General features: G+C 42.7%; 1 protein-coding gene across 7 annotated transcripts; it reads left to right on the plus strand.

Annotated features, from left to right (window-relative positions):
* Positions 1–865: 865 nt before the first annotated feature.
* SMAD2 (SMAD family member 2) lies at positions 866–41,769 on the plus strand. 7 transcript variants are annotated; one of them, XM_085212755.1, is made up of 11 exons: positions 866–993; positions 9,179–9,464; positions 28,224–28,313; positions 29,447–29,640; positions 30,275–30,409; positions 33,659–33,733; positions 34,201–34,254; positions 34,841–35,053; positions 36,159–36,296; positions 36,473–36,617; positions 39,869–41,769. In XM_085212755.1, the coding sequence occupies exons 2-11, from the start codon at positions 9,232–9,234 to the stop codon at positions 39,990–39,992; spliced, it is 1,401 nt and encodes a 466-aa protein (XP_085068881.1). In that variant the 5' UTR covers positions 866–993; positions 9,179–9,231; the 3' UTR covers positions 39,993–41,769. The 7 variants fall into 7 exon arrangements, with proteins under 7 accessions (XP_085068881.1, XP_085068884.1, XP_085068885.1 ...); XM_085212758.1 differs by having other exon boundaries at positions 939–1,036; XM_085212754.1 differs by lacking the exon at positions 866–993 and adding an exon at positions 1,722–8,481.
* Positions 41,770–71,771: the final 30,002 nt, after the last annotated feature.

A 71,771-nucleotide genomic window follows, 5' to 3' on the forward strand; every position in this document is an offset into this window, starting at 1 on the left:
ATTGCTTTTTATTTTTACCAAAGGAGGCACTGCTCCTGAGGGTGCAGGTATGGGAGTGCTTTCTGGGGCTGCTGAAGCTGCAGACACACACCTTGCCTGGCTTCTCCACAGCACCCGCGCTCCTCAGGCAGTTTCTGGGCTCTGATGCTGTCTGCTTATTTTGCCTTTCCTTTCCTAAAGAAATGAGGCTCATGCAGCTCCTGTTTGTTTTTTGCCAGAAGTCCCCCAGCATCCTCTCCCCTCCTTTTTTTTTACCTATTTCAACCCAACTGGACAGAGATGCAGAGGCTCTGAAGACACGGCTGCCTGCGAACTGGCTGCAGCAGAACAGCCGTGTTAGGGATCAACCATGGGGAAAGGCAGAGAAAGCTCTGAGGAGACTCTGTGGGACTGAGGGGCAGTAAGGGATTCTGGGGGGCTTCGGCTGGAGTCTAAGGGGGTACTGAGGGGCTCTGGGAGGGCTTCTGCTGGGGTCTAAGGGAGTTCTGGAGGGGCTCTGTGGAGGCTCTGAAGGGACGAGATCCCCCTTCTCCATCACCCTCACAAGGCCTCCGCAGCGGATGGCCACAGTACCACAGCGCCCCTCAGTGCGCTTGCGCACTACACGACACGCAAACTCTGCCCCTTCAACCACCACCAGAGGGCGCGTCGGCCGGAGAGTGACAGCTGGAGCAGCCAATGACGAGCGCTGTTTTGCAGCGCGGCCGTGAGCCCGCCCACCCGGTTCCAGCCCTCCTCGTCTTGTTCTTTTTTTTTTCCCCTTACCGCCGCTCCCATTGGCAGCACAGTCCGCCAATCGGCTTCGAGGAAGGGTCAAACCAATCCCATCTCTCCTTCCTATCAGCCGCAGGTAGATCGGCCAATAGGCCGTCTCCCCTCCCACCTCGGTGGGCGGAGCGTAGCAGTCACCAACAGGCACGGGAAGGGCGGGCGGGCAGCACAGAGCGCTGTGGGACGCGGCGGACGAACAGCAGCTCCGAGAGGAGAGGAGAGGTCGGTGTGGGGCGCTCCGGCCGAGAGGAGGACGGGACTGAGGGTCAGCGGGAGCGGCGGGGAGAGGCAGGAGAACAGCGGGGTATTCCGAGCGGCGGGGAGAACCCGGTGCTGGCTGAACGGGCCTGGGCCCGGCGGGGGCCGCGCGGCGCCTTCTCCCCCTTTGTTGTGGTGGGGACGCGGCCGCGTTCGGGGCGGCGGGAGCGGGGAGGGAGGGGGGGAGAGTGGGATCCAACGCGGGGAACAGCATGAACCCACAGCGCGTGTCCGAGAGCCGTGCCTCCTTGAGCTCCGGCGGCCGTGTCCCTCTGGGGAAGGACCTTTCATCACGCTCCTCTCAGCTCGTGCATGGGCACTGCGATGCTCCTGTGAGAGCAGCGTGGCAGTTCATCTGTCTGTGCTGTTTTCTTGTTTCTTTCTGTTTTTTGGAGGGGAAGGGGAGTGCCTCGGTGCGGTCTTTCAGCCTTTGCTTCGGGGAAGTAAAAGATGGGTGAAGAGCCCTTGTGGCACCCGACAGCCCTGGAGAGCCGTTGGGTTCAACGGGCTGCAGCTTGGTTTTGTGTGTTGTTGGTTGGGCGTCGTGATCTTTGACAAAAGAAGCCGTGTGTGTTGTGCTCCCTTTCAAATCCCTTTACATTAAGTAGGTAGTTTTAAGGAAAAGTTCTGTTTTCTGGATCCACTGCAGGAAAAATTTCTGAAAATGCTGCTCCTGGTCACAGGTGAGTAACTTTCATCTGCAGAGAGAAGTTAGTAATGACAGCTTGTGAGGAGCCCACACTTAACAGCAGGTTTGCCTGTCCGTAAGTGTTCCACTCTTAGCCTGGAGAGCTGCACTTTCAGACTGATTCATGGCGTTATTTTTGTGGGGTTGGAGTGTGCAGTGAGGCTGATGAGTCTGTTCTCCAGAGTGGAAGAACCTCCTGTTGTTAAGTTGAAAGGCTTATCTAACGGAACGCAGTTGTTGTTTAGACTTTAAGAAGCATTATTGCAGTGTTGGAGCCGTGGTTGTGTGGTACATGAGTAGCTTTATTGTTTGATGGCTTTAAAACTTCAGTGTTCGCGAACTCCAGTGAATTACAGGGTGATGAGAATACAAATAAAGGTTTGAAGTTTGCAGTTGCTTCTCCCTGCCTCACTCCATTTGCTTAGCACTATCGTGGTGAAAGATAGCATTGATTATCAGTGCCTTTAAAAGAGGAGTGGGGGAGGATTGCACTAAGAGCTCAAACTTGAGTGTGTTCTTAGCATCACCTTTAACAGTAATTTGTGTTGTTTAATGACTTGTTAGAGGATTGGTCTGTAATCGTGTGGTTCAGGGTTGGACTGCACTGACAGTCACCAAAATGAACAGGAGTGCAGGTTCAGTTTTCTTTAAGGAAGAATCTGACCATGCGTAATACGGTTTTGGAGAAAACTTGTCAATGTTCCTGAGTTTTGTTTGATTGTAGTAATAATAATAATTCCCTTCCTTTCCCCTCCCCCCAAAATAAAGCACATCTGAAAAAAAGTGAATTTGAAGAAATTGGTCTCTTAACTGATATCTTTTCCTCTCCTGGAAACCGGGGGCACGAGCAAAATCAGATGAGTTTGAATCACAGTGTATCTCTAAATGCAAAGCCCGGCTGGGTGCTCCTTCACCTTCTTGCTCCACTTGATCTTTTAGAAGTGTTGAGCACTGGTTGATGTAATTGAGTGTATTGGAGCTCAGAAATCTCTGCTGCTGAGCGCAGATTTAAAAACAAAACTTGTCTCCATCTGTCTAATCTCCTTCCCACAATCGTACTGGGAGAACAGGCTTGGTAGTACGTTCTGGCTAACAAAGAATATGAATTATGGTTGAGACTGAAGAAAACTCCCAAGTTTTCTTTCTATAAAGAGCAGCACACAGAGTTTTAATTATTATAAAAGTATTCTAGATTTTTTCAAATGTACTCAATGCTGCCTTTATTACTGTGCATGTAAATGCCCTGTAATTGAAAGCAGCCATTTATGGGCCTGACTTGCTAAGTGAGCTGTAAATTCTGCTTTTCAGATTGGATTTAATGACTTTTATCATAAAGCCACAAACTGGTTGTGAGCTGTGCCGAGAGGCAAACAATACCTAAGCTTACTTTGCCAAAATATTTGTAATTGTGGATTTGTTAAACTGAATTGCTGCAGGTCATGCGATGGGATTAGTTTTTTGTAATAGAATGGGGAGTGTAGGCAGTGCTGTGCTCAATACTCTCTGGGCTAGAAGAAATTGGTGACCACAGAAAATGTTGCTAAACGTTGCTTTCAACTTCCTGTGGTGTTGCTGGATTGCAGAAAGGAAAACTTCGTTCCAGATGACTTTTTATTGTGATTGTGTTTGACAGCCAGGGTGTGAAGGGAGACCAAGAAGAGACTGTGAGAGAGCAGCTCCTGGGTCTGCTATCAGTGTAGTCTGGGGCTTGAGTTTGATTTAATTAAGCTGGAGCAAGATGAGCTTAATGGAGGACACTCTTCAAGCTCTGCCTGTGGTGGAGGAAGGAGAGTTTAACGAAGTTGGGAAACTGTTAAGTTATGCAGATAGAAGCTGAAGCAGGCACCCAAGTACCTGTTAATCAGTTCTGGGACTGCTCCTTTCACATTTACCCAGGAGCATTTCCTTTCTAACCTAATGGAACTGACTCTTGCCTGTTACACATGGAAAGTTTTAATCAAAACAAATTAGGTGAGAAGAGCTTAAACTGCTGTGGCTTGGAATGCTCATTTGGTGCTTTTGTGGCTCTGTTGAGGTCTTCCAGTATTAAGGAGCAGTGCTGTGAGTTCATAAATACTAAGTATGTGGGAGAAGGCTGCTGCTTTGCAGACAGGTGAATTGGCTGCCTGCAGCTGTGGTACATTTTTCAGGCTTCTAAGAGAATTGCTAAGATATATTACTCTTATAATTATTTCAATCAGAGGTCAGTAAAATTAACGTCTTCACTTCTTTCTTGTATTTCTGGTTGCATGCAATTCGGTGTCACTGGGTGAATGGTGTTGCTTCCAATCTGTTAGTTTTCTTCTAACAATAATGTTTTAATTGCGTTTTGAGTACTGCTTAGTAACTGGAGAAAAACTCAACTTCTGAAGCTTTTCTGTTGTTGTGTTGGTGCTTATTTTAGTTCTGCATATAAGAAATGTGAGTTTTCTCATTTGATTTGTAATCAAACATCATAAAATGCGTGAGAGGAAATGTGTATGTTCAAAGTAGAGGTATAATTCTCCTCAATGAGCTATATGGGGAAAAAAGTTGTTATGCAAAGTTTCAAGATCCCCTGGAGCATAATAAACTTCAAAATCTGTGCGCAAATTGAATCTATATAATGGCATGTAGCAAAATCCTCATTCTAAGGTTGTCCCAGAGAAGGAATTCTCTTTGCTGCTGGCCCTCTGGATCACAGGCAGCCTGTCTTGAACTTCAGCAGCTCATGCAGGAGCTGAGTCTGGAGCTTGGCTTTGCCAATGAAGCTGTGGCCAGATGGAGCCTTTGGGGAGACGGTGTTTCCAAGCCCTCCCCTCTGCTGTGTAATTGGCTGCAGGGCTCATCTGGGGGTAGACCATGGCACAGAGCTGGATTCTTCTCCCAGCTCTCTGCCACCATTGGCCCCACAGCAACAAACTCCAGCATCCTAAGGACAGGGAGGGAAGGGAACACGTGAAGCTGTACTATCCCAGCTTAAATGTAGGGAGAGAAGGAGGTGCATCACCTGAGTTCTATGTGTGGTTGTTCTTCAGAAACCTGTGTATGAATAGCAGACTTGAGCTTATCCAGATGATAAAAGAGGTATCTAACACACCTTTGTAGGATAAGAATAAGCCCCCATTGGGACTCAGGGCATGTTTTGGAGGAGTGCAGGAGCAGAAGTGAGATGTCCTCTCTTGTCCATTCCTCTAAGTTCTGTAAATAGAACGTATTCCCTCTGCAAGGAGAAAGAGCTTTTAGCTACAATATACAAAAATCAGGTTTCCTGCAAGGTGAGATGGTTAGTATTGGGGAAATTTGTTTCAGATTCAGTGTCTTGTTACTTGGAATAACGCAGCTTAAAGATTCCAGAAGCAGGCCATAAATTTTGTTATGCTTCAGTTCAGTACAAGGTGAAATGCTGCATCTTTTCGAGTTTCGCAGTTTTAATGACTTTGCATTGATATAGGTGACATGGAATACTACGTGTGCTATAGACCTTAAAGCTTTATCTCTCAGTACTGTTTGGCATAATGTAAGATCTTGCTGCTGCCTTAAACAGATGATGCTAGACTTAATATCTTTATTATGAAGGAATTATCATAGGGAGGCATGTGGAGGAGAAAGATGGATATTCCCTCTTCCTCTGAGATATGTGAAACATTGTGCACTGGGTGAAATTGGTATAGAATCCTGTCCAAATTCCAGGATTAATGAAAAAAAACAACAAACCACCCTTTTATATGACAAAATGGCCTGAAACTGGGAAGAAATAAAGTTTTAGACTCTCTTAAATGCCACAAAAAGGTTTTCTTTGATTCTCCTTTAGCTTCTGTCTTCCTTATTGCAGAAGAGCACTTGAAAATGATGTTATTCTCAGCCAGGTTACATAGAATAAAGTCAGGAGAAATCAGATTTCTTGATTTCAGATTTAAGATGAATGAACAGACTGGTATGAAATATGTTGCATAAGGCTTAACAGTAATTATCCAGAAGTTACTTGATATTTTTGTTTATGGTGTATACCGGGCAGGAAAGGAAAACTTCCCTTGAAGATTTCAGTCTGCCTGCATGCTGCCCTGAAGTTTTCCTTCATATTTTACGCTTAGTTATTGCTGGGATCATAGGCTTAATATTTAATCCCCATTTCAGAGAACCACAGCAGAATTGAATAATAGCAGACATGATTCAAACTGCAACTTTAGAAGTTGCCAGCAATCACACTGTTTGACCAACTATAGAAACGTGTGCATGAGGAAGCGGAATATACTGCGGGGGTAGAGATGAAGCATACCACCACCATTAGGCAATCTGCAAGTTTTCCAGCTATAATCTGTTGGATATAACAGCACGTGTTCCCTGTGTGCCAGCACTTCTAACACTGGTAGCTCTTTCAAACCCTTGAGTACTCAGAGCTGCAGTTTTAAGGCACAATCTGGCAAATGCGGTAAGAATTGAAGTAGTGGCAGCTTTCTGCTCCGTGTCACAGTTCTGCTGCCTTTCTCTGGCCACGCTCTTTGGTGCCTTTCTTGTGATGAGAGGCTCAACACGGAACAGAGCACTGAGGTATGGCCTCACCTGTGCTGAGTACGGAGGGCTGGCCACCTCCCTGCTTCTGCTGGCAGCGCTATTTCTGATACAAGCCAGGATGCTGTTGGTATTCTGGGCCACCTGAGCACACCGCCGGCTCGTGTTCAGCCGAGCATCAACCAACACCCCCAGGTCCTTCTCCTCCACACAGCCTTCCAGCTGCTCTGCCACGAGCCTGTAGTGATGCGTGGGGTTGTTGTGGCCAAAGAGCCACATTCACTAAGACGTTTGGTCTTAGTGAAGCTCATCCTGTTGGCCACAGCCCAGCTATCCAGATCATTCTGTAGGGCCTTCCCAGCCCCAGGCAGATCAGCGCTTCCTCCAACTTGGTGTAATCTGCAAACTTCCTTAGGGTGCAGTCAGTCCCCTCCTTCGGTTAATCAATAAAGCTAAGCTGGATTGCCCCAGTACTGATGCCTGGGGAGCACCACTCATGACTAGTTGCCAGTTGGATGTATCTCCATTCACCACCATTCTCTGGATGGTACTGAAAATACTACACAGGCAGGAAAAATGATTTTCTGCTGTTGGGATGGGGCTCTAAGCTAGATACACTGACTTCTGACACGTTAGGGTTTTTCTTAATTACTTTATTGCTGCTTTTTCCTTGCATAATTGAGGTTTGTACTTTGCTGTGCCTCCTGTAGGCATGGAGAAGTGTGTAACTTCTGCATACATTAGGCTAGCTGAAAGATTGTCCTGTGTGTATTCATCACAGTTGGCTGCAGCGTTAAGGTGAACAAAATCCTGTCCTACTTGTGTCATGTTCTCTTTGCTCACCCTTTGAAAGAAATGAGATTGCTGCTGGAATAGCTTGTTGAAATGCTTACTGATACCACTGGCAAATCCATGACATGGCATAACCATGGCTAGAAGAGCAGTCGTAGCCTCCCAGAATCACACTTAACTCTGCAGCCATGGCATATATATTGTTTTCTTAGATCATATGTCCTCCTATTTAAAAATAAATTGTTTTAATGTAAATGTGACTGCGAGACTAACAGATAAACTATGCTTTCTGAAAGCATCTGTAAAAACTAGTAAATGCGTGTAAGGAAAGTGGTAGAAATCAAGTAAAGAATCTGGAAAATTCTGATCAGTTAGAGCTGACCTGTCAGTCTTTTGGAAATGGAGAGAGGAGGATTTTTGCCTCAGACTATCTGAAAAATGTGAGAGTTCAAATGTAAAGCAAGTCTGAGATGCATGGGCTTTCTGCATGTAGCCTATTTCAAGACTTAATCAGCATGCATTTGAGACAGAAACACAAATTGTGGTCTGTATTTAAAAAAAAAAAGCACCAGAGAATACAGAAATTATGTATAGATATCAGTATTATCTCAAGGGAGAGAATACAGCAAGCTTGGACTCATGCTCTCAGGGGTATTGTAAAGCTGAAAATAGATAAAAGGACAGAGAATGTTTAGAAGGTTTGGAACAATAGGCAATTTAACATTTTGGTAAGTGAGATTGCTGAAGTGCGTACTTTACAATGCTGATAATCAGGGCAGTTGAAAGGTGACAAGTCAGAAGCTAAAGAATTGGTAATGCCTGTATTACGTGTTAGTGAGCTCCATAAACTTGGGAAGAACAGGTGTGTGGATGGGCAGTGATGGAGGTGTTTGGTTGGGTATGTCTGTCAGTATTGGCTCCTAGGGAGAACATAGCTTGAGTATCCTGCTTAGCACTGGGTTGAAAATGTTGGCTATTGAGATTGTTTCTGTAGTTTGCTGTAACTGGGGCTCCAGTATAATGCTTCTGCAGCCTGCAAAATTTGACCTGCAGCCTGACGTATTGGTCACAATTCTGTAATAATTTAACACCATTGAAAGAACAGTTCTTCTCATGCTATAGTCTTATATGAAGGTGAAACTTTTCATTTAGGATAGATGAATTATTATTTAAAGCTGCCTGTGGAATATAACCCAGCTTTTGTTGACTTGTTGGTTCTCATTGAAATCGTGAAGGCGTGATGAAGCAAAAATCAGCCAGGAATACCGTAACCTGAAGTGTCCCAAATGAACCATTGCTGTTTTGCAGATGAGAAACCTTTACAAGGTGAGGTATATTTTGGATAGAAGTGAGGAGCGTGCCTGCACAGTATGCGCATAAGCTGCCTAGAAAGCTCTGATTGAGTAGCTTGAAGGTAACATTTCATACTTGGCCTCAACAAGGTACTATTACAACTTAGAGTGCTGAAGTTTGACAGCACGGTAAGTTTGTGGAATTCAGATATCCTGTTACTGCCTGGAAATAAGACTACTTCTGACTTCAATGCAGCGCTTCTGTCTGTAGATGATGCTGTCCTCAAACAAGCTCCAATAGCTGTCTGCTTAAAATGATACAGCTGATTTGGGGCTTATATTTTAATGCCTGAAAGTACCCTGATACAAACTGTAAAACTAGGAAGTTTGTGTGTGTATATTTATCTATGTATATATATAAAACTGGCTATCATTTCTTCTAATCTGTTTGAAGTACAAATAGAGATGAATGCCAGACGTAGCTCAAATTTCAGCATCCCTCCTGATGTTGTATGTAATTGCCCCGATTGGGTACTTGATATCAAATGAAAGGGTGTTAGAATTCAAAACAAACACAACTGCACCACTCAGGTAGCTACAAAATGAGATTTTAAATGTCCTTTAACGGATTTTGAGAGACTTAATGATTTAAATTAGTGACATTTTGGAAGGTTGATTATCTGTAGGCTTTGAGTTGTAGATTAGAGCTGTGGAATAAACTCATCATCAAAATTTAAAGTGAATTTCAGATCCACCTCCTGAACTATTACCTGAATTGTTTGGAGGTGGCATGTCCTATAGCATTTGATAATGGAAGATCCTAAGCAAGGATTGTTCTCAAGTAAAACCTCAGTGCTAATGTGTCTGTTTCGGTTTGCGTTTTTAGGGATCAGACAGAAATCTCTAATTGTGTGCTGAGCATTCTGTCTGGTGGAAGTCATGTCATCCATACTGCCATTCACTCCACCGGTTGTGAAGAGACTTCTTGGGTGGAAAAAATCCGCTGGTGGTTCCGGAGGGGCCAGCGGTGAGCAGAATGGGCAGGAGGAGAAGTGGTGTGAAAAAGCGGTGAAAAGCTTGGTCAAGAAGCTAAAGAAGACAGGACAGCTGGATGAGCTTGAGAAGGCCATTACCACTCAGAACTGCAATACGAAGTGTGTGACAATACCAAGGTAAGTTCTGTTGCGTTCAACATTCCTTACAGCCCTTAAGGAGTGACTAAATGGATGTTAATTTGTGTGAAGAAATTAATTACAGAATCAGTTGCATGCCTTTGATTCTTTAAAAGTTCTTTAAAACCTGTTTTGGTTTTATGTACTGCTTGCTTCAATTCTTAGAACTGAATCACATGCTTTGTACATTCACAATTTCTTATAAGTTTACAATTCAGTTTTTATTACTAACTGGATTCCAGTTTGTGTATGTTCTGGTGGTGCCTACCACAGCTCTTAGCTCATAACACTGCCATATGCTTTTATTTGATAACTCTCTGTATTTGGAGGGGCTTATTTGAACTTGCACTTCCACATTAAAACAAACAAAAAAAGTCTAGTTTTTCCTTGGTCAACACTTCAGTCCTCTTAATTATTATTTTCAGTTGTATATGGAAGTTTTGTTGAAGTTTTACAGCCTGCATCCGTTTTCCCATTTGAAGGGAAACATCAGTGGAAGCAGTTTTTCTGAAGACTTATTATTTGTTATTGGTTAATGAAAGTGCTTTTCATTTAATAACTTAAGAGTACTTCTAGATCTTCTCTTCTGCTCCGTATATGTATGTATATTTAGGTAAACAGCTTGCATTCTACCCCTTTGACTTTCTCAATTCATTGCAATTGCTGTGCGAGAGACAAGAGTTGTGTTTGTTAAGTGTATCTCCAGGTTCATGTTGTACAGAAATCCCACTGACAGTGCATGTGTAAGGGGTGCAGCATGAATCTCAGATCACTCTATGGTGCGTTTCTATAAAAATGTAAGAAAGTATGGTGACAGGAATATTTTGGGCATTTAGCCCTCTGACACTTAGAATAGTTTCTAAGGAACAGAAACTGCATATTTTTGACCTTAATTTCTGTATTATTAGCACACTGATCCCAGCTACTTTTAAGCTTTGTTTTAATCATAGTTCCATCTACATTCAACTGATGTCAGTTGTGGTTGCCACCTGTCAAATGTGTTACGGCTGTTACCTGATCATGGTTTTAGCATTATCTTTTAGGTTTGCCATAGTTTTTTCTGTAATCCATACATGTTGCTGCTTTCATTCTGCCATCTATTTTCTGTTCATTTTTTGTTTGTAATGCCGCCTCCCGCCTGCGTTTTCTTTTCAAGCTATCCCCAAATTTTCTGGGTTTCTCATTTCCTTTGTACAGTCTCCTTGTTGTGATGGGCAGTTCTTGCTGGATTGTGATGTACTGTTCTCACCTATCTTTGGGTCAGCTGAAGGAGAGCTCACCTACATTTTACTTTTCTTGACCACTGTGTAAGTAAACTGGTTAGCTGGAGCTCTTTGGGTAGTGTTGGCATAAGGTTTAGTTTTAAACAAATGGCTTTGGTGCTAACAGGTGAATGATATCAGTATATAGACTTCATTTTCATAGCTGGCTTTTGTACTGTTGCTGTTATTTCACTTTACGGCAGTAGTCTGGGCTCCCAGAAAAGACCAAATGTCATCTCAGTACTGTAGTGACTTCTGGAATTTTTTGTTTTTGGATTTAGTAAGCTAATAAAACTGCTGCTCAGTTGCTGAGGCGCACGTCTGTCATGAGTGAAGGTTTGGGTTTTTTGTTGTTGCTGGTTTTTGACCAGTTTTGATAATTGCTTAACTCAGGATATCGGCAAGTGCTGTGTGATGCCCCTTTGTGGAGCTGTTGCTTTACAACATCACTAGAAGTTTCACTTGTGGTTTCAAAAGCTGCTGGTCCCATTGAAAATTTCCATAGTTTGATAAAATGGTTAATTCTAGTATACTTTTTTCATCTCAAAACTGAGAGTGGCTTGGATGGAACCGAATTAAAGCTGCCCCTTCAGAAATCTGCGTACACACAGCTTTTGATAATCCCGTTGCGTTGTTCTGTTTCTATTTGTCAAGGTGACCACACAGAAAGTGGGGCTGATGCTGTGTGAGGTACCCAAACTGCTCGTGTGAATTACCACAACTTCTTATGCAGACAAATCGAGGTTCTGAGAAAGCAGAAGCAAACAGATGGAGTGGGTGTTGGCATCACACAGCAGGGATGCTGAGCTCCTCAGAAGTGGGTCAGTAATCTAGAGCAGAGGCTAAATAAGTACAGAGGTCCATTTCACACCAGCCCTTGAAGTAATTTGGAGTTATCTTGCTGAATCCTCCCGGAAAGCCAGTGGGATTCTAATCTCATAATCCTTAGGTATCCTTAAACTAAATGTGGAGACTTGAGTTCACTTTTCTAGAATATATAATGAATTCAGGTACATTTAAGATCATGTCTTTATGCTCTCCCCTGCAGTTCTGATTATAAATAGAGCACGAGAAACAAGTCAGTGAAGAAAGATTTTTATATGAGACTTCTATTGGAGTAGCTACTTCCTCATTAGCACGGATTGAAATGAGTAGTTTGTAAATAACATTAATTAAAATCCGCATCCTTAACAAACCAAACCACACTGTGCAGTGCAGAGCTAGCTAGCATGTTCATAGCGTGTATTCATGGTTTAAAAAGTTGTTTCAGTGGTGACGGAACATTTGTGCTCAAGGTAGAGAAAAACAAATCTCTGGATTCAGTATTTTTGACTGTATCACCTATGTGGCTCTCCTGTCTTGAAATACAGCAGTGTTTCTGTAAACTAATTCCATCCTGTGTTGTGCTGGCACAGTCTGCATGAGGCAGTGTTGAACTGAGGCATACGGTGTCACAGAGTGTAAGTACTCTTTTTGTTCCAGTATATGTGGGAGGATAAGGAAGGGCTGGGTGCCTCCCATCAGTCTCAGCATCTGCAGCCTTCATTCATTTCAGCTTTGCATAATGAATAGAGCTTCCATGCATGCCCTGACAAGGTGACTGCTAACTGGGAGGAAGGAGCAGCTAAAAGATGTCTATAGCAGTATACCTCTGTTTCCTTTTCCAGATGCTGTGTCCTCATGTCAGTACTCTAGGAGGGTTTCATAGGGTTGAAGACTTTCTGCTTGAACAGACACAATTTTTGTTGGTCTTAATGGCAGTAGTTATATTAGAACTACTGCATACATTTGCTTTTGTTACTGTGCTTGGAATGCCACTTAGCATTGAGTTTTCTTTGTGATGGGGAAGTTGAGTCTCTACGGAGGAGGTAAATTTTATCACTGCTTTATAGTAATCTGTGGCTCAAAAGAAAAATATTGAATGTGTTGACAAGTGATTTGCTGGAGTACTGGCTGAAGGAAGGTTTTAAGTCCAAGTTTCCTTAAGTCACAGTTTAGGGATTTTTCGCTGTGGTGCTTTAGAGTAAGTACAGAGTGAAATGAACAGCTGCTCCCAGTGCAGAGAGGAGGCTGACCCTCTTGCAAGCCCTTGTTTTCCTGCCTCCTGTGCCATTAGTTTGGGAAGGTGCTCTCTGGGAAACGGTTGCTCTTACTTCAGTTCAGTATGAATATGGAAAATGTCTTATCTCTGCCCTCTGCCCTTCTTGCTTCACATGAGGGATAGCATCTCTGTGCTGTTTCCTGATTTTCAAACACTTATTGTTTCTTGTTTTTCAGCAGCCTCTCAAATGAAAAAATGAGAGAGGCTCAAATCCTGCTGTTGTTTGGTTGTGGACTTTTTTTTTTTTTTTTGAATATATATATATATATATATATATAGCTGAATTATGGAATTTGTAGTGGTGAATTCCATGCTTTTACCATTCAGAGGCAGAGGAGAAACCCAACAATGGACTCCCATCGTTTTGGGAATATAGAAGATTTCGAGGAAGCGTTGGGTAAAATACAAAGCAGATAATTGCTAGTGAATTGTTTGCTTTGAGTTGAGATTACAAGCTGCCTTCTGACCAGTTCCTTAGTTTTGTTGTATTTCCAATGTATTCTACAAGGACTGAGACACTTAAAGCTGGTGAAAGTTCACCAATCACCTAGAGGCAAGATCACGTGCCATGGTCCGAATTCTCCAAAGCAACAAGGAATTTCTCAAGCATGCCAGTGTTGTTCTGTTGTTTGCTTACCCTGCAGAACTCTCTTCATCTTCTGCAGTGAGTTAGCAGTATGGCTAAGATAAGTAGCTTAGGCACAGCATATTGCGTGTGTTAAAACCGTATTCTGAAAGTTGGCTCTTGTGTTACTTAACATAACCTCCGTGCATGTAACTAAATAATGCTAATGAAGTGTTTACAAAAGAGTTAGCAGCAGAAGTAAACTAAGCAAATAAAGGCATTTGTAATGATGGGACCAAGTCGACTGCTCGTGAGCAAACATATTTTAAAATGGTGAGATTTGGTTGCCTTTTTCTTTATATAAATTAATAAAAAGTAAATGGTAGTTTAGGTATAAAGCTCACTGTTTTTATTTACCATAACCTGTGCTACCAGTTGTTGGTTTTTTTTTTTAGATTCCATGGGAATGTTTGTTGGGAAAGAGCTCACACAGCTGCATGCAGTCACTTAGTTTTCAGGATGCCTTTGATTATCAGTAGAGCAGAGCTGTTGAGCTAACCTGTCTTCTAGAACAGATTTTTTTTTTTGAGCTTTTAATATTTTTCCCCAAAATACAGTACTACAGAGAAATAAATTTCTTTGTTCCTGCTCAGATTAAAACTATAGAATATGAGTGATTTCAACAGTCACCCTGGGAGAGAGCAAAAGGTCCCTCTGGAAATGTTTTTAGAATTCCAACATCTGCTGTGAGGCTGCAAGGACAACAGCAGGCAGTTGGATTGGCACAGCAGATCCTAAAATAACATTGCTATCCAGACAGAGGTGAAGTGTGTTTTCCCAGAAACACTACTTGGCAGCATCTGTTGGATTGTAGCTGCGATAATTCACTACTTGAGTTGGGGACGGAAATTAATTTTTAATCATAGCTCACAAACTGAGAACTGCTTTGGATAAAGAATGTCCTCAAACCATATCCTGTATTTCGGTCCATGTGCATTCACTTAGACATAAATCAGTTTCCATAAATGTTTGAGGACTACAGTCGAACATCTTAAGTTTCTAAAAACATGTATAGACGTTTAAGAGAGTACATCAAAATACACAAAAGCACCACTTTATTGCTGATATTACAGAGAGAGCATACTTGTAAGTTGTTTGCTGTCAAACCAACTCTTTTTCTCATTTTATGGTGACAGCTTTCAGCTGATTCTGTTCTGTGGTGCTGTAGTGTAGTCTGGATTTGGATACCAAAACAGCACTGCTCTGATGCTGAGCTGCCTTCCTTGGAGCCCTTTTGGAATTGGGTGATGATAGCCTGGAGCCTGGTTTTCCAAGGCCATTTCATGCCCAAAAGTAAATGCGCCCAGCCCTTCTTGGTTTCCAGAGACCCAGGATAGCACGTCTGCATCTGTAGGCAGAAGGAAACTGTTCTTAGTTACATACAGATGAAATGATGTGTATGCAAGTATGAGATTGCAGAACCCTTACATGCTGCATATAATGAGAAATAATTGATGTCAAATTTGACTTCGTGTCTCAATGAAACTTGTTTACTTTGGGTTTAGAAATTAAATAGTAAAGCAGTATTGGTGATACTACTTCCATCTGCTGTGTGAAAACTATTGTTACACGTTTGCTTGACTGCTTACCCGGTGTCTTTCCCTGAAGCTAAACTTAAAAGGTAAAAGAGTTGAAGACCTGCTGGTGATCATTCCTAAATTTCTCGATTTCTTTCAGCTAATGAAGGAAATGGATCAACTGAAGTAGATCTTAACTGATAACTTCAGATCACCTGTGAAAGCATCCAGCCACATGGAAATGCTTTGTCTGGCTTTGATACTCATAACCATATATTTATAAATGCATACTCCAGGGAGTGGAGTAACTACACAACATGTATTCTTGTTTTCAGAAACCAGCTTTATGTGAATACCTCTTTGAAACCTCTTTGCAATGAGCTTGGCACTTGGGAGCATTTCTTACTGAAAATCTTTTCTGAACTGGTCAGTGCTGTTTTGTAGTCCTCTTTTTTTGAGTGGACCAATTGTGAGTTGGGATGGATGGAGTGTAGCAGGGGGCAGTGAATGCTCAAAGCAGAGGAAGGCAAGGAGTTGAGTGGTGTCACTACCATTTCCCAATTCCTTTCTACATGGTGTATGTTCTAGCATAGGTAAGTCATTCTTTAAAAGATGAATTTGAAGATTTATGTTTACTGTCCTTCAAGAGCACTGTTAATTGAAATTAAGAGTAATGATTATGTTCATGTGTAGTTGAGTAAGGATTTATTAAATATACTCAGGTATTACTTTTGAATTTTTCACAGCTGTGGCAATGTTGAGGACTGAATTGCTGTTGACTAGGATTAAATTGTGCTTTAGCCATAGCTCAAATTGCAGTGTCTCATAATATTTGTATCATTCTGAAAAATAAAGTCTTAAAGCATTAAACAAAGAAACTCAGGGTTGCCAATTTCAAGCTCGTGCAGCTCAGGAAGTCACATGGCTTACCCACATAATTTGTTACTGAGTTGGTGTGCCAAGCAGAAAGTATTGGCATGTCATTGGAGTCAGATTAGCTTGTGAGAATTCAGATGTGTAAGATACTCAGCCAGTAGCAAAGTGCTCTGTAGTTAAAGGAGCTTGCCCCTCGAGCCAGGAGGGAAAACTTCTGAATTTTGAGGACCTTTTAGTGTTAACTGACATTGTATAAAAGCTCAAGGTGTGGATTCTAATCTTAGCACTGCTGCTTTTCCCAGCGTAACCTTGTGAACTTTTAATTTGCTGTCACTTTTCAGTCTAAGTAAAAATGACGTTTTTTTTTTTATGCTTGTGTTAACCACCTCTTCACTGACATAAAATGAATTGTGTTTGGTTAAAGAGTCTTAAGTTTAAGACACGTTTCCTAATGCAGCGTTACTGATGTGGAGAGCAAATTTGGAAGTGAGAAGTTGCTGGCATCTCTGGAAGCCCCTTTGCTTCATGTTACCGTTGATCCTCATGAAGATAGCTTTGGTGGTAAGAAACAGGAAGAAATAGTTGAGGCAAAATAAAAAATTACTTGTTAAAATGGAATATGTTCCAAAAAATGTTTGTGCCAAGTTAAAAGCTGATGCTGGGGTTCAAGAACCCATAAACTTCAGAGGGCACTATATTGAAAATAGCAATCTGTGATTGTCCTACTTGGTGGATCCCAGCATGAAGCTGCAACCAAAAAGAATAATACCTGTGTCTGGCACCTTGTCTTACTGTTTAGAAGATGTGTTGGTGACTTCAGAACAGGTTAACTGGTTTATTGTCAGTACTGAGCTCTACATTACCTCATAAATACTATTTATTTTTTCTCCAATAAGGAACTGGGGCTGTGGTCAGCCCAAGTCAATGCTAAACTATTCACTGGAATAGTGGAAAACTTGTGGGAGAAACTGTATACAGTGCTGTGTTCTCATCACCAACAGCTCTTGCTGGCTTCTGTCATGCTGCATTGTTTGCAGCAGACCAGCAGGATACAGGAGAACAATCAGAAGCCAGAGCAGGTTCACATCTCATTGCATGTGCTTCAGAGTTGGCAGAGGAACAATGAGCTTGGGGAAATCCCCTTGGACGGGTGCTGCACAGTGATCTGACTTCAGCATTTGTTTAGAAAAAGATTCCCCAAATGGTGGCTTTTAATTCTGAAATGTGTAAGTGCATTTCAGTAGGTCAGAATTGAAGGTCTTTGCTTGAAGCCTTTGCCTGTAGTCTGTAGGAAACTGACCAGTTCTTTGTGTACTTGGGTTCTCTTTTCTTGCCTTCTGGGTAGGAAAAGCCCAATGCAAAAGAAGCTGTTGCTCACTGTTCCTTAAATGTATGTTTAAATTTACTGCTTGGATAAATTGATGAGTTCTATCCTAGAACTGGTCTTCACTTCCTCTTAGTTTTGTGGGAGGCTTCAAGACAAGTTCCTCTGTAGATATTTGAAGTAATTTTAACATATGCTGTAGTTCTGAAATCTTGAATGTGTAGAAAGCATATTATCAACTGATGGGGAGACTTTCGGTTTTATTATGGAAAGTTGTGTTGAAACAGCTCTCTTGACTCTCTGGTGCTTGGTTGAAGAAGTCTTTTCTCTTAAATAGGTCGCTCAAATGTTATTTTCAAGGACTCCAGCTACATTTTCCATGAGCACCTTCTGCGCATTCATTTGTTTGTAAGTCTACAGCAGCACAGCGTATGCTTGCCAAAGCTTATTCTTTGTTGTCCTTCTACAATGTGGATGTCCCCTTCTGTGACAGTGAGGGGACTTGAGTGTTGTCTAAGGGCCTTATAAAGGAAAGAATTCAGCTGTGTCCCTTCTAATTAATTCCACAAAGCTGAGAATGAAAATACCTTTTTCTCTTTTGTCTAAACATGAAGTATCTAGTGTTTTGCTTATGTCCTGTGTATATCTGTCTTGCAGACTGCCTTGTCAAAGCACCATTAGTATCTAGAGAACCATTTTTTGCTCTCTTCTACATCTTTCAATTAAATGAATATAATTGGAGGAGATAATACCTGCCAGTAGGGTTGTCCCTGTGGCAAATTGCATTGATGGCAGCTCTTTAAAAATGCTGTAATATCCTGCCTGATATTTTACTTATTGTGTGGCAGCTGATTTGTATTTTGTGCCGCAACCTTCCACACTTTCAAGTAATGATTTAACCAGCTCTCCTTGCACCAGGAAGCCACATAGTTGTTTTTACTTGCATGCTAATATTCTCAAACCTTTTAAACTCTGATCTTTGGCTGCATCAGTACAAGGGAGAGAGTGCCACCTCAACAGAGGGTGGGTGGTGGTAAATAAGGGTTGTCTCCCAACAAGTGGAAGGAGGAAGAGCAAATTGTTGGACACCCTGGGAAAGTACTTCAGCTGTTAAGCAATTGCGTGTGAAGCAAGAGTGCTTGTGTGCATCAGCTTCAGTTGCATGTTCTGGGTGTGGATTATGAACCAGATGCTAAAGACTTCAGGACTTGTCTGTAATCGTAACACTTCCTTTTTGTCTATCTCTAAGCAATGAAGCTCAAGAAATGGGCTTTGATATCCATTTTACAGTATCTGTTCCATGCATACTTGCATTTTAGGGCCGTAATTCAGTGGGCATGGTGGCGATGGTCCAATGGTTGGACTTGAGGACCTTAGAGGCTTTTCCCAACCATAATGATTCCATGATTTCTGATATGAATATCTAATGTGGAATCCCATATTCTGGCCCCTGGAGTAGTTAGGCATCTTGGCTGTCAAGTTACATTCTTGATTTTGCCTTTACTCATTTTTCAGGCAATGTAGCATCTCAGCAAACAAAATCTTTTTAAAAGAAGCAAAACATGCTTTCCTGTACCTGAACATTGATACTTCTTCAGGCCTTTTCATGGGTTTTCCTTGATTATTTATTAGTTATTAATTTTCTTTATTATTAGTAATATAATACAGGCATTGCAGGGAGTAAAGGCAATGCCATTGTCTGATTTCAGTTAATTTTTGTATTTACTTGTATATCAAAATTTGCTCTAGTAGTCATGATGCAGGTACCGTTTGGTTCTTTTTCCCAATATATTGCTTGGGGAAACCTGCTTTATGGATCAAGTCTTACCTTCATTTGAATCCTGTTACTTAGGAATTCTACATGTCCTGTGGACCTTATACCTGTCTTTTTTTGAATTTTTATATTCCTCATTCTTAAAGATAGTCACGTTTGGATTAAGATTAATATATTCTCACACTAGTTTTCTTGTAGATGTGCCCACACAAGTGGTGTAGATGCAGTGGGACTCATTCCAGCATGGTGTCTAGGCAATCCGTAGTGTTAGCACCATCCCACATACCCACTGGTTTGAGGTAGTTCATCAAAATGTCAGATCTTCAGGTTTTCCGATGTCCGCCAGTTGCCCACACCTGCAGCACTCTGAGCTGCTCACCCACTTGAAAGGTGGCAGGCTGCTGGAAAGCAATGACTAGGCTTTGCCTTTGGTAGCTGTACCTCTAAGCTACTGACAGAAGCTTCCACTGCACCTGCAGTGACTAACAGTGGTTGGAGAACTTCTGATGAATGTCATCTTTAAATACTTGTTTGAGGCCAGTCCTGAAACGTGCTTGCTGAGCTCTGTGTATGTCTTCTGAAAGTCTGAGCTGTGAGAATGCTGTCAGCTGGCAACAGGACAATTTGTTCTGGACAGGTTAGCCAGTGTTATGATGGGTATGGCTTCCTGTAAAGATGGTTTGTCCTTTACCACTCTTTGATTCTGTTTAGGTCTGTCTCCATGTTAATCCCTATTTGGGTTGATACAGGGAGTTATTTGTGAAGTTGCAGTGGGTGTCATCTTAACTCACTGTGTGATATTGCTCTTAATCCAGTGAAATGGAAAGGTGAGGACACATGGTGTGAAATGAAATTGAGATAAATCTGCTCCATTGTCCATTCCTTACATAGCTTGTGAAGGAAAGATGTATTTACTAGTTTGACATAGCTCCTGTCCTGTGCTAGTCGTCTGTAGTTGGAACAATTCAGTGACAGTTTTAGAAAAGAATTGCTCAGTCACCTCTTTCAGTAGGCATGGTATAATGAGACTAGAGAACAGATGAGCATTTCTCAGCTGAACTGAGTTGTTGAACATACTTGCCTCAGAGCTGAATGCTTGATCTGGGGCAACACCTCACTAGCTACATGGAGCTAGTGGAAGGTTCTTTTCCTAGTAGACACATTTACCTGGATAGCCTTTCTTTACTCCAGTGGTAGTTTGGATCCTTTCTTCCTTCTAGGATGTGATGTCTTGAATGACTCTGGACTTATGACAAAATCTTTTCAGTGTGTTGTTTTCAGATGAAATACAGTTTTGTTAATACCAGTTCAGACACATAATGACCACAGTGCTTCCAGCAGTGGGAATTTCCGAATTACATCCTTCTGTCCCAGTTGAGTGCTGTGTTTTCATTTCTGAGGATAGTATGATAAATAGCAAAATAATGTAGCAATCAGAAACTTTCTATTGGATGTAACAGCATTACAAATGAAAGCATTGCAGGAATTTCAAGGTTGCATTACAGGAGTGCCATCTTAGCACACAGAATTGCATCTTTACAGCTTAAGGAGCTGTATATTGGTCTGTTTGGTAGTGCCTAGTTAGTCTCTGGGACTTGTGGTCACTTTTTGGTGAAATATTTCATTGGGAGGGAGAAATCAGCATTGTGCTTCGTCTTATCACTAGTTAGCCAGCTGCAGAGATAACTGGATATAAATTGCATCTGCTCAGTGCAGTCATACTATCTTGGAGCTGGGAACTGCAGGGCAGGTTTCCCAGCGAAGCTGTTAGCTCATGGTTTCTGCAGGCTTCTTGTTCATGCTCTGTTTTCAGGCTCACCAGCATAAAACCCATGGCCAGCTCCCTGTTGGCTCTAAGTGAGGCTGTGCTATAGCTCATGCCCTTTATTCCTCAGTCCTGAGTACTGGCACTTTGCAGAACTGAAGAAGCAACCTTCTACTCCTGAGCAGAATGATGTGCATGTTAATGTTTTAACATGGACCATTTATAGAGAAGGTAACTTCAGTTGTTTTCCACAGTTCAAATGCTGTGTTTTCTATTTGATGGAATTATTTTTACATCAAATTTTATATGACTGTTTGCTTGAAAGAGTTCTGATTAAGAGAAGAGTTGTGTAAAGAGCTTGGAGGCATTAGGGCAAAAACTCACAATTGTGGAAATAGAGCAGCCAGCTGCCAGTCTTACCACTGGTTGAGTTCTGGGAGAAACTTGTGCTTTGGTGTGAGCTTTCTCTTTTGGAGCCTGGGTCTTCTTAGATATTATTTAATATCCTTTTCCTACAGTTAGCATGGGCATATCTGTTTGGTGTCTGTCTACCTGTACTTCTGCTCACATATCTGCTTGCTGTGGTTGTTAACACTGTCTTGCAACGCAGCTTACCATCTTTTTTCTTCCTTTACTTCTCTATTCTATTGTCTGTCACAGAATGGATCTCTGTGAAAGTGCCTTGTCCAACTTCTCTTAATGATGAGTGGCACTGCAGATTTGTATAAGTGATTTTATAAGAAGAATTCAGAGTTATGCTTTTTATTCAACCAAGAGATTAGCTCATCTGTCTTACGGATGCTCAGAAGAAAAATCATTATTTCATACTAGATTCCCAAATCTTTACACTTTCTGTAGCAAGAAAGAGAGATCAGAACTTCTGTGCTAGCTGCCAGCATGTAGAAAGGACTGTCAGGTAAGAATACAGAAGCAGCTCTGCAGACTTTCAATTGAAAGGTGGATTTGAGGAAACCACAGTCAGGCAGATTTCATAGAAACCCTCTCCTGTGCCGAATGTAATATTGTATACAAGCCATGAAGCTTGTTAACTGGTGATTTTGATCCATCTCTATTACATCTCAGCCTTCCAGGTCCATCTTCTGGTCACTATTATTTTCAAGACCCTCATTCCAAAGGTTTGCTATATGCTTTGAATACCTTCCTCTGAGCTTTATGGGTTCATGAACCACAGTGTCATCAGGAAGAAAATACTGCAATAAAAGGGAAGGTTCACTTTCATTTGTCAATTGATCCTCTTTGTGCTATCAGTGAAGTAATGAATGGTGTCTTCGCAGGAGTACAAGTTCAATCCAGCTATGCCAGTGCTAAACAGTGCTGTTCTATTGACTGAACAGTGCTCAGTCAATAGAACTGTCCTTGTTTTCCAGCTCTGTGTTGTGTATCATAGATCTGAGATCTTACATAGCAAAACTCAAGACTTGTGAGTGTAAGGTGCAGGAGGAAGATGGTCAGGATGGTCTTGAACATAACTCCCAAACATGTTACTGGGTGTAGACTCTGAATGATGTTATAGGTTTAAGGAAATCATAAAGGATTCAGTTAGTACTTTAGAAATGTGGAAGATCATTCTGTAATGATTCCTGAGTAGCTTCAGCTTTAACTAGTTTGAAATCTGTTTTTCATATTTTTTCCCCTTTTTCTAAAGCTGCTACTTTAGTTCCCCGAGTCTCCATGCCTAAATAGCCACCCCGTTGCTTTGCAAGGCTGCAGAGAAGAAAGTAGAATTGAGTTATGTTTGAGCTGTGACAGTATTTAACAACTTCTCTATATAGTGTTTCTGCTACTTGATAATGTAAACGCCTTTGAAGTGGTTCTGCCTTGCTTGCATTGCTGCAGGAACTTCATTGCATACAAAGAAAGCAGCTGGAGGTTGCCAGTGCTGTGAACAGTTTTAGTGGTAAGAAGGTTACTTTGTTCATTGTTTCTGTCCTATTATTGAGGAGACCTACCTGACCTACCACCTTTATCCTGACTTGTATTAGCTGTTTTGCAAATGTCTTGGGGCCAGCGCAAAGCTATCATGGAGGGATGGGTCCATGTCCTTTGCCACACAAGGATCTATCTTCAGTGTGTTCCAGCTCAGAGATAGTCTGTCTGTAACTTGTACCCTTAGCTGTGTGTTGCTTTAGACTGTTGGATCTTTTGTGGCTTGTATCTGAGTAATATGAGTTTTGATACAAATTCTGATTCCTGCAATTAGAGCGTAATGCGTTAAGCAAGCAATGATTACTTTCTTTTTTAAACAGTGTAGCTCAAACGACTTCTGTCCCATGTTTATGTGCAGGTTTAAAGTTCATTTCTATTTGGAGTAATGTCCAGTTTTTAGTAGGCTTATAGGTGTTCCAATTAAATGGTTTGTGCTGATTGGAAACATTATCTGTAATATGCACACAGAAGCAGCACAACACATTTTTGCCTATCTTTGATATTTAGGTTCTTCCTGCCCCCACATTTTTTCCTATGTGTCAGTACTTTGTGTCTTATAAAGAGAAGCTGTTTTGGCACTGGGTCTCAAAATTGTGAAGTATTGCTGCAGCTTTCTGCTGTTTAGGTCATTTCTTGCCCAGAGTAGGGTTTTTTGGAGCTTGGATTTTCCTGTTAGAGGAAATGATGAAATGGAAGAACTGAAGGCATGCTCTATGCTGTTGCATAGTGATAGCCACATTAAAGATTCTTCTTGCCAGAAATGTTGAATATCATCTGAGATGCTGCTCCTTATAAGCAGATAAAAAGGATTGAAACACCAACTCCTTTCCTTTTAGGGAAAGTGTCAGCAGAAGTAGGGCTGGTTCCACCCATAGCAATGAGTCTGACCCTTTCTTTTGTGAGCAGTCCCAAAACTGGGATTGCAGGGCTGAACTGTCCCAGTTTTAGTGTGTAACAGCTGAACCAGATATATGCTAGAATGTTGACTTTCCCCTGAAAATCTCAAGAGTTAGCAGTCAGTAATTGTGAGTTGTGATGCTTTGAGGGTTACCTCATCTAGAAAATAATCTTCCTGCTCCTAAAACTTCCAAACACCTGCAGAATGAGGCCAATTGATAATAGCCTCAAAAATAAATGTGGTAATTTTACAGGGCCTTCAAAGCAACAGTCCTGACGTGCCATGAGTGCTAGAGGCCACAGAATGTTGTGGTTTGCTAATCTGGTTGGCGGCCGGTCACAAGCGCTGTCCCCCAAGGCTCAGTACTGGGGCTGCTTCTGTTTAACATCTTCACTGATGATCTTGATGACGGGATTGAGTGCACCCTCAGTAAGTTGGCAGACGACAACAAGCTGGGAGGGAGTGTTGATCTGCCAGAGGGGAGAAGGGCACTGCAGAGGGACCTGGGCAGACTGGATCGATGGGCCAAGGTTAACGGCATGAGTTTCAATAGGGCCAAGTGTCGGGTCCTGCATTTTGGTCACAACAACCCCAGGCAACCCTACAGGGGGGAGGTGTGGCTGGAAAGCTGCCCGATGGAAAGGGACCTTGGTGTTCTGATGGACAGTGGGCTGAACGAGAGCCAGCAGTGTGCCCTGGTGGCCAAGAAGGCCGATGGCATCCTGGCTTGGATCAGGAGTGGTGTGGTGAGCAGGACCAGGGAAGTCATCCTGCCCTGTACTCGGCATTGGTGAGGCCTCACCTCGAGCGCTGTGTTCAGTTTGGGGCACCTCAGTACAGAAAGGATGTGGAGGTACTGGAGCAGGTCCAGAGAAGGGCAACGAGGCTGGTGAAGGGCTGGAAAATCAGCCCTCTGAGGAGAGGCTGAGGGAGCTGGGGCTGTTTAGTCTGGGGCAGAGGTGGCTGAGGGGAGACCTTACTGCTCTCTTCCAGTACCTGAAAGGTGCTTACAGTGAGAGCGGGGTAGGTCTCTTCTCACTGGTGACAGGTGACAAGACGAGGTGACAAATGGCCTCCAGTTGCGCCAAGGTAAGTTTAGGTTGGACGTTGGGAAACACTTCTTTACAGAAAGGGTGGTTAAACATTGGAATAGGCTCCCCAGGGAGGTGGTTGAGTCACCGTCCCTGGATGTGTTTAAGAGCCGTTTGGATGTGGTGCTCGGAGATCTGATTTAGCAGAGGGCTGTTAGAGTTAGGGTTCTATGGTTAGGCTGCGGTTGGACCTGATGATCCTTGAGGTCCCTTCCAACCTGAGTAATTCTGTGATTCTATGATTCTAAATCAGTGCTGAAAACACTGATTAAATAATAATAAACTCCCTAACACTTGAATAGTTAATGTTTATGTCAACAATTAAATTGTTTTGAGTAGTTGTGAAAACATTTCTTTTAATGAAAGTGTCCACTCTTGTGGGATGAAATACACTAGCTTTGAGCTTTTTTTTTTTTTTTTTTTTTTGGAGTATAGTGAAATCTTTCCTGTGTAGACAGGGCTTCATTCTTGCTTGGCTACGAGAGGCAGATTATATTTTGGAAATAGTGATGGTTTGCCATGCTGAGATATACAGCATGTTCTAAACCAAAAACCCCAGTTTTGCAAAGCACGAAGCCTCGAGTGTGCTTAAGGCTGCAGTGTGAGGGCAGCCTGTTTCCTAAAACTGAAATGGTGATATGTGCTGGCTCCTTCCTCCTCATAAAGTCAGCATGCCTTGGAATGTCCCCAGCACTCTGGCCAGCTGTCTTCAGGGCTGTCTGCATCCAGTACATCTGTGCCCTTGGACTCTTCCTTGCAGGACAGAGTGGCTGCAGCAGTTCCCAGTCCATGTGGTCCCAGTGGGTGGCAGCTCACCAAGCTGGTAATGGTGTAGGAGGGCATAACTGGCATCATCCTGGGGAACATCCTCGCTGCTTCCTAGGATACAGAATCTTGGTCCATGGCTTGGGAATGTTTCCAGGCAAGATTTACCTTAGAAGTACATATGTTAGTCCTTTATTCTTCCAGAATCTTTACGGACTAAAGCAAACCTACATCTCCTAAGGGACTTAGGACACTTTAGAAAGGTAAGTTTTTAGGAGAGAACACCTCTTGTTTTGAAAGGGGGCACAAATCCTTCTTGAGTCTGTGCCTCCATTTGTATGGCATTAGTCATTGCTTAAATATTGTTCAGAATGCAGTTGTCTTTGCAGCCACTAGCTCTCCATGAGTCTGTTGCTTGTGTTTGAATGAACCCACTGTGTAGGTGTAGTAAACGCAACCTTTAATGGAAGCCCTGTGGATGGAGAATGGATTTGGGATGTGTGTGTGGCTTACAAGAGCTCTAGTTTACTTGGATGGGTGACACGGAGCAGGGAGGTCTGGCAGCATGTAGGCAGTGGATCTTCTGTGTGAGCAGAACAGAGAGGCCATTAAGTGAACCACAGATCTGGGTTGAGATAACTGTCTTTGAACTACAGGACAATTTCCTGCAGGCTATGCAATGTGTTTGGATTTTTGGACCTGGAACATAGTCCTAGTGTAGATGAGCCAGTAAGCCATCAATATTAATCCCAGCCTGGGTAGGCTTATGTCCCAAAGGACAGCACTGTAAAATGCAGGGTACTGGAGCAGTTTTACTCTCTAGCTAATCAGTTTTTCTGTACCTTCTTTTCCAACACCCACGTGTGCTTCCTCACCACCTTCCTTCTCTGCGGTGTCCTGGGCCCTAAGTTATACCTCCATCATACAGTCACTTCAGAGTACTGTTTGTCTTTTTATAGGTTTTGGACTTTGAAATCAACTTTGATAGTTCAAATACTTACAGAAAAGAGGTTGACAATATAAAATACTCTTCCTGTCTGGCATACTGTAAGGCTATAGCACTTCTGTATGTGTTGGGAAGTAACCATGTGGCACATGGTGCTTACACCCTACAATTTCAAGAAAGTGGAATCTGTGTGACAGCATCAGCTTTCGAGCACAGAATCTGTTGCTCCAGGGAGTAAGCTGCTAGAGATACCTGTGTAAATTACATGCAGCACACTGTGTCTACTTACTGTTCTAATCGAACGTGTGTGATGATTGTCTTACAAGCAGTAGTGGTGCAGATTTAAGGACACAGGGGTGTTCCCTGGTGTCCCACAGGCTACCTGTGTCTTCAGGGCAACAACTGCAGTCTTTGCATGGCTGCTGGCAGCCCACCGTGCTGGTAGTGGCACCTTAGGAGTAGCAGAGGTGGCAGGCACTGCTGAAGCAGTGATGGTCACTATCTCCCTTCTGCCCCCTGGGATTCTGGAGGACTGTGAATCGTCTTAGAGCATCTCACCCTCCCTGGGATGGTATTTAATTGAGGTGTGTGAGACAGGCAGGAAGGGGAGCAGACCCACTCCCTCCTTTTCTCTGTGGCCCACACTAAAGTTTTTAAAAAGTGTCCATGGAATTGTGGTGGTTATCTGTGCTAGAAGTGCTGTTAAGAACTGTATCAGCTGGGGTTGGTAACTTTAAATGTAAATCTCAATCTCTCTTTTTAAAATCAGGAGTGGGGTGAACTTGTTCTTTTCTTTCTGATACAACTTTTCAGAGATTGTTAACTTCAAAGGTGAAATAGCAGCCACGTTTCTGGCTTTGTGCTGGTTTTAAGATGTTTGTTGCCCAAGTTCTCCTCATTTCTGAGTCTCATTTTGCGTTACTCACGTGAAATAAATTATCATTTCTCAGTGGTCACAGAGCACGTTTGTGGTGGACCTGAGATGGGCCCATGCCTCTGAGAACATGTTGACATGCTGCCCATTTATACACTCATGCTGTTCTTTGCTTTGCCTCAATCTGCTGCTCCTTTCAACTTGTGCTTGTGTCACTGGAAGTTCCTTTTTTTTGAACTGTTGTGCTTGTCACTCAACCGGTTTCCAGAAGTTGTCTCTCATTTCCTCCTGCTTGATTTCACAATTAAAGTTTTGTCGTTCTGTAGCTGGGACTTAAGGTACAACACTGTAAATCTGTGTAAAACATACATCTTGTATGGAGTAGAAAATAACAAAAATAACACCCATTACTTAATCAAGGAGAATGCAGAAATTAGTGAGGAGCATCACCGCAATATGCTTCTCCTTGGAGCCCAAGTTTTCCTGTACTGAGAAAAACAGTAAATAAGAGCATACATGGAGAATGCGATGGCTGGATGGTGGCACCTTGGAGCTAGGCTGTGATAGTTCAGTTCCAGATGCGCATGGCCTGTGGTTGTAATTGTAGGGCAGCTTACATTGAAAAGCAAACAAAAACAAAAAAGAAACCAACCCAGAAATGACTCTCAAAAAGAGAATTTTGGTGTGAGCTAGGCTGAGGAAGTTTTGCCTGTTTTAAGGAGCATTGCAGCTGTATCAACTACCTAAAGTCAGAGTTTGTTCACCTTTAAAAACATGATCATTTACTTTGAATCACGCGTTCCATTTTGATAGCCTCCTTCATATAGAAAATATAGCATGCGACGTCCATCCAAGTGCAAACCTACCAGTGCTCTATCTTCTATGTGGAAGGAAGTACTCTGTACATTTCTCCATGTTTGACATCATGGTGTTTTGAATAACCACGTTCCATATTCATACCAATTTTTTGTTCTTGTTTTCAATTTATGCACAGCACTTGCTCTGAAATTTGGGGACTGAGTACACCAAACACGATAGATCAGTGGGACACAACAGGCCTTTACAGCTTCTCTGAACAAACCAGGTGAATATTCTGCCCTCTCTCCATCATAGAACCTTGTGGGAGGGATTGGCTTTGGAGGGTCTGTCATGGGATGCTTTAGCTGTAAAATAGACTGAATGCTTCTTAGGCCTCTCACGGTACAGCATTTAAATACATTTGCTTGCCAGTGTAGCAATCCAAGAATTCTCAGCTGATGTTTTGACCAATGAAATCCTAATTGTGGAATATTCATTTTTCACACCAGTTGAAAGAATGGGAAGACTTGTTAATGCAAGCTCTGATGGGATTTGGTATTTCTATTAACAATGTTGGACTACTTAATTCTTTAGACCTAATCTTACAAAGTATTTAAACTGCTTTGTATGCTATGAGCTTTCAGTTAAATCTCACTAATTAGCTCTGATACGAGCTGCTAAAGAACTGCTTGTCAATTCTTCAGTAGTTAAAAGTGGGCAAATTCTGAGCAGGATCTTTATTTTTTTTCATATCACATTGCTTGATTTGTGTACTGAGGTTTGTCTCCCATCCCATAACAATCATAAACATCTGCATTTGTGTAAGCATATGCAGTCTGTCTTAAAACTAGCAAAACGTTTTTCAGCTGGTAGCAAGGCAGAGGAAAGCAAGAAGATAAAGTGTATAGCCCCTGTGAGATGTGTGTTCTCACTTGTTGCATCACAGTCACGCTGCCATGTGGATCCCTTGGGCAGTTGACTGCTTAGTGACTGACTTACAGTACCCAGGGAATTGTTAAGCTTAAAACCATAAAGCACCCATGCCATGCAAAGCCTTGAGGTTTAGAAACTGAAGGGACTGTTAAGTGTGTGATTTTTCTCTCAACAACTGTCTTCTGCATTTAAAAAATGTGTATGAAGCGATCATCCCAAGTACTTGGCTGGAGGTAAAGTGGCTTTTAATGACCCCTAAATTCACTGGCAATAATTTGAGCAGCTCAGAGATGAGTTAACGCTGTTTGATGCCATCATTTTTCTCCCATTTGAAGCATTTTAACAAGAGTACGCATGTCACTAGCAGTGTCAATCCGCTGAATTCTGAAAATGAGCAAACTGCCCTTCCCGTGTGTACGCTGTTGACTGAGTGATTATGAGACAGCGTGCAGCCTGTAAATACCTCTCAACATCTTTCCCGTGTAGATCTCTTGATGGCCGACTACAGGTATCTCATCGTAAAGGACTTCCGCACGTCATCTACTGTCGCCTGTGGCGCTGGCCGGACCTGCACAGCCACCATGAACTTAAAGCGATTGAAAACTGTGAATATGCTTTTAATCTTAAGAAGGATGAAGTATGTGTGAACCCATACCACTACCAGAGAGTGGAGACACCAGGTAAGAAGACAAGACTGCTTCTGGCTTTATAGCGGCATCTGTGTGTATGTGAGGGACGTGATTCAGTGTAGGGGTGAGCTGGGGTTGGGCTTGTTGATCTTGGAGGCCTTTTCCAGCCTTCGTGATTCTGTGAGTGGGCATTTTGGTGATGGGTGGTGGATGATTTTAGTGGTCTTTCTCAACCTTAATGATTCTGTGATTCTGCATACTTGTTCAGCATGATGTTTCAAATGAAAAATAGAGAAGGATGGTGTGTTCTTGTGCCAGGACTGCAAGATGATTAAGGATAAATGTTTGGAGAATACCATCTGCTTAAAGTTCTTAATAGGAAAGGTACTGAAAAATCTTTATCAATGTGTTGAGTGCCCTGATAAGTGTTTCCAGTAGTGTTAGCAATTTCCAGCTGGCTAAGCATAGTCCAGCATGAAAATGAGAATAGAAAATGAGAATACTTCACTAAGTCATGTTCAAGAAGAATCTGCTTGTTCTAGTAATTGGCAGTACAATTGCAGTATTAGAAGTACAGAGACACACCTGAAGAAATTGTTATACGGCTTAGATTTGTTTTTCATTTCACTTCATAGAATTGGGAGTTTGGAGGATCCTATGAATATTTTGACTTCTTCTTTTCCAGTCTTGCCTCCTGTGCTAGTGCCACGGCACACTGAGATCCTGACAGAGCTTCCTCCTCTTGATGACTACACCCATTCCATTCCTGAGAACACTAATTTCCCAGCTGGAATTGAACCACAGAGCAATTACATACCAGGTATTTTCTTACCTCCCAACATGAAACAGTATGCTTAACATTGCATCATTCTCCTAAGTGATCAAATGAGTTGAAGGGTGTACCAATAAATTAAATCTTGCTGATTTCCTTTATTAATTCCAATGGAACTCCTGAAAATGAAAGAGTAACTTAAAATTTCTTGATCTGTAGCTCATAATCTATAGAAGTCTGCTTTGTATATTTGTTTTGCTGTTAGTATTCGATATAAGAGTATTGAATTCATGAAGAATTCTTCCTCCTTCTCTTTGCTTCTTCCCACCCCAAGACAAAAAAAAAAATCAAAGCTGAACTGCCACAGTGCACACATAAGCCTCTATTATTATTGAAACATGAAAAGAGTGACCTTTGTTTCCTATCCCAATTTCCTGTTTTGTGGAATCATAGAATGGCTTGGGTTGGAATGGACCTCAAAGATCATCTAGTTCCAACCCCTTTGTCATGGACAGGGTTGCCCACTGTTAGATCAAGCACTGGATCAAGCTGTCCAGGGCCCCATCCAGTCTGGCCTTCCAGCAATGGGGCATCCAAAGCCTCTTTGGGCAGTCTGTGCCAGTGCCTCGACACCTCAGCAAGTCCAGGTAGATAACATCAGTTTTCTTCTGTTTGTCCACCAGTGCTGTTACTCCATCACAGAAGGCCACCAAATGGGTCAGGCATGATTTGCTGTTGGTGAAGCTGTGCTGGCTGTCTAGGATCACCTGTTCATCCCTCATGTCCCTTAATGTCTCTTCCAGGAGGATTTTCTCCATGATCTTCCCAGGCACAGAAGTGAGGCTCACTGGCCTGTAGTTCCCCTAGTTTCCTGCTACTTCAGGAAGTTTCTGGGAAGATACAACTGAGCCTAGCAGCCATTTTTTCATAAGTGTTTAAGGCAATTATGTTTCAGCATACCAGTACTGAAATAAGCTGATAATTCAGATCCTGACACGAGAGGAATGACTGCCTTTAAACTCAAGTGTGTGATGTACATATTTTATCTGCATGTCTAATGCAGGATATTACATGTTCTCTGTAAATCTATCTGAAAGCTGAAGTAGAGCCAAGAAAATGTCAATGAACTTGATCTCCTTTGTTAAATCAATGCCAAATTTGTTGCCCCATCAAGAGGTTGGAATTAGGTGATCATTAAGATCTCTTCTAACCTAAGCCACTCTAAGATTTTTAAAGGGCTATTCAAGATGCAGGAACTTGATGTTGCTTTCTTCATTTATGTATGCTTTTTTGACTCAGTCTGAGAGCTTTTGATGGTGTTTGTGGACAGCTTACTGCAAAGACACCATTTGGAAATCCAGGAAATGAGCTCAGGGAACTCTAGGTAGCTGTTTGCAAGAAGCCTGCTCAAGGCTATTGCAGGTACTCATGTGATATTCACTTCTTTATGCAGCTCACCACACCTCGCATCCTTCTCTTTGTCACAGACCCTGCTCTTGTATTCAAGAATCATATCTGAATCTCACTTTGTTTGGTGTTGATAGCTAATCTTTGCTGCTTAGCTAGGTTCTGATAAGCCTTCTGTGTCTGACAGCCTGGTTTGGAGAACTGTTTTCTGTAGCAGAAGGCTAGACTACAAAGAGATCATCACTTGTGTGTACGTCATGTGCTGTTTCTGGGCAGGTGGTGACCTTAGAGATGTAGGATAGCCTTCCTGGCCCTTCCAGTTCGAGCTACAGTGTCCAGACTTCTGGCTGGGATTTGTTAATTTATTTCCAGCTGTGCTGTTTCTCACCTCTGACCCTAAAATTGTATTAATAGGTGGGGGGAGGCTGTGTTCAGACTGAGTGGATATAGAACATGACCTGTGCCAAAAAGCTCAAATTAGGAACTGGAAGCTGGAAGTATGGGTTGGATTGGAAATTATTATTGACCTTAACCACATCTGTGGGCTTAACTATTAACAAAAAATAAAAAAGATGGGTGCAGTCCTGTTTATCACAGTGAGTTCTATAAAAATGTTCAAAACAAGTGTGATTTTTATCTTCACTGTTCTTGCTAATAAAGATTTCCCTTGATTTTCCTTTTAAATTCTCACTTGAATTTTGTCACAACTATATTTACAGTGAACTAAAAATGTAGTTTTTTTTGGTTCAGTTTTATTTAATCCGGTGATTTAATCAAGTTTCCTCTTGCTGATTTTCTTCTGTTATTACTCTTCTCCTATAAATCTCTGACAAGATAGTAGATACAGTTTTATTTTAATTCTGAAGCAGAACTCTTATCTTTGTTCTTACAGTTTGGTAATACATAATTAAATGTTTAAACTCTTAGATGTTTTTGAGACAATTCTGAGGTGATTGTAGAGATTAGTTAGAATTTACCACTTCCACTAAAGAATTTGACATTTTATTTTCAGTAAATAGGAAAAGATTCATGTCCAGTTCAAAGAAAATTATTTTCTGAAAGGCAGTTGATTAGCACATTATCTGAATTACAAATTAATTTTGAATGGAGGGAAGGAACAACCACAGTCTCCTGGTTTTTAAAGATATTTCTGTGAAATTTGACATTTTCTAGTGTCAAAATGCTGTATGCTTGTTAATGAGTTTACTTTGGTCGATGATACTCCCATTTTTAATAAAAGCTAGTGATGAGAATAGATGGTTGTTTTTTTTTTTTTCAATACAACTTGGGATTTGTCATAATAAAGAGAGCTTGTGCATCATAACTGATTAGATAATATCCCTATTGTTAATGTGTGAAAGCAACTTTCAGGTGCTGAAGAAAAATGGATATGGGGACCAAGCTGGAAAATAACCTTTATATCTAAAAACTGGTAAGGCGTAGGAGGGTGTCTGATCTGATGGGTTAATACTGCATGAAAACAACTCCTATTTTTTTTGTAGAAGTCACCAGATGGTTTTTTCATTTGTAATTATACTAAATGTGAAAGCTGCTAATCACAATTGCAAAATTATTACTCATTGTAGTGGAAGTATGTCGTATTGCCTGGAAAAAACAGGGGTTATCCATTAATTATGTAACATGTTGGAGCGACTGATGGGCACACAGGGATGATGCATTTTACCTAGACAATTGGGCAGGTAACGGGTTTGAGTTCTTACTAGAAGGAAGGAAGGAAATCCAGCAGAATGAAATTCCAGTTTGGTGTTCAGGTATTGCACAAAGCACACAGGGAGTTGATGACTATCCCCAGATAGTACATCTTGCAAGTCTCTCATTCGTTTAAACTATAAAAGATTTATTTTATTTATCTATTTATTTATTTTACAGAAACACCACCTCCAGGATATATCAGTGAAGATGGAGAAACGAGTGACCAGCAGTTGAACCAAAGCATGGATACAGGTAACGTTTCATTTTTCACCACTTTGAAGACTTGGAATTGCTTGTTGTGATCCATTTACATGTAGTAGCATGTCTTCAGCCCAAGCCATGACAGCAGCAGCCTTCTCTACAACCTGTTGTGTTTCAAATTAATTCTTGTTAGGAAGGTTATGTTGAAAGACCTTCTTCGTGGAGAAGCGCATAAATAAATAAATGTTCACAGACTGTGCATGAAGAGAGCTCTGCCAGACTCCCTACTGAGATGTTAATAGGCTCTTTATGAGGAGGGCTAGGTTCCCAGGAGTCTGGAAAATTAAATGTAATCTGAATTCCGAATAAAGATGGGACATGCTGGAAATCTGGTTACGGGTTTTCTGAGGGCTTTAAGTCCTAAGAACTCAAAGAGAAAGCTAGTCCCTAAATAAGTCGTACCTATCTGCCTAAAATAAGAATATTTTGCTCTGAACCAAACTGTGTTGTTCCAACAGGATCTCCAGCAGAGCTGTCTCCCAGTACTCTCTCTCCAGTCAACCATAGCCTGGGTAAGCTGGAAACATTTTTATATGTTTGAATGTGTGGGATGACTCCACTTCGTGTATACAAGTACACTAAAAATAAAGATATAATTTAGGAAAGTGAGAGTTTTGGTAGGAGACTATTGGGTTGACCCATGTAGCTGGATTAATAGCTAATTAATAACTACCCTATTTCTGCAGCTCAATCTCCAGCAAAGAGAGTAAAACCTGCGAGTGGTTCAGTTTAATTTCTTCTTTAAGTTTACCAAAGTGCTTTTAAGTTACAGAAGGGCAATAGAAATATCTCTGTGTCTGAATTCACAGTAACAGTGGCCTAATTGTTGTGCTAAGCAAAATGCAAGTGCTAGAATACATGAGTTGTGCTCATTTTAGATCATCCCTTCTCCTCTTCCCACTCACCCCCTCTCTGCCTTTGTGTGAAATACTGAATTCCATTCTTTTTATTGGGGTAGTTAAAAATGACAGCAAGAAGAATTGTAACTTATGTAGCTTGAGGAGACTGTCATTTCTGGAAGAGAAGAGTAGCAGGGCAGGTAAATTTCTTTTCAGGCTCAAATTCTGTGCTAGTTTCATTTCTTTCTTAATTTTTTAGACTTGCAGCCAGTCACTTACTCGGAGCCCGCATTCTGGTGTTCAATAGCATATTATGAATTGAATCAAAGAGTGGGAGAAACCTTCCATGCATCACAGCCTTCTCTGACTGTAGATGGCTTCACAGATCCATCCAATTCCGAACGGTTTTGTCTAGGTCTGCTTTCCAACGTCAACAGAAACGCAACAGTGGAAATGACAAGGCGGCACATAGGTAAAGATCTGATGTTTTTCCTCTTCTAATGCTCCAGAGTCCAAATTTCTCTCTCTCAAGGCTCAATTACAACATGATCTCTATTTTCTCTTTAATTATTAAGGAATATTGTTTTCCACATTGCAACATCTTCTTCCAGAAATTATATTTTATTTTTTCAGATTATTTTATTTAGCAGTAGTCACTTTTTAAAAAATTTTTCTTGCTGCTACATCTTGAGTAGAACCTGATTTCCACCACCTCAGATGGAAGTGCTTGGGTAATAAAATTCTAGTTTGAGGATGTGTCTGTAATGAATGATGAAAGCGGTCAGTTGTGAGGACAAGCAAACATGTCAGGGATTCTCCCTTCTTTTAAAGAGTAGCCGATGTTTTGTTGGAAAAATGGTTATGAAGAAAAAAGGTGAGTAGACATTATGGCCTTTAAAAGACCTGTTAATTATAAATAGCTTTTGGAGGGAAAATCAATTGTACGTTCCTTCTTACATGTGACAGAAATAACCTATGCAGATTTTTTTCACTCTGAAACAGAACAAGATCACAATTCAAAAATGAACAATAGGATTTCATATTGGTTTCTTCTCAGCAATAGGTCTAAATGAAGCCCCATTGTTTTTGTCAAAGCAGTACAGCAAAAGGAATATGCAGTGGGTTGGGAAATGGTGTGGGTGCATGCAAGAGGAAAGTCTGTGCAAGTGGTAGACTTGCTCTGTTAGTTTTTCCCATCATCTTAACAGCACAAGGCACTTCACATACAACACTTCATGGTGGCGCGCTTTATTTACACTGAATCTAAACTTTTTATTTCAATTGTGATATTTCTGTAAGTGAAAAAGTTCTTGTGTTTGGTTGCAGACCTGGCTAGAAAATTCAGATGACGCTATGCTAAAAATTATTCTGCTTTTACTTCGAATACTGTGTGATACAAAAGCAAAGTTAATGCTGTTCTACCACAGCTGTCAGCCCAGCAGTGTGCTTAACCAGATAATTGATTTCTGTTTTTGTTGTAAAGAGAAAACTTGGCCTTCTCTGGAATAAATTATTCCCTTGTTTGTTAATGTGCCTGGGTCATATCACAACGAGAGTTCCTTTGAATTCTGTTCCAGGGAGGGGAGTGCGCCTCTATTACATCGGCGGAGAAGTCTTTGCTGAGTGTCTCAGTGATAGCGCAATTTTTGTTCAGAGCCCCAACTGTAATCAAAGATACGGCTGGCATCCTGCAACTGTCTGCAAAATCCCACCAGGTCAGTTGCCTCCCAAAGGCTTCCCACAAAAAAAAAAGGTCTGGTGAATGGATTCACAGGATGTCGTTTGCGTTCCTTTTGATGCTTAGAAAAGGTTTCTTCATGGTTTTGGTCTTTGGTGTAGCTAACACATGTATTTAAGTGTACTTTTTTTGGTTTTTTTTTTTTCTTTGTAGGATGCAATCTGAAAATCTTTAATAACCAAGAATTTGCTGCTCTTCTGGCTCAGTCTGTGAATCAGGGTTTTGAAGCAGTTTATCAGCTTACCAGAATGTGTACCATCAGGATGAGTTTTGTTAAAGGATGGGGAGCTGAGTACAGGTAAAAACAAACAAACAAACAAACAAAAAAACAAACAAACAAACAAAAAAAAAAACGAACCTTTTCAATTTAGAGTTAATGTTTTTTTTTCTTTCTCTAATACACTTTTTGAATCTGAATTGAAGTCTGTACATACACTACTACAGTGCTGTCTGTAAGTTGAACCCATATTTTCTTTTTCTCTCTGTCAACTATAGAACTCCTCACTCAAAAAGACCAGTAAACTGATTTTTGTAGTTCACTCAAGTTCACTGAGCAAGGAATTTCATCAAAATTCCCTTCATCTTGCTTGCTGGCTTACTGTGGTGAAACCATTGACAACATCTTGAAGTTTCAGAACTTGTTTTATAATTGCTGTTAGACCTACCATCTCTGTGCTGTTTGGTGTGTTGTAAAATGAGTTTATTAGGTTGTAGTGTGGGATGCAGTTGAGGAGATCCAAAATAAAGTGTTGGAGTGACTCAGACTGCAGCAGCTGGAGAACTTCCTTTAGGTGATGGCAAATGCACTGGGACTTGTAGTGGAAAAAACTTTGAAGGAGTAAGCTGTGCATTTTTGTAATAAAATTGCTAAAAACTTGAGTTTGAGTGGGGAAAAAAAAGTATTTTATTTGTTCTTGAATAGAATCCAATTATATTATCGATTAAGACAAACTAAAAACCATTTAGGATGGTGCCTCTTTATGACATAGGATAGTAATTTGCAAAGGAGAAAGCAACTTCTAACTGAGCAGCTTGAAATATTTCATTATTTTGGATAGCTACAGGTGTGGTTTTAAACAACAACAAAAAAATCCCTTAAACATCCTTAAAAATTGTTTACTGAAAGAAGTCTCACATATCAATACCCTACTGCAATACAGAACATAAAAAAAAAAAGCCCTCGTAATTTCTGAAGTTAAACAATGCCAGGTTGCACTGTAGATCCTGGCGTTTTTATTCTTTTCTTGCGTAAATGTGAGCTGTCAGCATGTGGGGGAGGATTTGCAGCTAAATGAAGCCAATTTTGTAAAAGCCTAATTAGATGGAATGAAAAATTTGAGTAATGGAATAAATTGGTACCTCTTTGTTAGCAAGAGGTACGCAAGGAAAAATCTGGCTGCAGTTTAAAGAACAGTTGGATTTAGCTCTAAAGGAGAATGCATACATTCACACATAATTAAATACAGCATTCAAATCAGTAGAAGAAAGGCTCAGTCAGATTGCATGAGGACAGCTTGAAGTGAATGGAGTTATTTCTTGGGTTGAAGCAGTGAAGAGGCTTTGGGTGAAGTTTTTACTAAGGAGAGAGAGTGTTGATTGTTTGTAGTCTACAAACCCTTCAGAGGTCATAGGGTTAAAAAAGCTTCAGAGGAAACTGCTCAAACAGCACAGAATCTGATTGCTGAAGGAATACTGAATGAGTTTCTGTGCATCTCTGTTAAAGTTGGTGCTATTCTTCTAAAGAACATTAATTAGAGGTAATTACAGCAAAGATGTAGTGATGCTCAGGTGGGAAATCTATGGGTAGAAGAAACCAGGTTTCAGCTTTGAGATGGCTGCAAAGTGACTGTCACTATTTGTTGAACAGACCCAGTTATAACATATTAAGGAAGTGTATTGTGGAACACATTGTAGGGGAGTTGACAGCGGTGGAATAATGAACTTCCTTCTTTGGGAGAGGATTCAAGACAAAATGGAATTACATTTCCTGTGGTTTAGATTGTTCTTTTATTGGATCACTTTGTTTTGGCATAGCCGCTCAGGGCTGAGATAACAATGTTTTTTAGAGTGTTGAGAGAGCACAGAGCCCAGCTGCTTTCTTCTAGAAAATGTAAAACTAAAGACAGTTTTCGAAATCCATCTTCTCACCGGCTTGATTTTTTTTTTTTCTGCCTTTTCAGTTCCTCTGCTTATATAAACATATTTCCTTCAAGCAAAGGGTTCCAGTGCCGACTGTAAAAATGAAGGGGCTGGAATTCTGTCTGAATAATCTGCTGTCTTTGAATCTTAATGCTTCCTCACTTTGATTTGGGAATAACTAGAATTACTGGGAAAAACTGGCTTAGCAACAGTAGTCTTGCCATTCTTGTTTGAGAAAACTCCTGTGCCTCGAGTGGGTGCAGGGAAATAACAGGAGTTCTCAGGCAGAGTAGGTCCAATACTGATTTCTTTACTTTGGAGATGAGAAGGAAGATTTTTGAATAACAGGTCTCTGAAACAAGGATGGATGGGAAAGTGAATGGAACTTTTATGACTGTCAAGCTTTCAACTTCACTGAGGTGTTCGAAGTGGTGTTTAATTAACAATGTCTGTTGTGGGAAAATAGGGCAAGTTGGTATAGGAGACAAGAGAAACACATTTTTTTTCTGAGCTGTTTGCGTGAGGATGTACAAAACGCATGCAGGGGTAGAAATAAGACGACAGGAAATCAGAGATAAAGTTGAGTGTTCCTTTTTGAGATAACATCGGCGCAGTATAACCACACACTCTGTTACAGTGTAGTGTTTCTGACAACATCTACCATGGTTTCCTTGTACATCTCTCTTGACAATTGCTCTAAAAATGTAGATCTTACAATTACCATAGCATTCTGCTGCTAGACCATCCCACCTGTGCAGAGCTGAGTGTTTCTGTTTCTTATTTCTTTTAGCAGTCAATTAAATTCAAACATGGTTATTATAATAATATAAATAGCTATATTATTATAAAATAAGTTATAATTATGCATGCAGACTCTTTGAAGGTGGAGATGTTAGCTGTATACAGCTGTCTGTGACATCAACACCAGAGTGGGTGCACAGTTTTCAGTTTGACTTTCTTTTGAAGAATAAGGCATTTGGCATGGTGCTCATAACACTTGCTTCAGTTCTTATTTTATTCTTCAGAGCAGAATATCACAGAATCACTGAAGTTAGAAAAGACCACTAAAATCATCAGCTGGCAACCCATCACCACCTTGCCCGCTAATGATGTCCCAGAGTGCCACATCTCCATGGTTCTTGAGCACTTCCAGGGGTGGTGACTCCACCACTTCCCTGGGCAGCCTGTTTGAATACTTCTTGATGGTGTTATCATTGTTGTTTCTTATTGATGTGGGGTGGCTGTTTTTTCTAAAGACTGAGCTGTTGGTACATTTGTCACACTGGTTGCAAATTTTAATCTTTGCGTAGCAGGAATAGATGAACCACACCATATGAGGGATTGTGTGATGGAGAACCTCACGGTTTGAGAAACTACTTTCTGACTTTCCTCTTCCACCTAATTTTTCAGGCGGCAGACCGTTACAAGCACTCCTTGCTGGATTGAACTCCATCTGAACGGACCTCTACAATGGCTGGACAAAGTATTGACTCAGATGGGCTCCCCTTCAGTACGCTGCTCCAGCATGTCGTAAAACTCCTTCCTCTGCTACCAGTGGGCTAAATACTAAGACCTATCAACAGACTTCATAGAAAAGCTCGTCTATCGTAGTATTTGTGTGTGGTCCTCATGAACTCTTTACTATCCAAAAAAAGCTTTTTTTTTTTTTTTTAAATGAAAAACAGCACTTGAGATCTCATCAATTAAAGCACCTTGTGGATTCTGTTTCCTATACTCTGATACTAGATGAAAACTTAGTATATAGAAATGCCTTCTTCAGAGAGGAGAAGGAACAGCTCTAAAGATTCTTAATGGTGTTTTTATTGGGTATATAATTGAGTGTCCTAATGGTTTATCAATAACATGAATAGCTAAGTATATGTAAAGGTAATGTACCATGATCTCACAGTATTGTGCTGTTCTACATTTTAGTTCCCATAGTTAGATGTTTGGTTTGTTTTTAGATTGAGGCAAATCTATCATAAAATTTCAAGACTTGACTCCTATCTTCTTTTATATTCTTTTTATATAAGCAGGTTTTCGAGTTGTCCTAAACGTAAAAAGCAGACTTTACTTGTATAAGAGCTTAACTTTTCGCTGCCTTCTTAAAGATGAAGAAAATCCCTCCCTTGGAAGGGAAATAAACGTCTGAGATCTACCTGAAATCTCAAGACAATTCATATATTCTTAATGGGGCCTAAAATGAATCTCCGTACTCTGAATTCTGAATATCCATCACACTAGGAGTCTACTTTGCCCTACCCATATGAGCTGATGCATTTGTTGCCAGCACTATTGCTGGCACTGTGTTTTTGGGGATTTTTTTGTATGTTGGATCGCTGAAGCCAGTGCTTTTTTCATAGAGTGAGAATTGACCGTAGCGTTGGATACTAGATTAAATATAAAAGTGACTTACCCCTGGCATCTGTGTGCTTTCAATAAACAGATGCTACTAAAAATCTTGGGGTTTGGTTTTTTTCTTTCTGAAGCCAAACACCCTTTCCCAGGGTAAACTAGACTCTTTCTTATAGGTTTTAAATAGATGCAGCTTCTTAACATGTTTTAGTAACAGAACTTAAATCTCTGATCTGAGTAGCTTTGTACAGCTTACTGACATACCAGGTCATACTCATTCATTATGTCATAATGGGCCTTGTTATTAAAAGTAGTTGCTTCTGCAAAACCTTTAGGATAGTGGTTGCTGAGGTATGACCAGCGAAGGAGGGTTTCTAGGTTCTTCACAACTGTGCATGTTATTGTGAACCCTTGGACACTACAACTGCACCATATTAAAAGTATTCTCAAATATATTCTACAGATAAGTCTGGGTTGGGGAAGGGTTGGGAAACTGTATAGAAGGGTTATTCTGACTTGAGAAATATACATCTTACTAACAATCTCGTGATCTAGCTGTCTGTCATTCTTATGTTATTGTGGCAGTAGCAGGATTGCTTTTGTCCTTTCCCATGGTTTCACGCATTACGCTAGCATTGTGCTTTGTAAGTACGGCTAGTGATAACTTGGAGAACAAAAACGTGGCCAGTGTTACAGCTTTTAATCATTTGGCTGAATTGAGGATAGTCATGGATATTTTTATGCCGTAATGACTAGGACATAGAAGCAATACCAAAAAATCAAGCTTTGAGAAAGAGGGCCAACCACCTTTTAAAAATTGAGAAAGCAGTTACCAGTTTGTGCTAGTTTTACCAGTAGACTAATGTATTGGTAGAACTTGTGAACCTAAGAAATAAGCTTCATGAGTGTTGCATTTGCCTAATATGTGAATACACTAATAAAAGTTTTAATTCTCATATTGACTCCTTTCTCGTTATTTTCTGCATGTTTTCTTGTGAAATTGGGAGTGATTCTAACCAACCCAAAGAAATGCCACGAATTTCCCGCGTGTTGTGGCTAGAAAGGTATAGTTTGGGTTGTAAAATCACTTTTTGGACAGCTATTGTGAGGATTCTGAATGTGTATTTTCAACAGTAGACTTCTACTTCAGATCACGTTCATTAAAGCAGTTGCTTTTTTCCTACCACAGACACATTCCATCCTGCTGGCACAGCTGTTTACTTTCACCTGTGAAACAGATAAGGCTGACTTTTCTAGGTGAAAGGCATTATTCCATGTATGAGCAGGTTGAGACTTGAACCAACTGGATGGGCTAATTCTGTAGTCTCCTTCCTGTGGCTTCTGGATTCCTGTGTGTGTTCTCTCAAAGAGCTGTGGCAGTATTCCTTGTTTTGCTGTGGGCATAGCAATAGCTTTGGCTACAGACTTCTCTGGTATGCCTTTCCAGCTTGTGTACAAGGGTGCGTGGTGCTGCTTGCAGACAAAGCCATCTTGCTCTGTAGAAATCAGTTTATTTTTCTCCCATCAGCATCACTAAAGTACTCTCTCCTGCTTTGTTTCTGCCATGTCTTGGTGGAACGAGGGAGCTAATCTTCATCTGAAATGTTGTTTCATTTTGTTTGAATCAAAGAATCACAGAATGGCCAAAGTTGGAACCCCCTTGCCACATGTAGGGCCACCAATCTCCCCATTTAATACCAGCCCAGGTTGCTCAGGGTCCCATCCAACCTGGCCTTGACCAACTCCAGGGATGGACGGGGCATCCACAGCCTCTCTGGGCAGCTGTTCCAGCACCTCACCACTCTCATAGGAAAGAACTTTCAGTTTGCCCATAGTTTGTTTAAATGCCTTTGGCAGCCCTGGGGTAACTTGAACATATTCTAGTTTCTCAACCCCATGCCTTTCTGGCTTAATCCTACCACTGTTCTACTCAAGCATTTTGCTGCAGAATGCATATGGTGTGTAAGGAACATGATTGCAGCTCTGTTTGGCTGGGCAAGGTCATTACTTCAAAAGTACAAACGAAAAGAGTTGTACTTTTTTTTTTTTTTTTTTTCCCCCCCCACTGAGACTTTTGTTAAATAAAATACCAAGTGGAGAGTAAGGCAGCTTCTTTACCAAGGTCTTCCAGGATTGAGCACAATGCCAAATACCTGACGGCTTGCACCTTGAAACAGTGAGAGCTGAGAGCTTGTGATTGAATGTCAGCTGTGTGTTTTCCCGTTGCTTTTGTGCACGATGCCTGAGGAGGTGGTGAGCTCTCTGCATCACGATTTCTCTGCTGTTATTTTAGCATCTCGTGCAGAGTACTCCCACCTCCTTTTGCCTTCCAGGTGCTATTGTACAAACCTACAACGTGGTGAGAGCTGGGGTATCTTCTCATTCTTACTCAGGGCACTGTACTGAACTGGGGCTTACCCACTTTGGGACTGGCTGCAGGCAAACTGTCAGAAATCACTCTCTTATCAACACCGGGGGTCCCTTCCAAATCCTGCAATTCTGTGATCACAGCTACTTTACTCCACCCAGCTTATTTTCCTTGTGCCCAACCTGACTTCTCGTGTTGCAGTGGGAGGTGTGATGTTTGGGGCTTTGGTAATCATCTGCCTCCAAATTGTTGGCACCCTGAACTGAAAGTGTTTTGTTTGAACCTTCCAACTCGTCGTGCTACTTTGTGGTCACGGCTTTTTTTAGCACTGCAAACTGAAATTTTCCTGCAGCTGGGTTTTGAGTTAAAATATTGTGAAATACGGGATTTCACTCTGCTCCACCCACACAGTGTCTTGCTTGAGTGTGGTGCAGTGTTCTCTTACCAAAACAAGACTGGTTGTAACCTTGTTCTGAGGATGCTTAAGCTTCAGCACCAGCTCTGAGCAAAGTGCAGTCTCCGATAGAAGGATTACACATATCCCAAGCAATGTGCCATGCTAGGAAGTGCTTCTGGGGGACCTTAAGGAATCACCTTGCAGCAAGTCTGAAAGTTTATTAAGAGTAAGAAGATACTGTTGAAATGTGTGTTTTCCCAGCGTGGCTCGGAAGCAACCATCACAGACTCTGTATGTTCATAGAAACACATAGGTGATAGAATTGTTTGAGTTGGAAAGGACACTTAAATTCCATCTAATCCAACTCCCTGCAATGCACAGAGACACCTATCTGCTCCATGAGGTGCTCAAAGCCCTGTCCAGGCTGACCTTGAAAGTTTCCAAGGATGGGGCATCTTGTTAAAGAAGGTCATTTTAAAACAGCATTTGGTAATGTTAGTCCTCTTTTCCATGTCACCTTTGCATTTAAAAAAAAAAAATATATCTTTAAATAATGTTTCTTCTCTTGAGAAAGCACTGCTTGAAGAGTGAGTTTCTAGTGGCACATTGTCGTGGCTACAAAAACTGGAATCAAAGCTTCAAAGCTGGGAGCGATCTTTGATGTAACGTTAGCTGTTTCATTAGCTGCAGTCAGGATTAAACCAAGTCAGTTGGCAGAGGAAAAGTGGATGGCAAATGATGATTATGTAAAGATCTCAGCTCTCAGTGCTCTTGATCCTTTTCCCTCATGCAGAAGATGTATGAAGGATGGCTTACAGGAAAGCCCAGTTACTTGTGGGACCCAGAGTGGCAATGGACACACATATTCCTGCACTACTGTTTTTTTTCCTTTCAATTTGCAGCTCTGAAAAGCTGTCAGTGTTTTCTCTGCACTAACAGCATCTAGCTATTTGCTTCTCTGAAGCTGTAGTAAACTACTGTAAAAATACATGTGTTACCTGAATTAATTGAGCTGATGGGCAGTGTGTACCTGAGGCTGCAAATTCCATTTTCTTTTAAAACTGATTTTTGCTTTAAAGCCTTGCTTGTTTGCATCTTCATTTTGAAGTAAAATTCCAAGAGCAACCACCGCAGCTCCAAGCATAGAAGATTATTCAATGTAGGTTTGGCAGCTATGGTTTATCTTTGGATAAAAAGATGGATGCTGTCCATCAGGTACTTAATCGAGCCCTATTTTGGAGCAGGGAATTCCAGACTTGTGGGGTTGTATTTCAGCTACTCCGAAGTCCTCAAAGATACAAAGCAGTTTGACAAGGAGTAGAACATAGGTAAGCTTGAGATGCCCAGGTTGATTAATTATTTGAAATAAAACTAATGCATAATGAATTTGGAACCACTTCAGAAGTTCTGTCTCATCTTTGTGTTGCGTGTTCTTGGAGAGTTGATCTGTAGGTACAAGTCCTAGTAAAAATTCGTATGGACCCAAGCCAAGATGTGTACCAGCAGATTTAATTGTTCTTTGTGCTATACTTCCTTACATGCCTGGTTCGAGTGTTAACAAAGACTGGTGAAGCTGTGTTTGCTGTGGCAGGCTGCCACTGATGGAAAGGGGCTCAGTAGAGCCCATCCAAGGGTTGAATGTTTGCTATCCAGAAAGGTCTTTGGAATTAAATGTACATCCATACGCACATACAGATGACATTGGTTTTCTTTTGTTTCCATACCGAAAGAATGGTTGGAGCTCAGGAGCATGTTTTAAGGGGAATTAGGCTAACAGGAGCACAAATCTCATCTTGCACCTCTGCTGCCATCAGTAAGAAGACTCAGTGGAATCTTCTACGAAGCAACTTCAGGTCAAGGCTGAAGAAGTGTCACAGCTTGTCCTGTAGCATGATATTGAAGGCAAGAGACTTAAACTCAGCACAGGGAGAAAAATGAATTAATAGTAAGAGGTCTACAAATGTTCCTGTGCCAATGGCAGTAAGTTGTCTTAGGGAGGGAGGAAAGAACATCTTCCATCTTTGCTACTTATTAAAAAGGGGATAGGAGTGTTCAGGAAGGAATTAGTATGCACATAACAGTGAGGTTTTTAGTTGTTTGGATTCAGAATACTGAGCTGGAATTTGCCTAGTTGATGGACCAAAGCTTAATTTCAAGTGTTGAACACTTGCTCGCAAATATCCACAACTGTGGATGACTGTGTCGACTGCTACAAGTCGTGGGGGCCAGACGGGATGCACTGAGGGTACTGATGGAGTTGGCAGAGCTGATTGCCTCCTGGTGAACCAGAGAGGTCCCAGAGGATTGGAGGTTTGCCAGCGTGACTCCCATCTACAGGAAGGGTCATAAGAAGGATCTGGGAAACTACAGGCCTGTCAGCCTGGCCTTGGTACCAGGGAAGGTTATGTAACAGACCATCTTGAGTGAGATCACACAGCACGTGCAAGACAACCAGGGGATCAGGTCCAGCCAGCACGGGTTCACAAAAGGCAGGTCCTGCCTGACCAACCTGATCTTCTGTGATTGAGTGACCCACCTGGTGAATGAGGAAAAGGCTGTTGAAGTTGTCCAGTGCCTCACCACCCCCACTGTAAAATATGTTTCCCTTATGTCCAACCTAAGTGATCTTGAAGCCGTTTCCCCTTGTTCTGTCACCACAGACCCCGCCAAAGAGTCTGACTCCTCCTTTCCTGCAGATCCCCTTTAGACATTGACAGGCATTCTCGGGTCTTCTCACAGCTTTCCCTTCTCCATGCTGCACTGCCCCAGCTCTCAACCTGTCCTCACAGGAGAGGTGTTCCATCCCTTGGGAATGTTCTCAAGTTGCATCCATTTTGAAAAACTTCTCCCAAAGGGTGAGCAGGCACTGGAATGGACTGCCCAGGGAGATGGTGGAGTCACCGTCCCTACAGGTGTTCAAGAAACAGTAGATGTGCTAAGGAATGTGGTTTAGTGGGGAAATATTAGTGGTTAGTTAATGTTTGGACTAGGTCATCTTGGAGGTCTTTTCCAACCATTGTCATTCTGTGATTCTATGATGTGTTGGCAGACACCATTGTGTTGTGTGGTTCCATGGAGCTAACCAAGCTTTGTCTCCACTGAAGATGTTTTAAGGCAGCTCAGTCATCAGTTTAATTACAGGATTTGTACGCTGTAAGGAATGAACTGGGCACACCTGGGAAGGTTGTTCTGATTTTGGCACCATCCCAATGGCACACAGTGAATCCTACTGCCCCCTTTCTTGTGTGCTCATATACCTACTTGGGACCTTAATTCTGATCATACAGTAGAAATCAAAAGAGGCTAACAGGAGACTTTTGGCTTCTGTAGTAATTGCACAGTTACATGACAATGACCATAAAATTTGTGTTGTCTCAGAGCTCTACCTGCTGCCAGCTTACACAGAACACCCTACATGGAGTCAAAGCCCTCTCTGCTACGAAAGCAAAGAGCAGATGTAAAGTTACAGGAATGTGCTTGCACCCAGTGCTTCATGGTTGTACTCAGGAAGCTGAGATGAGCAAGAGGGATGGTGTTGTGATATTGGTAAGGTGAGCAGGACTTTAATAACATGGCTTTCTGATGTCGGGTAAGTGAAGGTTCTTCCCTCAGACCCTGCCCTACTTGTCTGGTGCTGTTGAAAGACCTGTGTCTACACAGAAAAGTTTGTGCTCTGCTCATTAGCTCTGCAGGATCCTGGCCACACTAATTGCTAACCTTGGACTGTTAGGTCCAGCTCTGTGGCTAACCAGAGATAAACAGTGGATTTACTGATAGCTTGATTGTGTTTCAGATACTGACTTGAAGAGAACCATAAGCTGCTGGTAGGGTGAATTTTTCCAGGATCTTGACAAAGGTCAGTTTAGTGAATTATCTAGGTACTGAAATGCTTTTGTATTTCTTTATTAGTTGTCTCAGTCATTGCAAAATGTGTTTGAGAGGGCAGAGCTGGATTAAAACATCTGGGCAGCAGGGAGGAACAGATAGATTTCCCTCCATGATGCTTAAGTAGCAGTTTCACTTCAAACCACAGCTCTTGAATTGGGTGTTGATGACATGGTTGCAGCCACAGGGCTCTGGCTGCCTGACTTCTTGCCAGCAGTTACTGTGCTAATTCCTACACTTTTCAGCGGTACCTTTTGAGGTACAGGAGCTCTCTGTCCTCCTTTGATACCCTGAAATGCCATGTGCTCTGGCTGGTGTTGAGATCTGGCTTCTTCCTGAGCAGCCTGAGGTCATCTCTGTGTTCTTATTATCCACCTGGTCAAAGCAACATCTCCTCTATCTTAAGCCGAGTCACATTGAGGCTGTTTTCCACAGAATAAACGAGTGTGGAGATTTAAAAGGGATGAAATTCAGATGCTCATTATGATTGTAGTAACACGACCATCATTTCTGAAGCGAAAAATAGAAGAAGAGTAAGAAACAGGAGAACTCTTTTCTCATCTTTTCTCACCCTAACTTGCTTGCATGGATGGCTCTGCCCAGAGAGGCATCGTGTTCTCCCTGTGGGTGTCAAACCTCCAGGCTATGGAGGAGTGAGGGGAAAACGATCTGCTAACGGCTGCGTGGAGGATAGCCATGGAGTCAGAGCTGGAGTATGACCAGCAGTATCCACGTGCGTGAAGATGGAGCACAGATCACTGCAGCCAGCAGGTAGCTTCTTATTGCTCGTGTTTTGCTGGAGTCCTCAGCTGCATCTTGTGTTTGTCAACCCTACGTAATTTCAAATAAACATAAACTCGTGCGGAAATCCGTGGTCCCACTTAACCCAGTGCTGCTCCAGCAGAGCCAGGATGAAAAGGCGGACCTTCCTGCCTCCCAGCCTTATTTCACTGAGACATGAGGTTTTTGTTGGGGTATCACCGGCAGCCCATAGCTCTGAGTCACAAACACTCAAGCATAATGCCAACAGTTACATTTCAGTCCTTCAGCCTGTGGAACTGATTTGGCTTCAGCCCACTCAAAACCCATTGGGGTAGCTCAGTCATCCTTAATTAATGAGAGGGTGGTGGAGATATGTGACCAGGTTGTAACTCGAGATGGACTTGGCTTTCTGACCAGCTGCGAGCAGAAGGTATCTTCTTCAAAGGTGCAAAGTAATGAGAAACAGGTGTTGATATTTATGACAGTAGCAGTGGATCAGCTGACGGACTATTTTTGCTATTAACTGGCTGTGGAATTTGCAGATGTGACATTAGGATGAGCTCATCCTTGTCTTTGAGGGGGTACAGCCAGTTTGTGCAAGGGCAAAGGACCCTCACCCACCTCGGCCCCATCTGTAAGACAAGTTAATCTGACCTTAGGCACCAACCCAGGGCACGTCTCTAAGTGAAATGTTACGTGGAAAAGGAATGATTCCATGGGACAGTTGAATAAAGGCAAAGAAAATGAGTCAGCCCTTTGGTCTTCTCTCTATTTCTGTGAGCTTATGTCACTCCGTGTGCCTCCAGTTATCTCAAAAGGAAATTTTTCTGAGAAGTCTTCTGCTGGATATTTCTCACCTTGAATTTCCTTTTCCCACAAAACGTGGAAATGGATTGAATCCCTCCACATAGGGTAGATGTTGCGTTCTCACATTCCTCCTGCTGTTGCCATAGACAGCACAATAAGTTGTTTGGATGTGTTTTGTTTTCCTGAAGTCCTTTCTCTACCACCCAGCAACAGGACTGCCAAAAATTGTCTGTGTTATGCACCACTTAACTCCACATCTTGCAATATGGGGAGACAACCTCTTGATCTGGGACACCGAGAGGGGTCACCTCCCCCTGTACCACACTTCCCAGATATTATGAACCCTACATCTAATCAAATACAGGACGACTAGAAACTGGAAAGAGCCTTCAAGAATAAATCTCAAAGATGTCTGGCACTTGGACCTTGTGGTCCAAGGTAGGTTTCAAGCTTGAATTGAGTTGTACACTGTTGTGAACATGGAGTTTGTTGGATCATCTTGTGACTGCCAGCCACTTGACTTCTTATGGGCAAAACTTTCAACTATGCTGAACTTGATTCTGCAGCTGATGTCCCAGACAACACCATGGTCAAATGGTGTCTATCCCTCTTGGGCACACAGTCTTTGTTCTTCACAGAAGCTTTATATGAAAGCTTTGCTTCAGGTGTTCCCACATGGAGCTGTGCTCTTTACTCTCTTGCCAGACTCTCCCACAGCAGCTTGGTCACCATCTGTGCTGTGGCAAGACTTGTTCAGCGGTTGGGAAGGAGAAAACACTGTCTCTTCAGGTTGGAGCGGCTCATGTAGGCAACGTCACTAGTCCTGGTGTAGTCTTGGTAGATGAAGAAATCTCACATTCATGCCCTAAAGCTCAGGGCTGCTTTTTAAAGGCATTCATGCAAAACTTTCTGGCCTGTCAAGCACTGTTACTATATCAAAGCAATCACCTTTTGCTCTGTCAGGCAGCCCTGATCGCCCCATGGGTCTGGTGTGAAGGCTTGCTGGTTTGCTTGCCTCAGCATCTCTCCTTCTGCTCATCCTTGGACACTCTAGGAGATGTATTGACTGCAGTTTTTCTTTTTTTCCTCTAGGTAGGAGAGAGCTATTTTTGAAATTATTTACAAGGACACGTGATCTGGGAATTAACCAAGTCTGTCTTTTTCTATTTCCACGATCAAGAATCATGGAATCTTAGAACTATTATGGTTGGAAAAGACCTCTAAGTTCATCAAGTCCAACCCTAAGCCATCAAAAGAAACACTGATTCTTCAGCTTGTTAGTAGGGGTGTATACAGGGCCCTCCTCGGGTTTTTCAGTCTGCGTGGTTCAACTCTTGGAGTTGCCATCTGGGGTGCTGCTATTTCTCTGCAAAGCTCTGAAGAAGACTCTGGTGAGACTCTGATGATTTGAACTGAAGCAAGGTGAAGGTGTTGTTCATGTCACACTACTGAAGTCCCCCAAATCCCTCTGGGCTATTCCTTGACTCCTGAGACAAATGAGCCCACTACCTGCTGCTGATCATAGTTGGGCTACAGGGGAGGTGTCCTTGCCCACATCCTCTTCCAGTGTACTAAGATGTACTCTCAGAGGTGGCAGAAAAAGGTCTCCTTGAAGTGTCCAAATTTCCCTTGAGCTTCAGCAGCTGGGGCCATGCTCACTATCCTGGGTACCCTGTGCCATACCCACCACCCTCTGTTGCAGAACCATTTCCTAACACTCACTTGAGTCTCCCTTGATGTAGGTCCATGCCAACAAGAAACTGTAGGCTGCCATGAGAGAAATGTAGGGCCATGAGGCGCTGCAGGGTTATGAGGGGCTGTAGGTTATGAGAGGCTGTAGGTTATGAGGAGCTGTAGGTTATGAGGGGCTGTAGGGTTATGAGGGGCTGTAGGGTTATGAGAGGCTGTAAGGTTATGAGAGGCTGTAGGGTTATGAGGGAGTGTAGGGTTATGAGAGGCTGTAGGTTATGAGGGGCTGTAGGTTATGAGGGGCTGTAGGGTTATGAGAGGCTGTAGGGTTATGAGGGAGTGTAGGGTTATGAGAGGCTGTAGGTTATGAGAGGCTGTAGGTTATGAGGGGCTGTAGGGTTATGAGAGGCTGTAGGGTTATGAGGGAGTGTAGGGTTATGAGGGGCTGTAGGTTATGAGAGGCTGTAGGGTTATGAGGGAGTGTAGGGTTATGAGAGGCTGTAGGTTATGAGAGGCTGTAGGACCATGAGGGGTTGTAGGGTTATGAGGGACTGTAGGGTTATGAGAGGCTGTAGGGTTATGAGAGGCTGTAGGTTATGAGGGGCTGTAGGGTTATAAGGAGCTGTAGAACCATGAGAGGTTGTAGGATTATGAGGGGCTGTAGGACCATGAGGGGCTGTAGGGTTATGAGGGACTGTAGGGTTATGAGAGGCTGTAGGGTTACGAGAGGCTGTAGGACCATGAGGGGCTGTAGGGTTATGAGGTCTCCCTTCAGTCTCTTCTCCTGTGGGCTGAATAAACTACGGGATTTCAGCTGCTCCTCACACACTTTGCCCTCAGTCCCTTCTCCATCCCCATCTACTGGACACTCTCTGATAGCTTTATGGTCTTTTCATATTCTGGTGCCCAAGCCTGCATCTAGTGCAGGAGTCGGGTGCTGGAGTCACATTTCTGAACAGGAGAGGAAAATGGAAGCTTTGAGAGCAGTCTTCATCCATCCACGCTCTGAGCTGTAGGTATGTGGGCAGCCCTGGTGCTGGCCCAGCTCCTGCTGAAGTCTCCATTTCTTACTTCTGCACTGTGCCTTTCTTACATCTCCTCTTGCAAGGGAGACACAGAGCTCACAACACAATCCTGCGCCATGCAGGAAATGCTCCAGCAGAGCACAGTGTGCAGATCTATAACATATTGCAAAGCACATTTACTCACTTAGCAACACAAGGCAATTCCACCCAATGGTATCAAGGGAAAGGAAAAACAGGAAATAGTTCATGAAAACACATTCAAAATGTGCAAGCACTGAAGGCCACGCTGAACACAAGGAATTTATGGAAATGATGCACACCAAAAAGAGCCTTCTATAAAAGGGATCTGGGTCATGGCTGGTTGTTTTATGATGATCCTGGCTAACAGTTCTTTGTATTTAAATCACGTTTACTGGGGAGAAAGTTTCACGATAGCCCCAAGCCATGAAAATTTAGAATTATTATTATTATTATTTTGAAAGAGAATGCACGTGGCAAAACTTTAAATGAGAAAGCTCAGGAAAGCTATATTCTGCAGAACATTTGCACTGAAACTTCATAAACAGGGAAGGAAATATTCTGAAGTAAGCTAATATTCGTCAAAGGGGGAAGACTTTCTATCACACTTTGGTGTAATTTGAACTGTGTGTATTTCAAGCTGCCAGGAAAGTAATGAGATTTTTATGTCAAATGGTATTTTTCAGATGTATTACTTAAAGCCATTCCTTCCAGATACCTCAAGGCCAGCTTCTTTGCGTTGGTTTTATATGAGCTGTGAGGATTCAGTCTCCAAAAATTCTGCATTTTTGGTGTTGGGTAGTTTTGAGTGTTTCTTTTGTTTTTGAGGGGGGGTGTTTTTTGCACAAAGAAAATGTTAACCTGACAAGGTGGAAGGGTAAATAGGTGAAAGCTGCTGCACTGCAAATAGGTGAAACCTTGAAATACACAATCATTGCTGGCGCAACGTTAGAGAGGGGAGAACCATCCGACGTGGCTCAGTCCTCGTTAGGAGAAGTGATATTTGCAATTCTTGTCACTGGGGACAAAGTTATGCCCAAGAACCCTGTGGCCTCGAGAAGCCTGAAGCAGCCCGCAGAGGTGTGCGTGTGGCACGGCACATAAAACCACACCACCTCCAATGGAGTAAATGAAAGGAACAGGTTTGGTCGTAAAACTCCTGGAGAATGCGAGGATGTCAAAGCAGGCTGGGTAATTAGCATAATTACATCATGGCGAATGCAAAGGAGATCATATCAAGGATGCTGTATTGTGGGAGCTTGGCTTTGACTGGGAGTGCGTGTTGAGCGACAGAGTAATGGAGCGCTCCGGGGAACGGCGCAGTAACATCTTGTTATGAATTTGTTTATCAAGAGCACGGAGATAGGGAGGAACAACGCTGGCAGTTAGCTGGCTGAGTTATTGCTTTTTTAACCTTGCTTTCTGCTGGTAGTTTTTTGTCGACACCTGAGCATCCAATTTCACTCTTGATGCAGAGGAGAAGGAGGAGCAAAGGGACTCTATTTGGGGCACTGGACACCTTGTCTTCTGCCTTCTGGGTACGAAATTTTTGCAGCTGCCCCTTTTTGCAAGTGCACAAGCCTGCCCACACTATTCTGTGCCTCTTCCCTCTTGCAGCCCCTTGGATCTCCTCATCTGTTTTGGTTGCAGTTAACAGAGGATGCTCAGGTTTGTGGCATCTTCCAGGGCCACATAAAAGAAAGACCCATACCAGTATCCTGCCTCTGTTCCTCTACTATTTGGTCTGTTGGCTGTAACTGTTGTGCAAAAGCTTTGCATTGCCCAAGCATATAGAACCACAGAGTCATTGAGGTTGGAGAAGAACTCCAAGATCTCCAAGCCCAAGCCCAACCCATCCCACCGTGCCCACTGACCATGTCCCCAGGTGCCACATCTCCATGGTTCTGGAACACCTCCAGGACTCCACACATTGCCTGTGCCAATGCATTACCACTCTTCTGGAGAATTTTTTCTAATACTGAACTGGAAGGTGCATTGCGTCATACTGCATCAGCATCAAACCTACTAGCAGTGTCCAGAAAAGTGTCTGAGCAGCGTCAGGTTGGTTGACTCTCCCAGTGAACTCTCTAAGCTTTCCTTTGCAACCATGGCATTCAGGCTGGATATTGGGAAAAATTTCTTCTCACAAACAGTGGTGATACACTGGCACTGCTGCCCAGGGAGATGGTGGAGTTCCCATCCCTAAAGGTGGTCAAGAACCGTGGAGATGTGGCACTTGGGGATGTGGTCAGTGGGCATGGTGGGTTGGGTTGGGCTTGGGGATCTTGGAGGTCTACTCCAACACTTATGATCATACAGTTCTATTTAGGGTCATGGTCAGTGGGCATAGTGGGTGTTGGTTGGGGTTGAGCTTGGAATCTTGGAAGTTTTTTCCAACCTCGGTGATTCCATCATCCTGTGATCTATCCGAATTTCAGTCCTGAAGAAATATTCCCATCCTGTGCTGCTGCAGCATGGAAAATAGTAATTTACATTTGCTCAAATTAGCTGCTGCTTTTCATCACAAGTGCAAAACAATTTCAAGAAAACTTTAAGCAGAACAGAGTTGGGAACAGTTCTCAGAAGTGACTCAGAAGAGCACATCACTGAAAAGATGTATCTGTAGTATAGGATAGGAGCAGTTCTTGTCTGGTGCAGCTTTTGGCTGCTGGAGGGAAATGATGGAATGCTTTCAGTCTTGGTCAGCATCATCACTGCTGTATCATTCAGATGTCCAAAGTGCTGCGGTGCTCTGCTGAACGTGGACCTGGCCTGTGTTCTCCTGGGCATCCCTGATGGAGATTGCTGACTCCTGCCTGCCATTGGCTCGTGCCAAGGTGGGTGCTGGTGGTGATCCTACACCTGCTTTAAACCACGCAGCCCTCCTGGGGTGAGGTTTGCAAGGGAGATGCTTAGGTGAGGTTGAATCCAGATCATTGAGTAGAGGCATTTCGCAGCCCTGCTGGTGCTCCCAGCCCTCTTTCGTGTCCCACATCAGCTCGGTGCTGTCAGGGGGAGCACAGAGGGGGCATTTCCACCTCTCTGAACTGCGGTGAGCTTTCCCTGCGTGGCCAGAGGCGTCGGGATTCACTTCCCCGCAGGGAGACGCTGCGGGTTTTGCAGCCGTAAGCTGTAGGAAAGCAAACTTCCACTTGATGGCAGCAGAGGATGGGGAATGGGGAAGCCCTGGTACGGATGGAGGCAGGCGATGCTTCCTTCCCACGACCAAAGCCAGTGTCCTCTGTCTCCGAGGACAGCAGCTGGAGGTCCTTCTGGAGAGAAAAGGCCACGTAGGGTTTGGGGTTGTTGCTGAGACACGAGCAGCACGAAGTGCCCAGCACACGTGAAAGGTGGTTTCTAAGTTGCAGCATCTCCCAGAAGCTGGTGATGAGGGGCGCAGGATCAGGGTGGGTGTCTGCAGTTGTCTCCATGAGTGGTGCTGCATGCAGCTGTGGTCCCTCCAGCCACGGGCAACAATGCTGGAGGTGCTGGGAAGAGAGTGAGAATGGGCTGAGAATGGGTGGAATGGGGGATTTGAATGGATACTCCCATACACCATGGGGATGAGACGGTTTTCTTTAATTTTCACCTTGCCGGTAGTGGGGACATGGTTATATCTGGCTTTGCAGGACTCCACCAATAACCCCAAAGCCACATAGTCCTCTGGCACAGCTGGAAAACACCTGCAGAGTGATGGATCTCCTGGCCATGGGTCTGCACCCAGACTCACTGCTTTGGGGCCAAGTGTTGGGGAAAAAGTAACACAAGTGATGGGGAGAACAGAGAGGAAACCCAGCATCCTGCCAGAGGGGCACGACAGGGCAAATCCAGATGTGGTTTGGTGTAGAAATCTGTGGAGATCTCAAAAGTGATGCAGGGTGGGTGAGACCAAGGTGCTGAATATATAGGAATATATATATATATACACTGAATATATATATATATATATATATATATTCAGTAGGAATTTGGTTCTATTTGGGGGAAAAAAAATAAATACTGTTAAATTCTCCAATCAAAGAAAGCTTGACCTACAACTTGACATTTAAAGTTGGCACTTTTTGCAGTTGTATCCCTCGGATGAGTCTGGAGTTGTGATTCCTTCAGCTCTAAGGCTCCTTTAGGCCCAGGTAAAGAATCTTCAACTGATAGCATGCAGGTAAGAATAAACCAGGTGTTACATGATCTGGGAAAACTGAATTTGGATGCTCACCACTCTTGTTCGCTTTAGTAGCTGGCTGGTCTTTGTGTGATTACCAGACCATTTGTCAAGAATAATTGGAAAATAGTATGTATATCCATGTGACCTTCTGGTGACCAAGTAATCAGAACAAGAGCGCATCAGTGACATGGTTTCAGATGGAAAGCTGTTGCCACAAATAAGTCTGCACTCAGGGAATGCAGCACGGTCCAGAGGGCAGCGTTTTTTGAAGACCCAGGGAAGGAGAACAAGTGGATTTCAAAGATAACCTCATCCTGCATTCAAAGCAAACGTTTAGCTAATAATACTAAATGCCAACAAAAGAAACTGGTCAGTTACAGGTCATAAACTATTAATTAGAGCTTTGCCATAAATGACTCTCAACCTTTGAGCCAAGACAATAAGCAGTTGAGGTTCCTTTGTTTCCATGCTCTTGACTCCAGCAGTGTCAAGTGTTGGATACAGGTGAGTTGTGTCCTTCTCCCCCTTCAGGAAAGGTGATGCCCGGTAATTTGAGGATATTCAGCAACTTAGAAACTAATTAGTTGAAAATTAAATTTTCCACTCTGCAAGCACACAATAAGACAGGTCTTAAGACACAAGAGGCCACAGAGTTGGAAAGGAGTGAAGGGTGAATGGGCACATGGAAGACCCAGCGCATGCTTCAGGTGGATCCAGATGAGCTTATGAGGTGGAACTCAAAGCTATGCTGGCCCTGAGATCCCCCTGATGTCCTCATCCCCTCGAGTCCTCCCCATCCACCTCCTTGCCACGGGCTCCCTTGGGTGGAAGCTCATCGAATATGTGCAGGAAAACTGGAAGAATGGAAGTTCAGCTGAGCAACTGACAACTGCTTAAAATTATTTTTCAGAATTAAAAATGAGTTAAATCAGGCTGAAGTGATGGGCTTGAAAGATATCACCGTGTGCATTCCATCCCGTTGTTGATTAACTGAAATCTTTCTTGGAAGGGTAGAAAACAAAATCCCATCTCTTCCGTCTTGTTGGGATTTCTGTCCTTGATCTCCTTGCCTGCAAAGAACCTCTTTGGGTAGGCCTCTTGTTCCCTGTTGTGTGGACCTCTTGTTCCCCACTGGGAACAAAAAATCCCCACAACCTTCTGAATGCTCTCAAAATACTTTCCTTAACTGAAAAACAACAACAACAAGAACAACAACAAAAACCAGAAAAATTTCCTCAGGCTAAATTGTCATAGCTAAAATCTGCCCCTGCACTCCCAAAGCCCCCAAGCTCTGCTCCGATCCAGCTGTGCACTGCAGTCCTCTTGCTTGTGGTTAGCACCATTGAATGCCAGGGAAACTGTAATCATTCCTAAGCAAAGTAGCACTTCCCAAAGTACAGTATTTGTTTAATGGATCATTAAACCAATATAAATAATGCTGAAGCACGCATGGAAGCAACAAGGATGTCAACATAATTACACACAGGGAAACGTGCAGCATGACTGTCTGCTTCCTGTGGCCGTGCTGTGTGATGGGATAAAACAAAGCTCAGAAGAGGTTTGACTTTCCTAGGATGCTTGACATTTCTTTTTTTTCTTCCTGAAATTGTTTCATAGTTCCATCAAGATGAGTGGAATAAAATTTGAAAGAATTTTGCTTTTCTGATGGCTGTGGGAGATGCTGGGAGTGAGTTAGAGGATCACAACATTTGGGGGCCGGTTTTGCCAAATGCTTTTGGGGTTGGTTGTCTTTTTGAGTCCCCCATAGGGGAACAGTGAGAATTCAGCATGGGTTGGGCTGGGCTGGGCAAACTCTATCCAGAAGCTACACCACTGCTCCCTAGATAAGATGTTCCTGAGCTTACAATCACCACCTGGCATTGGGAATGGCAAAGCCACCAGGAGATTTGGTAGCAAATTGCAGGGCTTCTCTGCCTGTAAGTAGTTTTGTTTAGTTTGGAGAAGGAAGAACTCGTTACAGCTGGGAGAAACCGGTGCAGTTGTGATTAAGTGTGGCTGCGTGCTGGCCTTCTCCTGTCACTCTGAACTCATGCTTTAATCCCCTTTACAGAACAGAGAGGTAACTTGATGAACCCACGTTGACTGCTCCTGAGACCTTCTTTTCTTCCAATTGCTGGAAGATGACATCCAGAACAAAACACCTTTCCAGGAATGGTAGAACGTACTGCTCCAAAAATGCAGCCTCAATGGCCAGTCAATGAAAGCTTTTGCTTCTATTTGTTGCGGGTCAACACAACTGCTACGCAAAGCTGCATGTCCCCTTGCTGCCCAGACCTTGCTCTGAGCCCAGGGGCCATATTGCAACGTAGAATCATTAAGACTGGCAAGGAAAAGACCAATCAGACCCAACTCATCACCACCATCATTCCCACTCGTGGAACCGTGAAGGTTGGGAAAGACCTCCAAGACCACAAAGTCCAACCCATCACCATCGCACCCATGAAAGCACGTCCCTCAAGGCACGGATGGCCACAACACTTCAACCAGCACCAAAGCTGCTCCGTCCCCCCGTGTCGGGTGGGCCGTGGACGGCAGCTCTTCCCCTTGCAGGACCTGGAGAGGGCAGCAGAGAAAAGCGCAGCAGCTCCGGCTGCGAGCGGATGGAGCAGGAGCAGCTGCGTTGCAGCATCCAAACACACTTCTCGGTGAGGAGGGTAATTTAGAGCAATTACACCGATTATTATTGCTTTTCTAATTAGTGCTTTTCCTACAGAATTAGCGGAGTGTTTATCAGGAGCCGCTTGTTGCCAATAGCTTAACTGCTTCAGTACCAGTTTTTATCAAACATTAGAGGGGCTTAATTTTTTTTTTTTTTTCCTTATGCATAACTGGTTTTGTTATCTGGTTTCACATAAAAGCCCCAATTAAATATTCATTTTGCTTTGTTACATATGGCATGAAATTTTCATGAGCTGTACGTTCTCCTTGAAATTTGGGGGGAGGAGAGGGGCGAAGTAAGCCCTTACACACAGGCAGGGGAGTGTTGGTGAAGGTGCTCCTTCAGGAGGAGAAAAAAATATATAAAATAGAGAAAAACACATTTCTTCTCCAAAAGAGCAGAGATGCAGCGGCACAGGGTGCCCAGTGAAGTGGTGGAGTCCCCATCCCTGGAAGTGTTCAAGAGCCACGGAGATGTGGCAGTTGGGGATGAGGTCAGCGGGCATGGTGGGGATTGTTTGTGGATCTTAGAGGTCTTTTCCAACCTTAGTGATTCTATGATTCATTGATGTCCCTCACTGGTGTTCCTTGTGGCTGCCCTTGTTCCCCAGCTTCTCTCTGAGAACAGCCAGAATAGGGTTCGTGGAGGAACAGCAGAGAAAGTCTATATTAAAGGTGTGAGTTTCTAAAAATTATACTATATGATGAGACAAAATGTGAAATTCATATATTTATATACTATTCATATATGTGTTCATATAAACACGCGCATACAAGTATTATTTTCAATATCAAAGCCAGGAGATATAACTTCCAACAGCAAGAAGAAAAGGTGTTCCAAAATGTTGCAATCTAAGGAAGGATTTCCATGAAAATATAACTTCTTCACACACCTTGGAGTGTTTTTATAGTCGCCGTTTTGTTTTGCCATGGTAGAAGTGTATTTTTGGTTAATTTTTTTTTATTAATTCTCTTTGGTTAATTCTCGATGAACACCCTTTCATAGAAATCAAGCGTACTTCTCATTTTCCCTTACAAAACTGTGAATCCTTTTTACTTGCACTTGTAATTAGAAAGGCGAAGAAATTTTGAAAAAGAAGGGAAAGTGTTGTTTTTAGTTTGTCTTCCCCTTCCCTTGCTCTCAGAGGGCAGATGGGTGGTGGGACATGGCGAGGACCATCTCCATGTTCCTCCTTTTAACCTCAAAGGTGGAGAAAATGACTCAGTTTCCTGATAGCTGATAGTAAAAGCAGTTCTGAGGATTGTTTAATGTCATTTTTTTTCTTTTTTTTCTTTTTTTTTTTTTTCTTTTGCCACAGGACATGAAGGAATTCCCATGCTCCATCTCCCCAGGAACGGGATATAAATTATTATCCCTCGTGAAAAACAACAATTCTAATTTGTTGTGTTTTGTTTTTAGTGCATCTTCCTCACAATAGCGGAGCTTGCACAATGACTACATCACAAAACATTGACCAGAACACCAAATCCTCTGAATTATGTCATACTTATGGGTTTCCAAAAGCGAGCTTTAGAATAAATTCCTGGGGATAAGTAGGATGGGAAATACACCGGCGAATATGTGCGCGCACACCGCGAGCGACGCTGCTGCAACTGCTCAGGCCGAGGAAGGTGGGAAGATAAATGAAATTCATAGTCAATAGATCAGTCCTTATCCCCCTCTTGGGGCAAGGGGTTCAGGTTTTCTTCGGTTTGAATTTTTATTTCTTGTTTTCTTGCCTATAAGCTGCAATGACTTCTCTGAGGCTATCCCTGGATGTAGGAGAAAGCACTGAGGACCCTATGGGTCCATCCAGACCTTCCCAGGGTCTCCAAGCACATCCCAGGCACCCAAATTCCCTATCTTTAGATAATGTCATTGATGCCACATTTTTGTTTCTTTCTTTTGCTAAGGTTTATTAATTACTGCAGTTACAGGCGTAACTGAAACTATGGAGTGAATGGAAGCAGGAGCAGAAAGACAAACGGTTCCTTGTCCAAAGATGGACAGTGGGGTGAACAAAATCAGTAAAAAACAGCGTCCAGTATTTTGCCTGAATAAAAATAATGCCCCAGAAATGAGGAGATGGGGCACGGTTGTTAGTTAATCCAAATGAGATGTCTTCACTTCAGTGCAATATCTTGGGTCTGTCCAAAATTATGTTGAAAGTGCTTGACACATCCCCCCATTGCTGTCTTGAACAAGAATCAAAGAATCATGGAATTGTGGAATCAGAGAATCACTAAGGTTGGAAAAAAACACTCAGACCACTCAGTCCAACCCCAACACACCCCCACATGCCCACAGTGTCCCTCAATGCCATGAATTTGAATGAGTCCTGTGTAATGAATTTATGTAGAAGACTATGAGTCAAATTAAACACTCTTTTAATCTAGATTAGATGTTTTCACTTTTAAAGGAAAGAAGAAATCACACGTGGGTTAGATAAACTATATTTTTCTCCAAAATTCTGCAGGGAAGAGAAAATGAGGGAGAAGGAAGAGGCCTTTTCTGGGTGCAGCATTCTCTGAGGGGATTCATGCAATGGGTTTTCCTTAGGATCATGAAACAAATGGGGACCTGAGCAAAACAGATGGGCATAGGAGCTGCTCAGTGTTTCCTGAAAGAAAGAATTTTCATTGAAAAATATTATTTTTGAGTGTGGAAAACCTAGCTGCTCATTTTCTTCCTTGTCTGAGCGTTATTTGAAAGATGTTTTCCCCTGTCTACAACAATAATTTTATTTTATTTTATTTTATTTTATTTTATTTTATTTTATTTTATTTTATTTTATTTTTTTGAGTTTTGCTTTAGATAGGTGAAAAACTTGGGGGGAAAATGGAAAAAAAAAAAATCATGTATGGGTGAGTTCCCTGCTGCGTAAAGCTGGTCATACATTGGGCCATTTAGTTATATTAAAAACAGAATAAAATGTCTTGCACTGAAAAAGCAAACTTATTTGCAATCAATCTGGAGTAATGCAATTTTTCTTCCTTTTTCTCTCCCTTGCGCTTCTGAAGAACTTGGCCACACAGCAGCTGGACATTAATGCTCTCCAAACAAAATTTTTCTTAATTACAAGTCCAAGGAAGGGCTTGTGCTTTAGACCAAAGCCTGGAAAGCTGTCAGATGGCACAGGTCAGTGCTCCAAATTCCCAGTAGTTCGTCCTTTTTCTAAGCACTGCTGTCCAACACTGCTCTGTGCAGAACCGTGCAGTCCAAGGCTGCCTTGCACAGAGGGGTCTCCAGAAGGCAGCTTTAGAGCAAATTCCTTGGAATAAATGGGATTGCAAATATACATCCTAATGTATGTACACACGTGATGAGCAAAGCTCTTCTAACAGTGTAAACAGCGCAGAGTGGCTGGGGATGAATTTTGATGGTTTCATTTCAGCTGTGGGGCTGAGCAGGAGGTATGTGGGGTGAGATGGGGCAGTGCTGCCAACCAGAGCTGGGCCATATTTGGGAAATGCACAGGGGGGAAATGGCTTTATGGAGAAAGTGGTCTCTAGTGAGTGGAGATGGCTGATTTTCCATTTGCATTTCCATTTCCATTCTGCATTTGCTTTCCCTCATATAGCTTTCCTCATACAAAAATGTCAGTCATCCCACCAGGGACGCTGGATGCGAGGAGCACCTTGTCCCCAGCAAAATCCCACTTTCAGAGGCTGGAAAGCAGCCAGGGCTGGGGCAGGATCCCTAAAAATCAGTGTGGTTTTGGCACCCCTTAGGCACTGCTCCCCACCAAGCCAGCCAGGCAAGGGAATTGGAGTTCCATCCAACAACGTGGAAATCAGACTGGTCCCAGCTGGGTTTGGGTTGGAGGTCGGAAATGGAGCCAAATTTCCCAGCCTGTGGCTCGATGGCATGGAAACCGAAACGCCCCAGCAGGTTCAAAGCAGGCTCTTCCACCTAAAGGATGAAAAGAAGGGGGAAAAAAATAGAGAGAAAGAGCTGCTGTCATTGAATAATTGATGAGTTTCAGACCAATCAATGCGACAGCAGAGCAGGGCTAATTAAAGGTTTCTAAGGAATCCCTGTAGTAATTTACTTGAATGTAAGAAGTTTATTCTCTCTTTCCCCTTTTTTCCCTCCCTGTTCCCAGGAATTCCAGTTTTAGGCTTCGACGGTCTCTAACCACCGCTCACTTTTCCCCTCCAGGGGAGGGTTTGCTATGGAAATATGCAATTAATATTGCAGCGATCATAATTGCTAATTATTAAAACAATGCTACCCCCTTTTTCATGGCCTACTTTCTTGCTCAAAATCATTTAAATAACAGGGAGCAGGAAAAAAAAAGAAAAAAAAAAAAAACAGAAAAGAAACAGAGACGAGGGCTGAGCAGATCCAGGAATGCACACAGAGGGTGGTTGAGTTTGGCTGTAACATGGCATGTTCCTGTTGGCAGCATTAGGAATCCTGGGCTGTGACCTTGTGCCATGTCAAAAAAAAGTCTCCTGCCATGCTGAGTAGACTCCAATAAACTTAGTTGTGGTTAGTCAAGAGGAATGCAAATCGTGCAGGGGAGAGATGCTCACTGTCCAAACAGGATTTGCCATTCCATCAATGGAATATAGATTGTTTGGCACTGCAGGTGCTGGGATACTGGGGTTATGGAGAGGAGCACGGCCAACTCATGGTGCTTCCATGAGCCCCAAAGCCACAGAGCAATGGGTAAGAGCTGCGATGCCTTGGGGCTGAACAGAGAGAGAAGCACTGGGATTGGCTCTGGTTGCTTCCCAGGCTTGTACGCCAGCCTTTCACTGGTCCACTTGTTGCCTGAGGTCACAGGGGAGCTGGCTGAGCCTGGTGTGTTTAATGGGAAGATGCATGCAGCATCATGCAAGAGCAGGTGGATTTGGGCATGAGCAAGAGGCTGCTGCTGCAAGAGGTCTCAGGGGGCAATTTGGAGGATCTCCCCTACGGCTTGGAGTCATAGAATCATGAAGATTGGAAAAGAGCCTCCTCAAGTCCAACCCCAATACATCCCCACCATGCCCACTGACCATGTCCCCAAGTGCCATGACCTCATGGTTCTTCAACAAAGCCTCTGCAGTCACTGGGACTGAGGACTTCCGTAATAATCCGTATGTGAAAACAGCACAACAAAGATGTCAGGAACACCAGTGTGGTTTTGTCACCCATGTAACTGTGGTGCAGGAAAGGATGAAATGCCCTCTGCCAGGGTGCTGTGCATTGAATCTTATACAATCCAGAGAGAATCTGCTGGAGGTTGCTGGGAGAAATATATGCAGAAATAAAGTTGAAAGCACACAAATGAAAGCAAAAATCGGTGTGGTTATAATAAAACGTGAAAGGCTTATATATAAGCTCGGAAGAAAGGCTTGGAATGGATTCCTGATGGTCTCAGGTGGTTGGAGAGGTAGCTGTAATGCAGCAAGCAATTAGAAACAGGTTTTCTATTAACTGGCTTACTTCGCTGGCTGCTTTGTTAGTGCTGACCTTTCTCTGCTGTCCCATCCTGAAGCAGGTGATAGGTTGAAAGCCATCTGACTCGAACTATCGTCTTTTCCTGCAGCTTCTGCACCTAGCAGAAATTCATCTGATCTTGTTTCAAACCCACCACTGCTCCTAGTGGGACTGGAACCAGCAATTGGAAGATGCTGAGTTTGCTTTGAAGAAGCATTTGGACTAGTTTTGAATTGGTTTCGGTCTGTGGCTCTGTGTTGTGCCTGCTTTTTCCACACATGGAACCACACTTCTTGGCCTGAATAAATGCCACCTGCGGATGCAGAAGTGGTCATCAAGACTGATGAGAAGCTAAGCGGAGAGTAGGCTCTGTTCCAAAGATTTACTTTTAGCCTAGTGGTAGTCTAGCTTTGACCAAGACATCTTCAGAGCTTGCTCTCTTCAATCCACGTTTTGTTCATCTCCATTGCAGTGATGCTCCTCCTGGGCACAAAATGATGCCCAGCTGCATCTTTCCCCTCTGGGAAAGGCTCACTGGGAATTATTTAAAATCATCCCCACTCTTGGTGTTTGCAGACTCGAGCAGCACTCCGTAACCCTTCCAAGGAGAACCACACTATGCTCCCTGTGATGTGTGTGTTTTATTTCTCTCCCAAGCCAAACCTTTGTGTCTTTACCTGCAGTTTGTTGGTGAGTTCAGAGCAACCCCTGACTTCTGAGGGAAGAAGGATTATTGGGAATAACTGCAGTGTTTTAGGAGGAGGGAGGAAGTCAAAGCATGGATAAGGCTAACCCTGTGTAAGTGGCTGGCAGGGCCAGGCACACCAGAAACCCCCTCTGCTCTTGGCAGACGGTCAAGAAAAGAAGACCATCAGTCCCACCAAATCACAGCAACAGATGCTGGAATATGCTCATGCTCACATCCAATCTGCTCGCCCTCTTGGGAGGTGAGCTGGATGGGATGAGGGTATTCGTTGATTAAATCTGGGGAGGAGGAAGGAATAAAGCACAACGAAACCAAACGAGAAGGTGCTGACGTTGAAATGCTGAAAGGTTTTCACCACCTGCAGTTGAAAGGTTTTCCCATCTTTCCCACGACAAAAGCCAACCTCCTGGGATGGATGGAGCATCCCCGAAGGAGAGGAACTGGTTAACAGCACAGCTCCCGTGGAGCAGCGGGATCCAAGGCGAGCGGTGAAAGATTGGTGGGCTGTAATGATGCGCGGGCTCCATGGAAATGCCCAGCAGCCGACGGGGGGACGCGGCACCGGGAGGCAGAGGGAGCGTTATTGATGCGCTCGCCTCGGGGAGGGAAGCGGATAATGGATGTGGGATGCTGGCCGCGCTTTGTCATCAAACGAGGGGCCTGAAAGATGGTGCGCTGGAATATTATCCGTCATTCCTTGATCAAGATGTAACGCTCTCGGGGTCCTTCTCTTTTTTCTCTTTCTCCCCCACCGCACCGGTGAATGCTTTTATTTCTCACTCTTTGACCTTTTTGCTCCGGTGTTTGGAATGCTCAGATCCGTTCTCTCCCAACAAGACCATGCTGCCCGCAAGCTCCAGGATGTTGGTGTGAACTCGAGGAAATCAGCTTTTATGATGCTCTGGCTTTTATAATTCACCTGCCACGCTGCTAATAGACAACATGTATGCCTACACATGCTTAAGTTTTATTTCTACGGCGCTATTGGTAAGAACAGTGCTTCCTAGGCAAATAAAAAGGTCACTCTCCACATTAAGATTGTCATAACGCAGCGAGGGATGGCAAACATGGGTTTTATTATGTCTCACCTGTATTTAGGCAAATCAAACGATCGTGTTTTTTACAGTGCTGTGTAATGGCCTGGCGTAACCAAATGAGCCCTCGCACCCGGGGTGTATAAGCAGCATATTATCTTTATCACTTGATGACCCATAAAATGGTTGTGCACCCCTTAGTGATTACCTGCCTTGCTCAGCACTGCTCTGTGGGGAGGATATTTAAACATTTTTTGCATTATCGATTTCATAATGGCATTGCTCCGATCCTCAGCCTCCTAAAGGCAATCTCTTTCCTTCTCAGCTTTGTAGAAAACTAAGGAAGATGGGAAGATAAAACTGTTGGAGGTGGACCGGAAGTTTAAGATATCTTTCAAAATACCAAAGGCCAGAGATATCCTACATTCTATCTGGAGCCATTTCTCCATCTTTGGGAGTAATGCACATAGAATATTCCAAAGTAAAGTGGGCATGAGATGAGAGCAACAGCATTTGTCTAAGGTTGAATTCTCCTAAAATACAGCTGGAAATATAGAGGAAAGTGATGCAAAAGAAACTGTTTCGGAGCAGTTTTGAGTGAAGAACAATAAACCATGTTGTACAAGATCCAAAACCAGCACCTTGGGATGAGATTTTCTCATGACACTGCTTTTGAGTGACTCAGTTTTGGGGGGTTATTTTGTGTTTAAAGCAGGTTGGAAAACAGATTTTTTTTTATCCTACAAAGAACGTAAAGGATTCAAGATTCGTATTGTACCAAATTCAGATAAAAATCAATTGCTTTGATACCTGTTTGAAATTAAATTTATAGAAAAATCTGTCCTGACAACTTTCTTTGGGGAAATATATATCTATATATTTACTGTTGAAAATATAGGAATAAAAGATGTCTTAAAGCAAACTAAAAAATGTTCAGAAAATACTTGGAATTAGGCATTTCACTGTTCAAAAATTCCTTGCATTTCTTCAGTCTGTCATGCCTTTAGAGAATTTTTGGATAGTCCCAAGATATCTGGCACCTCTGTTTACACAGCCCATTCCCATCCCCTTTTCTAGGCTTTCCAAGAGCAATCATACCCAATAGGATGCATTGTGGCCTACTGAGTCTCCATCCAGCCAAACTGTGTCATTGTAAATTGGATGAGATGTCCAGCGTTAGGGCTACTTACAGCTCCTATATCACTTAAGTGTCAACAAACCTTAAGTTGGTTCCAAAATCATGCTGTGAAGAAGATTCATAGCAGGGGCTCTGCTGTTACCTCAGTAGGACATCTTCATCTGCCCATGATTTGCGAAGCAACAAACGCTCAGTACAAATGATGACCTTCCAGTCTTGATGGGGAAGTACTGGGGATAGGGTGAGCTATCTTTTCTTAAATTCTGAAACTGAACAGACCGGCCCATTTTTACTGGTTCTTTTTCATAAATCTCTCTGAAACTTCTATCTTTGTGGGAATGCAATCAGTAGGTATCATCAGTAGGTATCACAAAGGGCTTGCACGGCAGTGATATATCACCTATTCTGAAGTATCCACAGTGAGCATATTCATGGTAAGATTCCCTCCCAAGAGCAGCCCCTGGAGATTGATCTCAGGCCTTAGTTAAAGACCACTGTCTCTATTCATTATCTTGTCACTGGGTCCCGTGTCAGTTTGATCTATAGACGGTTGTATGGGAAGCAGACCATAATGACTGGAGAAGGAGAGCACTCTTGGGTTTTGCCACTGACAAGTTGGAGTCACCTTGGGTAAATCCCTTGCCCCAGACCTTGAAGGAGCACTTCAGCTTTTCAAACTCGATGTGGATGGGAGATTGTCAGATTTTTGAAGATGTCTCCTCTCAGAATGCCCTCTTGTGCCACATCAGGGTCAAGATACACTTCCTTTTCAATGGAGAAGCTACACAGAAAGGATTTGTTGGGAAAGGGATTGACAAACACGTTCTGTGGATCCTGTTTCACTCTGAGGTTTCCTGAAGGTGGGGAGTGGGAGATCTTTGCCACAGTTCCCATTTTTAATGAACGCTTTTACAAAACCCTCTCTAATATGCAAGGCCTTTCCAATCCCAACTTGAATTAATCCTATTGCTTTCATATCTGCAAATTTCATAGTAAACAAACAGCAGATGCAGCCAGTCTAATTTTTATTTCCATGGAGACATTTCAAAGGGCTGAAGACTCTATAAACCACCAACTGGAAAATTACGTGGGTGAGTGAAGGGTGAACCGGAATAAGTGTCGTTGACCCATTTTTACATGGCTCACAATGGGATGGAAGGAAAGCTCAAGATTCCTTCAACATGCTGTGATATTTAATTTGCAATCCTGTCACACTGTGGCTTCATTTAAAGTGAAGTCATCTCACATCTCTATCTCCTGACCTGAGGTCCCGTATGAACATGACAAAGTTCAACAATGAGCGAGACGAACACACAGTAAAACAAGCCCAAGGTATCGAGTCTCCTTAAGGCACTGTTTCCTTTTGTTTTTTATTATTATTTTTTCCCCGTAGTGGCTTTACCCACCTGTAATTGCAATAGAAAGAAGGAGCCAGGAGATATTTCTTTGCAGACGAGACAGTGGTTGTGTTATTATGGTGTATTGTGTTACTTTCCATTAGACCAAAAACTTTTCATCTCTAACCCTAGGAGGTGACCTACAGTAAATACAGTGTCGTATTTAGCTTTTGTAAATAGCTTAGCTCTCATGAATGTTTTATGGTGGGGTAAATATCACGTTATCTCTACTTATTTACATCCGCACAGCATCACTGAAGACTTGTTGGGATTAAATATTAATGGTGAGCTTCAGTGAATGTATGCTTTTGTCAAGAGTGCGCCGGGCCACACATCTTTTTTGCCCTCACACATTGAGAAACCGCACAACCTTCCGAAGAAAGAACTGGAAGTACATTAGCAGAAAAAAATGGAAGATGAGACCACTGAGCTGAGGGCAGTTTTTACCAAACTTCCATTTTTTTTTGCTCAGGTAGGAGGAGGGAGAAAAGACTCAGGTGAAGATGTACATGCCTGACCCAACACTTCGACCTTAGTCTATGTATCTTTTGCATCCCAGGGCAAGTCTCTGTGGAAGGATTTCAGAGATTTATGAAAGCTGGGATGGCCAAGCCTGGCTCGCTCTGTATCTTGGTCCTGTGACCTCCTTGTCTGTGTCAAGAACTTCTGTCTGCCCCAAGTATGTCTTCCTGGGAAGGAGCCATGCTTTTGGCTGTAAGACATCAATCAACAGGGAATCCACTGTCTCCCTTGGTACGTCGTTATTACTTGATGCATGGTTAATTAATTTTAGAATTACCAATTATTTCTAATGCCATGTTATCGTTTCCCTGGTTTTCATTTCCAGCTCTGGTTTTCTGCTGTGCTTTTCATGGCAGATTTGCAGACCTGCTCTTGAAGCCTGGGCATTTCATGGGGAAGGCACTACTTCTTGTTCTTCTGATGGAGGGAAATCATTTCCTCTCTGTCATTGGATCATTGGATATGCCAAATGCATGGAGTTCTTGCTCTCTGGCACAAGTTTTCTCCAACCACAAATTGCTCATGGCACTTTTTGGAATCTCAGTCCATTTTTGTACCTTGTCTGTTGATGGAATACTCTCAGCATTTCAGAGTCAGTCAATCACTGGTCTATGAAACACTCCTTGGAGGTGCTGAAGGTGGCTTTTTTGAGTATAAAAGAATAACTTCTCACGCAATCACCAGAAATGTATTGGTGATCTGTTATTTATACCCAAATAAATTCCTACCCAGCTGTTATTTCAGCCATGTAATTTGGGATGCACAGAGCTGTGAGCATTAGCAGCGTGATGGAGGCTTCTCCCTGCTCATTGATTTCATGCTGACCTGTATTGGTGCATCTCTGTCTATATCCCTCAGGTTTCTACTGAATTAATGTGGATAGGTAGAAAATACACAAGTTGGGCTGAGGAGGTTGCAGACGTTCTACAAGAGGAGGACAAAAAGACTTTATGTCTTCGAGGAGTTCTGCTCTAAATAATCCTCCAAAATGCTTCATCTGAAAGCCAGATTTTCTCATGTTCTACCTATTAGTGGTGCTGTCTGGGGCAGTCCTTGAGCCCTGGCTGCTGTTGGAAACCTGTCACTGAGACACAGAAATGAGTGGTTGTAATGGAGTTTAACAGCATTGATTTTACATGGAAGACTCATTCTGCACTTAAATCCCTCCTTCCCTCACCAACAGCTTATTTAACTGGTTAGTTTATAATTTCTTAATGAGATGTTTCTTAATCCATCTGACCAAATTTGGGAAGGCTACAGCTGCGCAGGAGTGGTAACAAGCCACTGGTTTTGTTAACTCTCATTTTTCTGATTCATTGACTTTGGTGCCTTTATTTGGCCAGAAATGCCTCTCGTGCCCCACTTGACCCCAACTCATTCAGATGATTGCAGAAATAAAGGCTGTTGCTAGTACACACTGGAGTTTGCCAAGTGACTGAGCCCAGAGTAGCAGTCTGGTTATTTTTAATCAATGCCAATCAACTTTTGAAGCATCCATTATGTCCCGGACCAGGAGCAAATGTACAAGGCAACTCAACTACATTACCAAACACTTAAGCCCTGTGAAATTTCCTGACCTCTGAAATCTCGTACGACCTAGTTGCAGCCTCAAAACGTCTAGCACTAATCTCTCCATTAAAGCCTCTTCACCTATTTCCTACGCTGTGCACGCTGGATGTATTTAGACAAAAGCAGCAGCTTTCAGAGCCATTAAAGGCTCAGGCCAAAAGAAAAGATGATTTTCTTATGGCTGAGGGTGTCTGCCGGCCCAGGGGGTTGGACAATGCCATTCTTCAGCTGACCCTTATTTATGATAACTTGTGAATGTTGGGATTATGATGCTAAGATTACCATGGTATTTAAATATTATGTTATTAGTCAAATACAGGCATGTATAAACCCAAGATAATTTTTTTTTTTTTTTTTTTGAGGGGCTGAGGAGGGATGGTTTACTGCAAAGGCTTTGATTTTAGCTGTTAAATTCAGTTCACAGCTGACTCTTTACAAATATACTCTTGCCCTCTTATAAACTGCTATTTATAGTTACTGTGCCAAAACAAAGATTTTGCCACAAGCGGTGACCCCGACATCCTTTATTTTCATCTACTAATCAGCAAATGACCTTTCCAATTCAATCAAGTGTGTTCCACTTGTGGGAGAGAATGCTCTATTGTCCTCCGATGCAGAGGAGGCAGAGCCTGAAATGTGTATTATTTTCCTCTTTTTTTTTTAGTTCTTGGAACTCCTAGACCTGAGGTCAGAAGAGTGAGCCCTGTGAAGCTGTTTTTCTCCACTGCTTGCTGGTCTTACATCTCCATCATAGTTATCTGAAGGTTGATAGGATGTTTTCCATCTCAGCAAGCACGCAGATTTTTGTTGCTTTGCGTAATAGCTTTATAGGAATAGAAAATTCCATTTGTTCTATGGGCTTACAAAACAGTGAACCCATGGACACACAAGGTTTGTACCTGTCTGATTCCACTTCTGCTGACTTCATTGCATTGGTTTCAACAGCAACGGGATTTGTGATTCTTTCTTTGTGACCCCACTCCATGGGGTGACCTTGGAATAGGTGCCACATCCGTAGGATCCCCAGATTCCACCTCTACAGGATGGAGATGGTTGCATTGCCTCTCAGCACCTGCTAGTTCAAAAAGAAAGGGCAATTGAGGGTGCTCTGGAGCAGCACCAGCAAAGCCTCTCTCCATCAGCACAGAGCACGTTTCCCTTGGGAAGACGCTGAGGTTGTGCCATTTGATGTCCCATCATCTCCCACTTTGTATCAGAGTGTTTTGCTCCCATTCTTCATAGAGACATCCTGGTCTCAGGATCCAGTTAAGCAAACCCTGTATTATCCCCACTACCTAACAGTGTGACATCTGTGAATGGCTTTCTAATTACTCAAATAAATCAGCGTGATTGGAAATTCTTGAGATTT

This window comes from Meleagris gallopavo, chromosome Z (genome assembly GCF_905368555.1).
Source record: "Meleagris gallopavo chromosome Z, MGAL_WU_HG_1.1, whole genome shotgun sequence".
Taxonomy (NCBI): Eukaryota; Metazoa; Chordata; class Aves; order Galliformes; family Phasianidae; genus Meleagris; species Meleagris gallopavo.

Excerpts from the sequence above, each read along its gene's own strand:
- SMAD2 (XM_085212755.1), top strand. The coding sequence starts at position 9,232 with ATGTCATCCATACTGCCATTCACTCCACCGGTTGTGAAGAGACTTCTT. Across the intron at positions 35,054-36,158 it reads AATGACAAGGCGGCACATAG|GGAGGGGAGTGCGCCTCTAT; the intron begins GTAAAGATCTGA and ends ATTCTGTTCCAG. Across the intron at positions 36,618-39,868 it reads GGATGGGGAGCTGAGTACAG|GCGGCAGACCGTTACAAGCA; the intron begins GTAAAAACAAAC and ends CTAATTTTTCAG.